Source organism: Alosa pseudoharengus, unplaced genomic scaffold, assembly GCF_046254945.1.
Source record: "Alosa pseudoharengus isolate Yale_2024_CS ecotype anadromous, Long Island Sound unplaced genomic scaffold, YU_APseudo_1.1 YU_APseudo_1.1_scf_2, whole genome shotgun sequence".
NCBI lineage: Eukaryota > Metazoa > Chordata > Actinopteri > Clupeiformes > Clupeidae > Alosa > Alosa pseudoharengus.
This window is the reverse complement of record NW_027468663.1, coordinates 33903171-33969109: the sequence shown is the minus strand read 5'-3', so window position 1 is coordinate 33969109 and position 65939 is coordinate 33903171. Positions and strand designations below refer to the sequence as shown.

The following is a 65939-nucleotide window of genomic DNA, read 5'->3' as shown; positions in this document are numbered from 1 at the left end:
TCATCAACAGTCATTTATCTGATCCACATTTCTACAGGCTTCTGTCAGTCTTAAATATGGCAGTAAATCTTGCTCATAACTTTGTTAATGTAAATCACAGTAATTCAACAGGTCATGCTTTTGTGAGCCACTTCAAATACATTTGTTCCGGTACACTCCACCTGAATAGCCACTGCTGATGGCTCGGAACACTGAGTTCTGTACTAACACGCTGGCATCATCCTCTCAGGAGGGGGTTCCACAAGGCCCGCCACGTATCACTGTGGTTTACATCATCTTAGAGCATCACTAATGAATAATAAATCACTGGGGATTGTGACAGGGCCAGATCTTATGCCATCCTATTTGGCCCTCTGGGCTCTGGGCCCGTCTAATTCTTCACACATTGACACTTTATTGCTCAATCCTGCTGCTCCACTTCCTCGTGTCTTTGTCAATAATACTCAATGTTCTGTACATCCACAGAGGTCTCGCTGAGATGACGTCCCCTCGAAAGCATAGCAAGCATACACAAGCATACATACATACACAGCCTCTCATGCTGAGAGCACTGCACTGAAGACTCTCATTAGCTGCATTGCTCCAAAAGTCTCACCCACAGGAATTCCTGCCTCCGTGCAACATTCCCAGATCTTATGTAAGAGGGAGGGGCCGAGATGGGAGGACAGCCCACCAAACACACTCCACTTTAAATGGGGTTATGTACACACAAGCACAGACGGAACTGGTCTGGGGACTGTAATGGTGACGAGAGAGGCTAGCGGAGCAGAAGAGAAGAAGGGCACAACACCAGGCGTAAGCTGCCTCTTCCCAGGATAGTTAGGGAAAGTTAGGCTTTTTTTTCGCCAATCTGCAAAAAAAATTCTTACCAATAGCTTTTTTTACTATGTTGTTTTTTTTTACTATGTTCCTATAGGTGTCTAGTAACACCTCCCAATTTATCCACGGCCAAATCCTCGTGGAAACACCTGGAGAGCCCATCAAGTTTGGGGTGCCCAGAGGAACTGGGCGAAAATAATGAAAACATTTTGTTGACCAATATTAGCTTTTGAGATGTCTAACTAGGGTTTTTTAGGGGTGCTGAATCTATTCCAGCCATTAGTTTTGAGTAAAAATGACTCCAAGTCCACAAAATATCCATAACAAGTGGTTTTATTGAACAATTACAAAACAAAACTTTCTTAATCAGTTTAAAATTTAACAAACCTCATCCCTCAATTCTCCTCACTCCTGTTATCTTCTGGCTGGTTGATGTTCTGGCAAAAGTTAAGCAGAAATACACTTGACTCCTTGCTTTTTATAGCAGCACCTGAGAGTGTCACAGACGCCTTCACAGTTGCAGCTGACAAACTTCAGAAGGTAGTCTGGTGCAATGGGATCGGGTGTGACTGGTGCATAATCATGTTCTCCTTCTTTCTATCCACACTCAAGGACATCTAGTGATGGATTTTGTAGCAGTAGCCAATCTCTGGTCTGGAGATATGCCCGCATAGAGTGCTATGCTGCACCTCCTGTAATCGGAGGTAGTTTCTAAGGCTTGACACTAGTTATGTTGTCCTCATGAGTTTTACATGTTGCTCGCTGTCTACCTTCAACATTGGACACTCTTTTCTCTCTCTATCTATCTCTCTATCTCACACACACACATTTATGCACATTGACTCTCTTACAAACACATTCACAACCACACACACACACACACACATCTATGCACATTGACCTTCTTACAAACACATTCACAACCACCCACCCACCCACACCCACACAAACACATATGCACACACTTACAAATAAAGTTCACACCATGTCCTTTCTCACACACACCATGTTGAGACAAAACTATCTGTTATTATAGTACCAGTGTGTTACACGCAAAGTGTGTGTGTGTGTGTGAGAGAGAGAGAGAGAGTCTAATGCGGAGAGTGGACGGTGATCAACAAAATGTAAAACTCATGAGGATTAATATTTTTGTAAATATGTTATTATATCTTTTCATGGGACAGCACTGAAGAGATGACACTTTGCTAGAATGTAAAGTAGTCAGTGTACAGCTTGTATAACAGTGTAAATTTACCGTCCCCTCAAAATAACACAACAAGCAGCCATTAATGTCTAAACCGCTTGTGAGTACGGTGACCATAATTTGTTCAAGTAAGAGTTGTTCCTGGACCAACATTCTAAAGACGGTCCTGGACCAACAACTCTTTAACCAATCACAGCCTTGTGATGTCATCAATGTGAGTCTTCTGCTTCTCCCATTGCCATTTTGAAATTTCCCTCCAGAAACAACCAGTGGATCACCAACTTATATCTCAATAAAGGTAGGTCCTTGCATATTTGTGTGTAAAATAGTTGTAAAATAAAGTAATTCCGAGTGGAATCTGAATATATGCACCTTAGATTTTTTTTATTTTCGTTTTAGTTGACTTGGTTCCATGTTTGTCTAATGTTAGCTGCCAGGCTAGGGACATTTACTGTAATACATTAGCTTCCTAATAGGTAATTCAGTGGCTATGCATCTTTTAAATAACTTATTTCGAAGGGATACAGTAGTTGAAGTAGCTTTGAAGCTCATTAAGCAATCTTGGTGCCGCTGTTATTATGTTAGAGGCTAGGCTAGGGAACATAAATTTATGCTACAAAATTAGCTTGCTAATAGGTAGGTGCAGCATGCAACTATGTGAAGTGCCAAGCCGGTGTTATGTTAGTTCACTTGCTAAGGAGCACACTTTTGGACTACTAATGTAGCTTGGTAATAGGCTAAAGCAGTAGCTTTTGTTTGTACATGGTCCTGGAGCGACGTTGCCATGTTGGTCTTGGACCGTCTTTACAATGTTGGTCCAGGACCCACATTGTCATGTTTGTCCAGGACCGTTATTACAATGTTGGTCCAGGACCCACATTGTCATGTTTGTCCAGGACCGTCTTTACAATGTTGGTCCAGGACCCACATTGTCGTGTTTGTCCAGGACTGTCATTACAATGTTGGTCCAGGACCATCTTTACAATATTGGTCCAGAACCCACATTGTCATGTTTGTCCAGGACCGTCATTACAATGTTGGTCCAGGACCGACTTTACAATGTTGTCTTTACAATGTTGGTCCAGGACCGTCTTTACAATGTTGGTCAGGGACCGTCTTTAGAATTTTGGTCCAGCACCGTTTTTACAATGTTAATCCTGGACCAACATCGCCATGTTGATCCTGGACCAACATTGTAAAGACGGTCCTAGACCAAAATGGTGGTCACTCCTGGAAGATGTACAACAAACAAAAGTGACTGCTTTAGCCTATTACCAAGAAGAGACCCAATAGTTGATATAGCTTTGAAGCTCATTTAGCAATATTGTTGCCATGGTAATTAGTGCTAATGTTAGCTGCTGCTCTTCCTACATTTCTGAGAAACTTGCCATGTTTAAACCTTTATACAATAAGCTGCAAAATATTTTTTCTGCTTTGTTTATTCCAGGTCCATCATAGGGAAGTTTGTCCGGGTCCATCACAGTGAAGCTGGTTCAGGTCCATCATAAGGAAGCTGGTCCAGGCCCATCACAGTGAAGCTGGTCCAGGTCAATCACAGGGAAGTTGGTCCAGGTCCATCATAAGGAAGTTGACCCAGGTCCATCACAGTGAAGCTGGTCCAGGTCAATCGCAGGGATGTTGGTCCAGGCTCATCATATGAAAGCTGGCCCTGGTCCATCATAAGAAATAGCACTCTGCAGTCTGCACGCTCTGGTCTGGACCCAAATGAATGGTCAATAGCCTTGTGCAATGGCAGCAACGTCTGCTACACAAGCGATACATCACTGTTTCAATTTAATCTGTTTATATTATAATTTAAGGGGGTGGGACACGGAACAGCAGTTTAAGAAAGATAAGATTAGTAGGGGATTGACTTTTGCCATGTTAAGCTATGGAGACTGATGGAGTGTGGGTCGGTAAGAGTACTTATTTGGAAAAATATATTGAATTATATTTTAAGTGTCAAAAATATATATTTTTGTCATATTTGTCAATATATATCTTGTCAATATATATTTTTTGTATATATTATATTTTATATTATATTTTTAATTTTCTACAAGAGGCCAGACAACATCAGAGACTATGAAAACAGACTACCCACCTGCACCAACACCGCAATATTTCCAGATGGAAATTATCCATGTGGGCACTGAGCACAGGACAATTTCACACACAAATGTCACTCCTTTAATCACCCTATAACAGGAAAAGAACTATGGGTTAAAGGAAAAATCACATGCAGCACTACTAATTAGGTATATTTGATCAAATGTCCCTGTGGGAAAGCATATGTAGGAAAAACACGCAGGGCTCTGATGACAAGAATGTGAACACAGAAGCAACATCAGAAACAATCATGATAAGAGTCCCCTGGCGGTTCATTTAAACAAATTTGGAGGTTCATAGGGATAGAACAAGTCAAAAACCACCGAAGAGGAGGGGACATAGACAGTCAGCTTTTAAAAAGAGAGGCTTTTTAGATCTACCACCAGGGAACTTTAGCCCCAAGAGGGCTTAATGAAGATTTTGTAATCAGACCTTTTCTGTAATATGAACTTGTAATATGGACTGTGAACAGAAAGTCTAATGAATGATTGAACTGTATATTTTTTCAAATCTGCATTTGTATACACTAGAGATCTGTTTTGGTCTTATATAAAGTTCTACTAATGTTTCTTATAATGTTCTTATGCATTTGTTTGGCATTAGTCACGCCACAAGGTTGCCTGCCATACCTGTAAGGGTTAATGAGTCACTGAGCTGGCTCCCCCCTATACTGTAGGTCAGGTGATTTAGACCATGTGCAATACCTGTGTTTGCAGTGAATCTGAGGAAGAACAATCAAGGTCATAACGTCTTGCCAAACTATGAGAAAATAAAATCAAAAAAAGAAAATACCAAGGAGTGTGTGGACTTTTTCCTAAACACTTTTGCTTGTTTTTGTCCTGTATCTGGGATTGTGCACAAAGTCCCTTTACAAGTTGTTAGAGAATGGAGCCATACACTTTTCTAAGAATCTCTGAATTTACCTGTATAGGTGTCACCAAGCCATATATAATTATTTTACAATCTCAGAGAATCATGTTTATTGGTTGCAAAAGAGTTTGGGGTAGATTGTGGAATGACAGTGGCAACATACTGTAGAATAGCATTCACAATTTATTGTAACATTGTAACATACTGTAATGTGTCACAAAAGAACAGTTAACATCGCTATAGAGTCAGGGACATCAGTATAACTTTACCCAATATAGCCTTTAACTCTTTTTGGGTAATCTTTGAACTATTGTACAGTTGAGTCACATTTCCTATTTGGAAACAGTGTCTGATCTTGCATACATTATTTGGGGACTTGCTGACTGCAAATTTAGAAACCGATATACTGTGGTTTGTTTATGACGCACTTTGAAGCTTGCCTAGCAATGTCCATCAATAGGGGGAAGTGAATGGACAGTGTGAGCTACATGGCAGTCCCATGGTTGAGGTGGGCTACACGCTTCACAATGACAGCAAAGAGTTGTTATCAGACATTCACTAAGACTTATTACCCAGCACCAATCTATCTAATAAAAACTTTTGGAAGTGCCATTAATGATATGTTATAAAATATTATAAAATATACCCGACCGAGGACCGAATATTTTAAAATTAAATAAAGGAAAACCGAATATTGATCCTTCATTTAAATTTCCAGTATTATCGTTATGTGGTATATAGTGGAACCAAGTCAAGCAGCATGCGTGTCTTGCCGTAGAAAGCTGCGTTGTCTGATGGACAAAGCACATAACGATGACTACTCTTTGCTGTCATTGTGAAGCGTGTAGCCCACCTCACAATGATTCTGCCATTTTTATAGCTGTAACAGTAAGTGTTCACATTAATATAATGTTTCCCATACACAAAAAATATTTGACAAATATTTTCACAATATATTTTGAAATATATGTACATATTCAAAATTGACAGAAAAAAACACAATTTTGACACTTAAAATATATTTCAATATATTTTTCCAAATAAGTGCCCTTAACGACCCACACTCAGTCAGTCTCCATAGCTTAAAATGGTAAACTGCTGTCCCACCCCCTTTAATTATAGTATAAACAGATTCATGAGGAGAAAATTAAATTGAAACAGTGATGTATCGCTTGACCATCCATTTGGGTCCAGACCAAAGCAGAGTGTGTGCAGACTGGTATTTCTTATGATGGACCTGGGCCAGCTTCCCTGTGATGGACCTGGACCAAATTTTTTATGATGAGCCTGGACCAACATCCCTGCGATGGACCTGGACCAACTTCCCTGTGATGGACCTGGGTCAACTTTCTTATGATGGACCTGGACCAACTTCCCTGTGATGGACAGGGACAAACTTCCCTATAATGGGCCTGGAATAAACAAAGCAGACAAAAATATTTTGTAGCTTATTGTATAAAGGTTTAAACATGGCAAGTTTCTCAGAAATGTAGCAAAAAAGAAAAACAGTCTAACGACAACTGACATTGCAAAGACGGTCCTGGACAAACATGACAATGTGGGTCCTGGACCAACATTGTAATGACGGTCCTGGACAAACATGACAATGTGGGTCCTGGACCAACATTGTAAAGACGGTCCTGGACCAACATTGTAATGACAGTCCTGGACAAACACGACAATGTGGGTCCTGGACCACATTGTAAAGACTGTCCTGGACCAACATAGTAAAGCCGGTCCTGGACAAACATGACAATGTGGGTCCTGGACCAACATTGTAAAGACGGTCCAAGACCAACATGGCAACGTCACTCCAGGACCATGTACACACAAAAGCTACTGCTTTAGCTTATTACCAAGCTACATTAGTAGTCCAAAAGTGTGCTCCTTAGCAAGTGAACTAACATAACACCGGCTTGGTACTTCACATAGTTGCATGCTGCACCTACCTATTAGCAAGCTAATTTTGTAGCATAAATTTATGTTCCCTAGCCTAGCCTCTAACATAATAACAGCGGCACCAAGATTGCTTAATGAGCTTCAAAGCTACTATAACTACTGTATCCCTTTCGAAATAAGTTATTTAAAAGATGCATAGCCACTGAATTACCTATTAGGAAGCTAATGTATTACAGTAAATGTATGGTCCCTAGCCTGGCAGCTAACATTAGACAAACATGGAACCAAGTCAACTAAAACAAAAATAAAAAAAATCTAAGGTGCATATATTCAGGTTCCACTCGGAATTACTTTATTTTACAACTATTTTACACACAAGAGATAGATACAAGAGATACAAGTTGGTGATCCACTGATTGTTTCTGGAGGGAAATTTCAAAATGGCAATGGGAGAAGCAGAAGACTCACATTGATGACATCACAAGGCTGTGATTGGTTAAAGAGTTGTTGATCCAGGACCGTCTTTAGAATGTTGGTCCAGGAGTACACGTCTGAAGTGAAAGTGAAAATGTCCAAATTGGGCCCAATTAGCCATTCTCCCTCCCCGGTGTCATGTGACTCGTTAGTGTTACAAGTTCTCAGGTGTGAATGGGGAGCAGATGTGTTAAATGTGGTGTTATCGCTCTCACACTCTCATACTGGTCACTGGAAATTCAACATGGCACCTTATGGCAAAGAACTCTCTGAGGTTCTGAAAAAAATAATTGTTGCTCTACATAAAGATGGCTAGGATATAAGAAGATTGCCAACACCCTGAAACTGAGCTGCAGCACGGTGGCCAAGACCATACAGCGGTTTAACAGGACAGGTTCCACTCAGAACAGGCCTCGCCATGGCCGACCAAAGAAGTTGAGTGCACATACTCAGCGTCATATCCAGATGTTGTCTTTGGAAAATAGACGTATGAGTGATGCCAGCATTGCTGCAGAGGTTGAAGGGGTGGGGGTCAGCCTGTCAGTGCTCAGATCATACACTGCACACTGCATCAAATTGGTCTGCATGGCTGTCGTCCCAGAAGGAAGCCTCTTCTAAAGATGATGCACAACAAAGCCCGCAAATAGTTTGCTGAAGACAAGGAGACTAAGGACATGGATAACTGTAACCATGTCCTGTGGTCTGATGAGACCAAGATAAACTTATTTGATACAGATGGTGTCAAGTGTGTGTGGCGGGAACCAGGTGAGGAGGACAAAGACAAGTGTGTCTTGCCTACAGTCAAGAATGGTGGTGGGAGTGTCATGGTCTGGGGCTGCATTAGTGCTGCACTGGGGAGCTACAGTTCATTGAGGGAACCATGAATGCCAACATGTACTGTGACATACTGAAGCAGAACATGATCCCCTCCCTCGGAAACTGGGCCGTAGGGCAGTATTCCAGAATGATAACGACCCCAAACACACCTCCAAGACGACCACTGCCTCGCTAAAGAAGCTGAGGGTAAAGGTGATGGACTGGCCAAGCATTATTCCAGACCTAAAACCTATTGAGCATCTGTGGGGCATCCTCAAATGGAAGATGGAGGAGTGCAAGGTCTCTAACCAGCTCCATGATGTCGCCATGGAGTGGAAGAGGATTCCAGTGTCAACCTGTGAAGCTCTGGTGAATTCCATGGCCAAGAGGGTTAAGGCACTGCTGGAAAATAATGGTGGCCACACAAAATATTAACACTTTAGGCACAATTTGGACATTTTCACTTAGAGGTGTACTCACTTTTGGTGCCAGCGGTTTAGACATTAATGGCTGTGTGTTGAGTTATTTTGAGGGGACAGCACATGTACACTGTTATACAAGCTGTACACTCACTACTTTACATTGTAGCAAAGTGTTATTTCTTCAGTGTTGTCCCATGAAAAGATATAATAAAATATTTACAAAAATATTAACTCAGTTAATCCTCATGAGTTTTACATTTTGTTGATCACCATCCACTCTCCGCATTGGACTCTCTCTCTCTCTCTCTCTCTCTCTCTCTCTCTCTCTCTCTCTCTCACACACACACACACACACACACTTGACACACTGACACACTTGACACACACACTTGTGTAACACACTGGTATTATAATCACAGATAGTTTTGTCTCAACATGGTGTGTGTGAGAAAGGACATTTTGCATGTGTGTGTATTTGTGCGTGTGTGTGTGAGAGAGACAGAGACAGAGAGAGACAGTATCAGTGAAGGTGTGAATTTTATTTGTAAGTGTGTGCATATGTGTTTGTGTGGATGTGGATGGTTGTGAATGTGTTTGTGAGAGAGTCAATGTGCATAGATGTGTGTGTGAGTGGTTGTGAATGTGTTTGTGAGAGAGTCAATGTGCATAAATGTGTGTGTGTGTGTGTGTGAGAGAGAGATAGATAGATAGAGAAAAGAGTGTCCAACATTGAGGGTGGACAGCGAGCAACATGTAAAACTCATGAGTACAACATAACTAGTGTCAAGCCTTAGAAACTACCTCCGACTACAGGAGGTGCAGCATAGCACTCTATGCGGGCATATCTCCAGACCAGAGATTGGCTACTGCTATAAAATCCATCACTAGATGTCTTTGAGTGTGGATAGAAACAAGGAGAACATGATTATGCACCAGTCACACCAGATCCCATTGCACCAGACTACCTTCTGAAGTTTGTCAGCTGCAACTGTGCAGGCGTCTGTGACACTCTCAGGTGCTGCTTTAAAAAGCAAGGAGTCAAGTGTATTTCTGCTTGTTGGAACTGTCATGGTAACTCTTGCCAGAATATCAACCAGCCAGAAGATAACAGGAGTGAGGAGAGTTGAAGGATGAGGTTTGTTAAATTTTAAACTGATTAAGAAAGTTTTGTTTTGTAATTGTTCAATTAAACCACTTGTTATGGATTTTTTATGGACTTCATTTTTACTCAAAACTAATGGCTGGGATAGATTCAGCACCCCTAAAACCCCCTAGTTAGACATCTCAAAAGCTAATATTGGTCAACAAAATGTTCTCATTATTTTTGCCCAGTCCCTCTGGGCACCCCAAACTTGATGGGCTCTCCAGGTGTTTCCCCGAGGATTTGGCCGTGGATAAATTGGGAGGTGTTACTAGACACCTATAGGAACACATAGTAAAAAAAGCTATTGGTACGATTTTGTTTTGCAGATTGGCGAAAAAAAAAGCCTAACTTTCCCTAACTAGGAGGAGATCATGCTGTTTCTCAAGAACCCTATTAAGTGTCTTCCTGTATGAGAGCTCCATAAAATTCCAGAGAACGTGGGAGCAGAATGCCTTTGAGACTTCTTCCAAACAGCAGAGCAGAGACGTAGAGAGAGATATCTATCAATCTATGAGGAGAAATGCTGAACTCTTAGATGACTGAGGACTGATTCTGTCTTACAACCCCAAAACAGAAAAAGTTGGGACGTTGTGTAAAATGTGAATAAAAACAGAATGTAATAATCTGCAAATTTCTTAAACTCATATTTGGTTGCCAAAAGGATACAGACAACATATCAAATAAATACCAGCAACATGTTTCAAAAAAAGTTGGGACGGGGTAACAAAATGCTGGAAAAGTTGTGTAATGATAAAGAAAACAAAAGGAAGAATGTTTCACAACTAATTAGGGTAACTGGCAACACGATTGGGTATTTTAAAAAAGCGCATCCCAGAGAGGCAGGGTCTCTTAGAAGTAAAGATGTAGGGGTATTCATCCCTCTGTGTAAACCTGTGTGCACAAATGATGAAACAATGTCATCTTCATGCTTCTTCACATGAAATTGTGACATATTTAGGGAGTTCATCATCTACAGGACATAATATTATTAAAACATTCAGAGAATCCAGAGAAATCTTTGCAAACAAGGGAAAGAGCTGAAAAACAAATTGGATGGCTGTGGTCTTTTGGACCTCAGATGGCACTGCATCAACACCAGACCTGTTTCCAGACCTGTCATTGTATGGGCTCAGGAAAACCTCTGATAACCATTGTCTATGTGCCCAGTTTGATACTCAATTCAAAAACTGCAGCCAAAATTGTAACAGCTAAAATTGTATTGAGACATGATACAGACAATGCCACCCTCTTATTTGGGCCTGAGCTTGTTTAGAATGGACTGAGGTAACATGGAAAAAGGTCCTGTGGTTAGACCAATCAAAGTTTTCCATTCTTTTTGGAAATCATTGACTCATCTGGGCTAAAGAGAGGGCCTATCCAAGTATTCAACCTATCCAACTTGTTTTAGCGCTCAGTTCGAAACCCAACCTCTATGACGGTGTGGAGGAGCATTAGTGCCTACAGCATGAGCATCTTGCACATTTGGCAGAGCACAATCAATTCTGAATAATGTATACAGGTTTTGAGCAACATATACTGCCATCCACATATTTAAATAGTATTTCTCCATAGAGGAAGAGTCCAGGTGCTAAGATGGCCTGTCTGCAGTCCAGATTTCTCAAATTATGTGCATAATGGAATGAAAAGCATGACCCCATACTGTTGAGCAACTGAAATCCTATCGGGGAGTAATGGGACAACATTTCATTCTCAAAACTGTAGCAAATGGTCTCCTCAGTTCCTAAACATTTACAGAATTGTGTTAAATGAAGAAGTGAAGCAGTACAGTGGTAAACATGCTCGTGTCCCAACTTTTTTTGAAACATGTTGCTGGCATCAAATTCAAAATTAACGTATACATTCCATGAAATAGTCCAAAGTTTCATTTTTAATATTTGATATGTTGTCTTTGTCCTTTTTGCTGCTAAATATGGGTTTATGAGACTTGTATATTGTGGCATTCTGTTTTTATTTGCATTTTACACAACGTCCCAACTTTTTCTGTTTTGTTTTAGATAGATAGATAGATACTTTATTGATCCCCAAGGGGGAATTCAAGGTGTGTGTGTGTGTGTGTGTGGTGGGAGCGGCGAAATTCAAGTCTTTGTTGGCGTTGGTGCTTCTGCTGACCTGCTCGATAGACAGTAAGCATGGACGGAGAGGGGGTCCTGCAGATGCTCTGCCAATATATGTTCTGCTCCCATTGTAGGGTGGTACTCAAACTATCACAGGATCTGTGACATGGCTTTGGCTAGAAAGGCAGGTCAGCCAAGTCCCAGTGGGTCAGAGGCGGGGCCTTATTTTGGCTAGTGACCACATCTCTCCACCTCCCTGTTGAGAATGTCCTATACTGGAACCAAGGTGACACTGCACAGCATGTCCCTGACAGCTACTGTGGTGTCGTTACACAGAACAGAACATGCATTATGTAACATACACACACACACACACACACTCAGCCCATGGCAAGTATCAGACTGGCAGTGTACCAACATTGTGCGACCTTTCACTAATCGTATTAAAAGGGGCGCAGTGCTGCACCCTGCTATATGAGCCACTACGAGCCACTACGAGGGCCGCTCTGATCCCCTGAGAGTTCCACACCATTTCCTCTGGCACAGCCACGGGATCAAGAGAAAGAAACACAAAGGCACCATTATTTCCAAAAAAAAAATTGGTAATTTTATTTACAGTTCAAGTCAACCACATGCAACATTTTTTCAAATGAAAAGAACATGAAATTAGCAAAAAAGTAATGCATCTCATTTTTAATTTCCCTCCAAAATAGCAATTAAATATACAAAAATAGAGCTTACAAATACTGTACAGCAAATGTCTCCAAAATATTCTGCTGCAGAATTCTTAGTTTTACAAACATGTCTGTGAGGATCACAAACATAATCAGTGTTAACACAAGCAGGAAGTGTCGGGTGGGACACGGACTAAGGACGGCGGGGGATGGGGGGTCATGGGCAGGCTTGGTGGTGGGGGGGGGGGGGATTAGGGTAGGGGGGCGGGACTAGTTAAAAGTAGGGGTGAAGCTTGACACTGAATAAATATACAACACACTATGTAAACAGGAGCAGTACAGAGATAGAATTTGTGTGTGTGTGTGTGTGTGTGTGTGTGTGTGTGTGTGTGTGTGGTAGGAGCGGTGAATGGGGGAGGGCTGGCAGGGTGAAAAAATATTTAAGGCCCAAAACTGAGCAGTTGTTCACTTCTAACATTTCCAACTCTTTTCTCCGACTGAGTTCGGAGCCAGATTGCTGAGATCTCCGCCAGCGTGGAGCAGTGGTCTGGAACCTCAGTGTTGTGCAAGCCGCACCTCATTACATCACAGCCCCTCCACCTGAGTGCAAACGCTCTGTTATTCTTTCCTGTGTGGAACTGGGCAGATGTGACGGACATGACACTGTCACAGCTACCAGAGGGAGCCACAGGGGCCGTTCAGTGAGCTGTGGGGGCTCTTCTGCACTACTGATAGATAGCCAACTCAAGCATTTCATCCTGCCCATGAAGTCATTTGGCAATTAGTACATTACAGCTGTCATTCATGCACCAATACACTGGGGCAACTGCACCAGTTGTGTTAAGATGAGGGTGATATGGAGCAAGACAGTTAAGAACTAACTAAGGCAGTCACAACTATCAGTCTGAGATTTTAGCTGGATTAGATGACATAGGCCAGATGTGAGTGGCATTATCCATGAAGCATTAAAGTCATTAACCTTCAAACTTTCAAATTGCTAGCAAACCTAGTTTGGCCTTTATAAAGCTATGAAGAATCACTTTCTTGTATGAATGTGGTAGGCAATTCCAATATGCTCAACATGGGTATATATATTTTATGGACAGACAACATGAATTCAAAGACTTTCCATCATATCTACACTAGTACACAACCAAGGATTGGCAAGCAGCCTCACTTACAAAAACACTTATGAGGTAATCACATGTAGTTATCTTGGTACACATTGATATCTAGGGAGCTGCTATATCTATTTAAAGGTAATCAAATGGGCTTTGTGGAACGATCATCAATTGATCCATTTAAGGACTGCCATTGGAAATGGACATAATTGTACCAATTCAAAATGTCTATCTGCCTATCATCAGTTTCAGAATAGTTTTGATCAAATTTTGCTGGCAAATGCAGTGTGTGTTTTGCTATGGCTGGACCAACCGGATACACTCCTACTCAACTCCTGCTTTCACTCCTCTATGCAGTTTACAGTCAGACCAGTGGCACAGTCACATGCCATTCACATTATCCTCTCCTCATTATACTCTGTTGTACCTTACTCAACATACAATCAGTGACAAACCGACACTTTCAAAAGAAATAAGACTTTCAATTTAAATCACATGACTCACTTGGGATTTCAGTTGTGCTGGGTTTCTCAAAATAAAATCCCTGAAGCCTGGTTTTGCTTCAAGGGGACTTCGGGGAGACACATGTGTTGTGTTATAGCAAAAGTGAAACTGGAAGTGAAGTGAAAATGTACCAAACAATCCCATCATGTGTCTTCTTTAGGTTTACAATTTTCCCAGTCCACAATCCACCACAGTAGTGTACGTTGCTTCACAAACATGGACAAAACACATGACACAATCACATACATCAGTAACGCACAAAGCTCCAATTCACAACCTGCACCCAGAAACATAAAAGACATTATTTTGTAGTCACATACAAATCATGTCAATGAGTACAATGGAGCTTGTATGGATACAGTTTGGCTTTCCTAGGGGTATTCTGCTATTTCTCAACCTTATGTGGTATATAAGGACTCACTGTAGAGATCTTTCTTTAAGCTCAGGCTATCTAAGGAGAAGGTCCATCTCACCTAAATGCAATGTTTGGCAGTGAGAATGCCTGCCTAGAGGAAGGCATCTACATCAGAGAAGACACAAAAAAACATACCCACCTATTAAGACAGATTACACTTTCGAACCAGTCAACTAGTGAAGTGTAACATAGTGTCACTAAAAGGAGAAGCTTATGATCTTATCATAATCTCATGCTTGTTCATTCAGAGGCAAATGACAGGCCATTATGCACAAAGGTGATTACAATCTAGTCTACTCTCCCCTCTGACTCTCTGATGACAAAAAAGAGCACCTGAAACACTTCGTACCAAAAACGTGCGCTTTCGTCCACACCAGCTCTGTGCTGGCAGGGAATGAGGCCGCTGTAACGAGAGGCCAACACAAAGGACCCTGTTGGTAGAGGGGTGGGCGTGGAGGTACACAAAAGCAGTAGCAGAGAGGGGAATGAGCCAGAATAAGGGCTCAGAAAGGCAGCTATTCTCTGGGGAGAATTAAAACGCTGCCTCACCTGCTGACCGTAGCCTCCACAGGCTCGGCACCGAGCCACACAGAGGGGCCGACGTCACGGACGTGCGGGCTGAGCCAGGGCCCATTGAGAACTGGGCCAGTGGCCCTTTGTACCGGGGCCCACACAAAGAGCCCCAGGAGGGCCGCACAAGCCCGCTGATATGCTGAGCTCGGCTGGAATGTCACAGGGCCTGACACCTACAATCAGTCTTCTGTCTAAAAGAAGTCCTCCTAGGGACTCACACAGCTTTAAACAGACCACAGCCCCATATAGGGCTCTGTCCACAGGGATCACCAAAAAGCCCAAATTCAGGAGTAAGTGTGATATTAAATAGAGATGTAGTAAATAACCAGATCACATTGGTCGAGACAGAAAGGGCAACAGTGCTCCAGGATGATCCTGATGCTGTGAGACAAGAGGCTGATATTTGAGTATTTGAGTGACATGTCCATAGCACCAGCAGTTTTCCCCATTTCTCCTGAAATCAAAAGCCAGATGAGGCAACTTTTGTTGTTTTGACATGATCTTTCTGTCAAACAATTTGACTAACCCTGTCGCTGTTGGGGAGGTTGGTGACCTGCTGCTGTTCGCACCACAGACATTAGGGTCCTGCTCTTCCTGTTTGGCCTCTTATAGGAAGTGATTAGAGATGCTTTGTACCGAAACTAACCATACTCATAGCCACCAGCACCCATGAGTGCTGCTGCACTTCTCTGATGTGTTCGGAGGAGAGGGAGTTTCCACAGAGGGCCGAGCAGCCTAAAGGCAGCTTGGGTCAGTTTGTGCTCAATGTTAGCACGTAGCACATCCTTCACATGAGACACACGTACACTCACACATAAACACACACCAAGCTGCAGATGTCAGCACAGGCATGCTAGTGTAACGTTACATCTGGGGTCAGTCAGTGACATGCTGACCAGCTGTCTCTCCTAAATACTTCACATTCACATTTAGATGGTCTGCCTCAGGGTCAGCCTGGCCTAAAACTTTGCATACTCAAACACAAACACACACATCAACTGTTCCACAGTTTCCTTCTGCATTCTGCATATATTCTGTGTGTGTGTATTTGTGCATGAGACCACCAATAAGTGTTCTGAATCCTACTTCCTGCTCTTTCCATCGGGAGGTTAGTATCCCTTTGAGATTATCAATAATATGTTTATATAAATGTATCTTTGCTTCATTGCTTCTTTAAATCAATGTCCCAACTAACCAAAACCAAACTGATGTGGCTCTGTACACAATAACTAAAGAAAAATAAAAGAAAAAAGTAATACAATTAATCAACTGTAATAAAATATAAAATATGACCTTGCTACTACCTTCACAAGCAATTAAGGTTGAGTTCTCATAAAGTGCTTGTTAAAAAAACGTTCATTAAAAATGCAGCCGTTTTTCCATTTTTAATATGTAGTTTTGTAGTCTGCGGTTTTGTTCTTTTGTTGTTTTAGTTCTCTTGTTTTCTAGTCTTCTTGTGCTGGTGTCCCCAGAAAAGTGCTTTGGTTGTGAAAACAGTCAGATTGACCACCACTTGGCCGCAGAGAAAAAAAAGGGAAGAAAAATGAAACTGAACGCAGGTGGAGAAGAGTCATGAATATTCATAAATAGTGAATTCCTCTTTTGTTTCTTCTTTGTCTTTTGTCGTTAGTGTGTTTGTATTTGTGTTTGTGTGTGTGTGTGTGTGTGTGTGCGTGTGTGTGTGTGTGTGTGTGTGTGTGTGTGTGTGAACCCACATGGGCAGAGCAACGCGTCAGGTGGTGGGATTTCAGCAGCTCGGATGACGCTGCATAGAAACAGGAGTTCTCCTTCGTCTGTCCCGGGCTGTGTGCACGTGTACCTGTACAGGTGAGTGGGCGAGTGAGTGTGGCAGGGTCAGGTCTCGTGGGAGCAGGGGGAGGGAGGCGGAGCACGTGGCAGCGGGGAGGGGTGGTGGTGGTGGTGGTGGCGGCAGCAGCGGCGCTACACCAGGTTCTCCACCCCCGGTAGAGGCTGCTGCATGGGGCCCTGCGGCTCAGGGCTGCCCTGCTGCTGTGCCAGCTGTAAGACGGGCATGTTGCACAGCGGGCACACCTTCCTCACCTCCAGCCACTTAATGAGGCACCTGAGAGAGAGGGGGAGAGAGAGAGAGAGAGAGAGGAAGAGAGAGAGGAAGAGAGAGAGATGAGCTAGAGCTTCTTCCTGCCATTGATTTCACAGAATAAGCAGATATAAGTAAATGAAGCCTTGTGCATTTCTGTTGTTCTCCATCAACAGTGGCAGTGGGCATAGTGGGCTCTTTCACTGGCTCTCTCCTGGAGCAGAGTGAACAAAGGTCCCTCACACAGCTCAGGGTCAGGGTCAGTGTGGGGGACAGTGTGCATGTGGACAGGCTGCCACTCACTAACAATGGCGCTGAGGGAAGAATCTGTGTGGGAGAGTGGAGACACTGAACACAAAGGTTCTCATACTTGTAGAGATGCAGATTTACTCCAACCCACCGCCCGTAAGCAGAGGGTGAGACACAGACAGAGAGAGAGAGATAGAGAGGGGGAGAGAAAGAGAGAGAGAAAGATAGAGAGGGGGAGAGAAAGAGAGAAAGAGAGAAAGAAATGCGCTTCTATCATAATGCACGTGAGTCAGGGAGCGCTGCGCGCTCACAGCTGGTGAATAATTTACTGTGGGTCTGCAGCTATTTTGGGCCCCCATCTCCCACAGGGCAGCACTGCACAGCAGCACTGAGAGGGAAGAGCTGAGCTGGCCAGAGCAGAGAGGAGGACCGTGTGGAGGACACCCACGGAAGGGGTCAAGGGGACATTACCCAATGGGGAGATGGTGGACAAAAAGAACTTGTGTACAAAATGTGTGTGTGTGTATGTATGTATGTATGTGTGTGTGTGTGTGTGTGTGTGTGTGTGTGTGTGTGTGTGTGTGTGTGTGTGTGTGTGTGTGTGTGTGTGTGCGTGTGTGTGTATGTGTGTGTGTGTGTGATTGTCCATCAGTCTGTCTAGAGTAGATAAGCATGTCTACAGCAGACTCACTGAGTGTGTTTTCATCTTCCTCTGTATATGTTGAGTTCACGTGAGCGTGTGCCGTGTAAGTTGTGTGTATGGGTCGAGTGAGTGACTGCTGTCTGAGTTGTATGTGTTTGGTCAGTCGGTCAGTGTGGTCTGCCCCTGTGACCTGCAATGATGCTTCTCAGAAGAATGTGAGTCTGTTTTCTTGTGAGCAAGTGTGTTCAAGTGTGCGAGGAAGGCTACGTCAGCTCTGTTTATATGGACAGCGAGTGGACCCTCCCCACTCATGTGACATGTGGGGCTGTTGTAAAGTGGGCCATGGCAGGGGCCTCTCTCTCGCTGATAAACAGGCCAAGACTAATGGCCAGTCGGGAGAGGCACAGGGCCCCCCGCCACTACACTCACCATACATCAAGAGCCGCTCTGTGTTCAACGCAAGCATGGAGACAGGCACACACACCTACACACCATCCGTACCACATATAAACACTGACCTCCATTCACTACTACTAATACACACACAGAATAATATGCACACACTCACACATGAAGAGTACGGCATAAATAAAGGTGTACGTACACACTCCTACCCATACATACTGACACTCATTTATTAATGTACACAGACACACAATCCCACCATCCCACACATGCACTTAGTCATTCTTCCACACTCTTATGTGTGTGTGTGTGTGTGTGTGTGTGTGTGTGTGTGTGTGTGTGTGTGTGTGTGTGTGTGTGTGTGTGTGTGCGCGTAAACTGATGGGTGGGATGTACTGGGCTGACAAAGGCCAGACCAGGAAACCAGGTCATCTGGGCAACACACTATTTCAGTGTGTGTGTGTGTGTGTGTGTTTGTGTGTGTGTGTGAGAGAGATAGAGAGAGAGAGCGAGCGAGAGAGAGAGAAGAGAGAAAGAATACACTTACTTCCTATGAAAGGCATGTTTACAAGGGCAGATCCCCAGTTCATCTTTCTGTTTGAATTCCTCCAAGCACACCGCACAGATCTGCAGGGAACAAAAAGATATGAGAACATACTTAGCCGGGAGAGTCATACTGAGTCTGTGTCAGTCAGTCATCAACATCAACATCATCAACATTTATTATTTAACCTTACAGCAAGGCCAGGCTAAAGGGCAGACTCTGCCTACAGCTGAGTGTTTCTCTACTCGGCTTCGTGCTTTGCCGCAGACGGTGGGAGAGGGTTTCCCCCTGAAAGCATCAAACATGGAGGAGCACCAAAAGAGCACCAGATCTTCTCTGTCACATGAAAGGCACGAAGCGCGCACTGATGTGAATGGAGCTTGGCTGTGAGGAGGAGATCTCAAAGAGCGCCAGGCTGTGATTCTACGAGGGTGCCTCTCCTCTTTGATCTGTGAGGACTTGTCTCCCAGAGCCACCCTCCCCCTCAGAAGCGATCACTTAAGTTAACAGACTTGAATGGCAAAATGCAAATAAGCTGAGGCTGCCTGTGGGAAGTACCTTGCGATTAAAGCCAGAACATGGCCTAACGTAAAGGACATCGGTTTCGTTATAGATGCGAGTGCAGAGCAGAACATGCCTGAGCATGCAGCAGGATGATAGTCTATTACACCTTAATCCACACTGTCCCACCACAGCACTGAGTGACCACCACCAGATAGGCAGAATAACCACATGGGGTTTCAGTTCAACAGTGATGTAACACCGAGAGTGGCCAGGGGACGCAATACTTTCTTCCTTTACTCCTCTTTGGAGAGGCATTGGAAAGAGAATTACATAACACACTGTGAACTCATGTCCTGGCTGGATCTGCCTCGTATCCGACACACCCTACTGGAAACCCTGGACAAGCATCCAAATCAGAGGCACGCCACACGCACACACGCACACACGCAAACACACACACACACACACACACACACATACAAACATGCACACACACACAGAGCCGTGGAGGCTGAGGGCTTGGTGAATAATAGTGCCAAGTTCGCTCATGGCATAAACAAGCCGTCAAGGAAAACAAACAGTATGAAGCAAGGCCTCTGAGCCAGCGTACTCATCATGGGAACTGCCTCGCCTCCAAACTCACCCTCTCAACTGCTACTCGCTCTCAAATGTTCAAACGCTAATAACGAAAATGTCAACATTGATAATCAAATAAGTAAGCGTTGTTTTTATTCCATTATTGATGATAACTCCTGGATTAAATCAATCTTGTGACCTTATGTAAAGCATGACCAAAGAGATTAACAATAATATATTAAGTGCTGTATAGTACTGATACAGTCTAAAAGTAGTCTAAAAGGAGTAAGATATCACTAAGGAGAGTTAATGAGAGTAGGTTATTTCCTTCATTTCTGACAGTTGTTTCCAAACTGCACCATGTAACAACATTGCCCAGTTCAGTATCTGACTGTTATTCTACACAGCTATTCTAGATCCCTGTCCTTCGGGGACCCATGCAGAACACGTAGATTTACTACACCGCACTGCAACTACGTTACCATAAGTTAGTCAAGGTAAATACGGTGAGTGCTATTATACTACAAGGGCCTTAAGGCCAACGCCCACTGGCGGCGGCGGACGCACATCAAGTAATGCCAAAGTTTAGAATTCCATTACTTGGAAAGGAGCAAAGCCCACTGGCGGTGTCTGCTGCGCGTTGACACCATAGTTTAGAAAATTGTTGAGAGTCAAATCCATAGACGCGAAATTGTTCTATCTCTTCAGAGTCAAATCCATACAGTAGGCGCGAATGTCATCGCCAGTGGGAGTTATGGTCAGGCACTGTGTGAATGTAGATGTCTCTATCTGTTTCTCGCTGTGTGTGTGTGTGTGTGAGTGTGTGTGCTGGCCAGGCTGTGGCTGTACAGTAAGTGTATGTGTCTGCTGGAGACACGGAGGAGCAGCAGCTGGAGAGTGAGAGTCAGTGTGTGTGTGACAGAGATGGAGAGGTAAATCACTGAGCCACAATACACCTCTTTGTGGAGAGTCTGTGTGTGTGTGTGTGTGTGTGTGTGTGTGTGTGGGGGGGGGGGGGTCACTGAAAGACCACCCAGTTACTCTGTAGAAGGTGTGAGTAGACAGTAGCAAAGACACAGTATCGTAACACCCCCAATTATCACCACTTTTGTTCGGAAATTGTAAAACAACAATGTTTTTTAACACTTCAAAATAACATTTGCTAAATGAACCTTAAATTTTTCAGTAGCCATAGGTGTGTAGATTTGAACAAAATCTGGTTTGGTTCTTAACGGTAGCATTTACTGCCTAAAATATCCGATTTTGTTTACCACGCTGGGAGTTAAAGTAATGGCCTGATGGGTCGCCTATTTACACCGTTTCAATGGCACATGAACGGTTAGATCGAGAATTCTCGTCATGAAATTAAAATTCCACTGGAGCTCTAAGCGGATGTGTACACGCAGCCTTACAACACTGTTTACAGCTCTTCGAGTCACGGTAAAATGTAATTTTTGGTACATAGCTAATTTAGATACACCTATGGTGTGGGTCCTTGCGTTTCTTTAGGAATCCGCCGTCTTGGTTTGTATAGAAATGGATATTAAGTGACACATACACGCAAGATGGCGGACATACGGGACCGACGGTAATAGGGGGAGTTCCGATAATGATATCTGGAGCAGGGATAGTGCAAAAGTTCATTGTTCTTCTGTCTGTGTTTTTGTGTGTGTGTGTGTGTGTGTGTGTGTGTGTGTCTGTATAACTAAATGTGTGCTGTGTGAGAGAGACCAGCGATGTACACTTGCATCTTTAGCTGTCAACAAAACCAGTAAAAAAGGGGGTCAGTGTATTGAGTGAATTGTTACTGAGGCTCCAGACGATCTGGAAAGGCAGTCACTGACCTGGTTTAGACACCACTGAGCCCCCATCTCTATTCATCTGCACATTCACACTCCCAATTGTGCTGGTCCAATAGCTGTTCACTGAACTGTCAAAGTGATGGGTGCACTCACAGGGCCAACATCACTCTCGCAGACAAAAACAGGGCCTTCTGCTTGCAGAAGCCACACACACACACACAAACACACATCTACACACCCGCCCACCCACACACAAACACACATCTACAGTTACACCTACACACACGCACACACACACACACACACATGTACACTTACACCTACACACACACACACACACACATACATACACACACACACACCTACACCTACACACGCACGCACACACACACACGCGGCAGTTCAATGGATGCTTGTTCCACATTTCACCTCCTTTTCCCCATTCAACCCATCTGTCCCTTCCTCCCTCTACCCTTCCTCCCGCTCTCTGCTGTGGGTATCTACTGGGGAAAGACTCAGGCCACAGAGGGTCACACACCAGGCAGGGCTCCATAGGCAGGAGCATCAGCAGCTGAATAATGCACACCCTTTGACATTGGCCTCAAACACACTAAGTTGCTTTTAAGGGAACCACTGGATGTGTGTGTGTGTGAGTGTGTGTGTGTGTGTGAGTGTGAGTGTGAGTGTATATATGTGTGTGTATGTGTGTGTGTGTGTGTGTGTGTGTGTGTGTGTGTGTGTGTGTGTGTGTGTGTGGTGTAGTGTGGTTAAAAGGGTCTGCCTGCCTTATCCTGGCGGCAGCGGCAGCAGTGGCATTTTGATAGCGCGTGAGTGAGAACGTAATGCCCATCTGCCTGACACATCAAGGTGCTGCAGACATGCTGTCCTGATCTATGCAGCTGAGGAGGGGTGTAACCGGACCTCTCCGTTACATAAGCTCAGGGGCACAAGGGACTGACCAAAAGGGGGATTGGCTCACAGCACTGCCATCCTCTGCAAAAACACTTTATGTCTACATCTCTACATTTCTCCAACTCTCTCTCTCTCTCTGTGGTGTGTGTGTGTGTGTGTGTGTGTGTGTGTGTGTGTGTGTGTGTGTGTGTGTGTGAGTGTGTGTGTGTATGGGGTAAGTGGCTGGCCATTCTCCCAGCAAGACCATAAAGTTCTTCCGCTCTGCAAGCATAAAATGACATGGCCACTAGTAACACAGCCTGGAATAGATTTCTCAATGTTTACCTCCAGAAGTTAATACAAAGAGCCTGTATCGTAGAATTCAACATTTTGGATAAGGTTATATTTAAACTCCAAAATGACGTGCCTTCTGCTAAATCACCGACTATATCTTGGACATGATTGAGGGACAATGATCCACTTAGTTAAACCTTTTGTTTTGTTTTCTTTGGACACCTGCCCGACCCTAAGCACCAAGAGACTCGTTGCTCATGTTGTTTCCCTCCCATAATTATATAAAACACACACTACAACATTTTACCAGACCCAAACTGGTCTAAACTGGATGTAGTTTACTAAGAAGATCCTGGGAAGGAATCTGCATTTCTAAATCCTTAGACCTTCTACAATAACTGCAGTAAAAAAAACTGAGATATAACGTAAACTCTACAAACCTCTTGTAAACTCCTGCAAAGTTTGTGTCCCTGTGTTTGCCTGCTGGCTGGAAAATGTGTCCCCTACTGAGTCTTAACTCTACTCTAAGTATATATACTTTTTTGATCCCGTGAGGGAAATTTGGTCACTGCATTTATCCCGATCCGTGAATTAGTGAAACACACACTAATCCCGATGCAGTGAGCTGCCTGCTACAGCGGCGCTCGGGGAGCAGTGAGGGGTTAGGTGCCTTGTTCAAGGGCACTTCAGCCGTTCCTACTGGTCGGGGTTTGAACCGGCAACCCTCCGGTTACAAGTCCAAAGCGCTAACCAGTAGGCCACAGCTGCCCACTTAGAGGATGTCCCATACAGCACTATTCTCTTCAGGCTTCCGGCAGCCCACACTGCCATCATACCAGCACTTAAATCACAGCCCAATGCGTCACTCTTACTAGTGTGACTCACAGGGGCATGGCTGGAGCACTGCTGTGACAAGGTGATCAAACTGCAGGTTAGGCCTCATTCAAGGCACTCGGCAGCACAGCGCATAGTTATTTTGAGTCCCAATTTAAGAGCCTTTGCGTCATACCAGACGCACATGCACCCACTAAGCAAGTAGGGAATAGGGTGAGGACTAGCAGGAAGCCATTACACTTTGCTAATGCAATTCAGTTCCCAATTCAGGGAATGCAGAGATTACAATAGAGAACCAAATGTTCAGTCTGATGAAACAAAGCACTCATAGCCTCATCAGGAATGAGTAATGGACAGATGCACAAACACACACAATGGGCAATTTCAGGTGTTGCTGTCCACTGCTCTACCTGTCTTTGTGGATGTAGGGCTTAGAGGGCTGGCTCTCACTGCTTTAGCATCACTGTGGCAGGAGTTCTCTGCTAAGGTGACCAGGACTCAGTGACATCACAGTCACCCCCTCTTTGGAGGTCATTGGAGAGCTCTGCTTCATATCACTCTGTGTTCTGAATGCACATGATAAGTTGAGTTATCGTGACATATTTATACCAAAACATCACACAGCAACTGTCCAGATAACTGCTTGCGTGGTAGAGGGGTATCCAGTCTTTAGCAGTGTGGATATCACATCTCTACTAGCATTTAAGTTTTGAAACTTCAAAACAACACTTGGCAACATTGTTTTTGCTCCCTGACAAGACACATAAGCGTATGATATGTATGTACTGTATGTCCCTATGTCTGGATGTTTTGTTTTGTTTTGTTACACTGGGTATCATTGCTGCGGTGTCCCTGTTGTGTTCCTGTTAAGCCACACGGTATTCCTGTGGTTTCCAACGGCCTGGTGGGTGTTATTGTTTTTCTGTGCCTGGCCACATCCCCATGCCACATACCGGAGCGCTCGCAGCGCTGTAATAACACAGAGGCGGGGGCTGCTGGCTGCCGATGCCATGCTACCGACAACTCAGCCACCACACAAGCGCTGCACTATGGGAAATTCCAGCTGGTCTCCGCTAACACACTTGGTACTTTTCATTAGTGCCCATGTGCTATGGCTAACAAACCATGGGGGGTGTGTGTGAGAGAGATAGAGAGAGAGAGAGAGAGAGAGAGAGAGAGAGAGAAAGAGAGAGAGAGAGAGAGAGCTAACAGAAAGAAAACATGAGGGAAGAGATGAGAGAGAGACAGTGTGTGAGGAGGACAGATGCTCCAAAGAGATACAAACGTATGGGCTGATATCTATGCTAATGTGTGTGTGGGTCCAGGGCATCTCTGTTGGTAGGCTTCAGCTGAGATGGGGCCATGGGGGCAGCTGGAATGACATTGGCTACAGAATAACTGTTAATCTGACCCCACAAAAATACACTGTAACTGAAACGACAAATGGCTAAATAAATTCCTTACTCATTTCCCTGCACGGTCAATCCAAGTCAAGCCTAATGTTCACACACTAAGTTTAGCTGCATGTGATTCCAGAAGGCCCCTGTACTTAACTGCACCCAGACCTACTCTTATCCACTCCCTATCCCCAGAGCCAGCCCCGTAGGAGGGTCTGTTAGCAGGCCTCCCCCTCCTCCCTCCTGTCCAGAAGGAGATTCGCTGTGCATGACATGGATACTTTAATCATGAGATCAGAGAGGAGTGGGTTTCACACTGCGGGAGTGAACACACAAACACACACACACACTCACACTCACACATACACTCACACATACACGCACGCACACACACACACTCACACTCACACATACACTCACACACACTCACACACACACATACATGCACGCACGCACACACGCACGCACACACACACACACACACACACACACACTCACAAACACACACACACACACAAACACACACACAGAAAAACAAGCTGCAGCAGAGCACAGTCTGATCAACCAGCCCAGTTGCTCAATCTCACATGGGGAACCCTCTGCTGTTGCAACCCTGTGGCCTAGGTGTGTGTTCAGTGTATCAAATAGGTCTGGAGAGGATTGCATTGCCTAGGTTATGGATGTTTACTGAAAAATGTGGCAACAAAACAAAGGTGTGACCCCCTTAGTGCTCCACTAAGTTTCGACCTCAAACACGAGGTGTTTTTACCAGATGTAAAGAACAGCTATTGTCTTAAGCTGATGATACACAAGGCAACTTTTTGAGAAGCGTTTCAGGCCAATGTTCTTAAGTATTGTGGTTCTGGCATGTTCCCATTGATATTGGGTAACCTTTTCTTTCTGGAGAACTTTTATCAGTAGGCAAATTTAGAAATTAGAGGTTGGCTCGTCAACATCACACTTACCTCATGCAAATTTAGTTCTTTGACCTTTTCCTTCTGTATAACCTGTAAGAAAATAAAGGAAATCAAAATTACAACCCAATACACTACCAAACTACAAAAACTTCCTACATAAACCATGCTTGATAACATATATATTCACATATTTATGCAAACAACAACATAACCATTGTTCAGTGAAAGGTGTGCAGTAATCAGTTGCCCAGTAGGCCTCCAAGATCGGGTTTGGAGGATTATGGACGCAACGCACATATTTTCACACCCACAACCTCACACACACACAGCTCGCTTTGGGGCTGGGCTTTCACACAATATCTGTACATGAGCTCGTCTTATGTAACCTCCTTGAGGATCCTGCTCTTTTTAATTAGCAGTTAGGGAGGTGTGTGTGTGCTGGCGTGTATGTGCGTATGTGGGTGTGTGTGTGTGTGTGTGTGTGTGTGTGTGTGTGTATGCTCGTATGCGTGACTGAGCTCGGCCACTCATTTCATGTGCACCAACTCCTGCAGGAGGTGCTTTGTTAGAGATCCGAAGTGGACATGAGCTGGGCACATTACATAAGCACAACAGGGTTAACAGGGCCAGGAGTATCACAATACACAAGAGACGGCCAACCCCAGGACCTCAACACACACAGCACTACAGTATGCAGGCCAGCAGGACACAGGACTGCGCCACGCAGTGAGGGAGAGAGAGGTCAGCCAAGCAGAGGAACAGAATCGCTTACCTGTTTGTATGCATAGAGCTCCTTGTGTGCCTGATGCCGTAACCTAGAGGAAAATGAAAAAAGAGGGACATCTCTCTTATTAACAAACGCGCTTCAAAACTAGTTTACACAGTACAGTTCATCATTTCTCTAGCTATCACACTAAAACTGCTGGTGCAGGGACAAGAGCCAGCTACATGTCAGACTGAGAGGACATTCTCTTCAGAGGGAAAATATATCACCATGGTGCCATTGGCAGTCTCAGCTATCCATTCACCAGGGGAGAGCTGAGGTGGATTTAGAGGACACAGAAACCCTAATACCAAATCCTACAAGGGGCTATAGGTACAAAGTGGTAGTATGAGAAACTACCATCCAAAGCTAGCTGGTTAACATGTGAATAGTGAAGTGAATATCTGGGAAAATATCTGAGATCTATCTATCTATCTATCTATCTATCTATCTATCTATCTATCTATCTATCTATCTATCTAAGTAATAATCTCAAATCTATGAAATTTCAAACAATTTATCCTCTACTTGCCAATAAAGATCAATATTGTTTAAAGGAAAAGTTGCTTGTACACAAATAAACAGCAGATTTAGGGCAAAATTGACAGCCCTATCTGGTAGATCTTGGTCAAGGCCACAGTGTTGTTTGTGGACACAATGGAACCAAAGGAGCCTTTCCAAATGGATGTGTTCCATGTAAACATGTCATCTCACTGACATGACCTTATTTGGATCTGGTGTGTTAGAATCCTGTAGTACGAATGAGGCAATTTCATACCCACATCTGCCCAGGCCAGGACAAGTGACCTTAAACTCAGTGGCTTCGGCTGCCTGTAAATCATAGGTCCAGTTAGCATGTAGCGGTTAGCCCTGTAACTCCTCAGCTGACAAATGAAGGTTCTACCCTTCGCTCTGATGAGGTCAACTCGACTGACACAGCGTCATCTGGAATAGCAATTACCAAGTCCAATGGGCATTCAACACCTAAAACCTAACTCTTGTCTCCTGTCTCCTGATAGAAGCCATCTGAGGGTAACTCATCCCTGTCTCCTGATAGAAGCCATCTGAGGGTAACTCATCCCTGCCAGCTCTACTGGACACAGACTGGATAGAGCCGGACTGAGTGGACTCCTGACACTAGACTTCCTTTCTTAGGTTACAACACGCTCAGGTTAAACTGAAGCTGTGTGGCTATGTACAAGCATGCAAAACTGCCATTCAAACACAATTTAGATTACCAGGCAACAAACATTAGTGCTCTGCCCAGCACAGCCACGCAGACTGACCTGTCAGCAGGCTTGATGGACATTACTACACGAATCAAGGACACCTGGGTGGTGGCTGTTCTTTGCCCATTCTTCATCTCACAGCTACAGAGTGCAGGTGATCCTCTAGTATGTACGCACTATGCAGTCTAGATCATACATCATGCCCTTGATGTCCTCGGTGTCCTGGTCCTAACATACAAGGGGGTGTTTCGCTGCCTCAGCAGTGGGGCGGTAAAGCAGCGGGGCGTCCCTCACACGAGCACTCAGCTCTGTTACGGCTGCCGCTGTTGACGCTGCATGGGGAGCCTGCGTCCTGATACCTCGTTAGATTTCATCCCTGTGGGGGCACATGCTGATCTGGTTTGTGTATCTACCGGTGGGGCAGAACTGAAACATAGGGAGAGCCCCGTACTGGGATCTCATAACAGAGATATCTTAGCCAATCAGAGACTGAGTTACATAGGGAGAGCCCCGTACTGAGATCTCATAACAGAGATATCTTAGCCAGTCAGAGACTGAGTTACAGGCAGCCAAGCACTGGGGGCAACTAAGAGTCTCCACAGTCTTTAGGATAAACACGGGTACGTGATGTTAAAAATGCAAGTGTGTGTGTGTGTGTGTGTGTGTGTGATTGAGAAAAGGTAGGGGAAAGAATCTGTGAATGAAAAACAACACTGAGCAGAACCTGAAGTCTTGCAGGTACCAGTGAGCTGACATCAGCACAAATAAATCTAAATAAATTACACGTGCAATCATCTGCAGAGGATGGACAATTAGTAACTTCAATTAGTATGTTAATCTTTGCCTGGCCAGTTTTTATGTTAGCAGTGCAAATTCAGTATCAGACATGTTTTCACAAATGATATTTAGACTTCTAGAAAACACTAGACTATGCAATATTTATCCTCAAAGGTTCCCATATTAACACACACAAAGAATGCATTTTTGTAAAGCCGGCACAGGAGAAACAACATAAGAAACACCATTCAAGTACAATTTAACACTGGTTTGGCCTTGAAAAGACTTGAGAAAATAAACAAATAGGAGAGAACATTTGAAAGAAGAGCAAGACACTAAGGAAATAGACAGAGAGACCGGGGAAGAGAGGAACAAAGAGGAGAAAAGAGGACAAGTTTTGTGTAAGATTTACCTCCATTACAAGTAACCTTAACCTCTCGGAGCAGAGTGAGAGGGATCTGTAAAACAAGCAGCACAGTCTAGGAGAAAGACATTTCTGAAAGACACCAGCAGGTAAAGGTGCAGTGGCTCCCATGGAATAATAGGGTGGGGGTTTGGGGTGGGATTCGGGTGAGGATTGACTGGGGTGACTAGAGTTGACTAAGTGGGATGGCGTTTAAAGAGTGGTGAGTCTGATACTTTAATCATGAGCAGGATACCAACAAACCCTTCCTACCCCTCCCTTGAATTTCCCCTGGGGATCAATAAAGTATCTATCTATCTATCTATCTATCTATCTATATATCTATAGAACAGTGTTACGTTGCATATTCATGATGGTTCATATTGAGCTTTTAGCATTAGAGGACCGTTCTCCCTGACAGACGAGACCCTGAGTGACCAACCTGCCCTCTCTGAAACATGCCTGGCCTGTGCCGTAAACAGTGCCCAGTATGTAAACTGTGTCGTGTGAGACACTTGAACCTGGGAGTATTTCACGAGTGTGTGTGGCAGCTGGTGTGTGGCTGCTATGTTCAGCCTCGTGTGGAATCTGTGTGTTTACTCAGATCTGGGATGTCGTTCACAGGTGGACACGAGCGCACTCCAGCCTCCCGCCGCACGTCCTACATGCGTATGTGTGCCCAGCGATGTGAATACCGTAAAACTTCAAATAATAGCCGAGTCCCTAAGAGACGCCTGTCTCTTTTAAACGCCTGGCGTGGCTACAGGTTTGGGTTAAAGGCCGGTGTCCAGTAGAGGCCTGGTCTGTTTTTTAGTTTCGGGTTGTATTTAATCTTCTAAAACCCGTCAGATCGTCTGTTTAAAGCCCAATTCACACCTAAGATTCGCAATGACACGAAACCGTTACAGAAAGGAGGTTACAGCGGTGTGAATTAGATGTTGCACGTCGTTGCAAGCCGTCGCAAAGCATTCACCATGTCTTGTCACAGTTGCAAGGTTTTAGAATGTTGCATCAAGTTGCTGGTTAATAGAATGTTGCAGCTCATCTCGTCGCGAATCTTGGGTGTGATTTGGGCTTAAGTATGATGCAGACTGCACGTTATGATTAGATGGCATTAAAAGACTGCGGTGGGGAAAAGCTAGAGTTCCAAATTGTATAACTTTTTTTCAATATGAACTATGCCTATTTGTCCGACTTCGTCACCGTTCAATTCATCCCTTGTTTTTAAAATTTGCGGATAGGCCGATGGTAAGCTTGTTTTTATGCTGGCAACAAAACCAGAAGGGTTCGCGAACATTATTCTTTATTCTAAATGCCATGGCGATAAAGAAAGAAGTCAGAAAAGGAATTTACCTTAGACTAGGCTATATCAGAGCCCGTCTACGGACATTCTCTGGCTATATACTGAAATAGGTTAATGATGTAAAGTCAAGTGCGCTTCTATGGGACTGGTGTGCGTACGCAGTTTTATTGATGAGTCGGAGAGGCAAGTGCTGCGCATAGTTGCAGTGGAATGTGGCTGCCCAGGCCATTATAAAACTTCTCACTCTTAGACCTACTCATACACGGCGCTGAAATGGCGTATTTAGCTGTCTAAATTCGAATCATATGCTGGGGGAGAAATCGTCGGACATCCATGATTATTTTGTTATTCAGCACCCCTGGTCAAAAATATGTTCCCGCGCGCCTAGAAGTAGGCTATGATTTGAAATGTAGACTCTTGTCAAATTTGGCAAATACAAAACGGGAGAAACGATATGGTTCATGCTCTCTCATGCTGTTTCATTCGTGCAGAAAAGGAGGGAGAATGAAACATTACGCACGTTCCACTTTTGCATAAATAATTCCTGAATGGTTTTGGTCAGGGCTAATAATGCAACTGTAACTGCAACTGTTGACAAAGGACCGATATAGGCTATTTGCTAGTGACAAAATATGAGCTTTCAGTGTGATACGATCTCTTTGTAAATTATGTTTAATTAAAACGTGTTTCATCTGTTCTGGCTATCCCCGCTATTTGGATCTTACTGTATCTTACTCAATGAACAACATTTCAACACTAAATGAATGATGATCCGTAATAGTCATCAGATAGCCTAGTCATAGGTAGACATTTAGTGTGTTTGAAATAATTAATTTGAAAATATTTTCCATCTTTGCAGAGGAAAAGTTTTGTTTAAAGGGAATTAAAGGCCTGTCTCATATAGACGCCTGTCTCTAATATTAGCCGGTGCAGTTTGGCGATTTGGGAAAATAAAAGCCCGGGCTAGTATTGACCCTGACTGTGTGTGAGATGACCTAAACTGACCCTCTCACTGTACAGAAGCAGGGAGAATGATCAACAGACCTAGAATGGGTAGTCGCATGGCTTTTGTGTAATTGTTTTAGCTTTAGCATGGTTAAAATGGCATAAATCATTGCATGTTCATAGAACAGCCCAGCTTGCACTGGATATGGTTTTCTTTTAAGTGTAACACTGGCATGAAGAGAGATAAACTATTGTGCACTTCTGACACAGAAACAATGAGACACAGTTAATAGTCTGCCGGGACAAAAGCCTGGGAGAGATTGTGCTTACTGCATTATTTCTGTGTGCTGAGAACAGCTATCTAAATGGGGACGGCGGCAAAATGAAAAATGGTTTGGTGTTAGTGGTGAGGGAGGGGGGGGGGGGGGAGTTCTCTATTTTGGTCCTGATGCTAAATTTGCTATCATCGTCATATTCCTCCTTCTGCTACTGGTATGAATATTTCAGCGGTGATTTCTGTGATGGCTGGGCAGTTCTATGGGGTTTAGTGAGGTGATGGGGGTGTCAGGTCTCTCACAAGCCACTTTAGTGCCTCAGAGGTCTGTGAAAGGGAGACTGCAGTGCACCTTTTAGAAGTCTTTCAGAGCCACAGTATCTTTACACTTAAATTGACTTGGTAATCTGATCATGTGAAAAAAATCTAGATACCACCCCGCCTCCAATTTTTTTTGTGTGGAGAAACTGTAGATATCACGTAACAGTTCTGTCTTCTGGTGCCTCTGAGTGAGATCAGATATCACGTAACAGTTCTGTCTTCTGGTATGCCTCTGAGTGAGATCAGGGGAATAGAGCTAGTGAATGAAGCATAAAGAAACTTACCATCTCCCCCGCTGTGTTGGGTGTGAATTTGGATGAGAGTCGCAGGTTCTCTCTGTCTCAGGTGAAAAAAAAAACGCTACACAAACGGCAAGTTATGTTTCTGCACTGGGCTGCTGCAGGAGGTAACCCCATGGCAACAGTGGCCAGAAGTGTTGTGATTGGCCGAGTAGCCCTGAAAGGCTGATAGGGGAGGCGGGGCTATTCTCCTCCTCTGGAAATGGAGCACTACGTCTAAAGCAGGGATTCAACAGTACACAGAGGTTTTACAGAGATAAAAGGTATAACTACCAAGCACGATCTAGCAATGTCCACTGGCATTTAAAAAGAACCTTGAGGCAAGTGGCAAAATGCTAGTGTGTCTCTCATGAATAAAGATGTTCACGACACACCTCTCAAGGATGCCACTTCTGAGATCGTGACTGCATGACAAGCAGCTTTTGATTACAGTGAGCAGGCTTGTGTATGTTTTAGATATAAAATGTAGCAAGAATTTCAGCAGGGGAGAGACTTTTTGTTGGTGGGTATAACTTAATTTATTGTATGGTATAATTTCTCAGATTATCAAGTCTTTCTGCTTCTCCAAACTGTGCTGTTTTGACCTTTTCACTCTCAACAACAAAACCTTCCTACAAGCACACCATACCCCAAACTCAATATCAGAACCAAGCACACCATAACCCAAACTCAATGTCAGAACCAAGCTGCCTTACAGTTGAATTGGAACCATGAACCCAACCTCTCAATTTTAATAGCGAATTGGATTTGGATATAATTTAAGGAGGTTTGTTTACCTTTCTGTAAGCACATGTGCGGGAAATAAACCCTTGCTTCAGCATTTCATGGCGTTTCATAACAGTCCAGGTGGCACAACAAAGAACAACAAAAAAGTGTTTTTTTCCCCCGTCTTTTTATGCAGCGGATTTGTATGGATCCTCAGGATGTTGGATCAGTGGCTTATTCTATAGCTAAGGGGCATAAGTGGGTTGTACCATGCAATAGCATGTAATCCCTGCACAGGGGACAACAGAGACTCTTTGCCGGTGCTACAATAACATAAAGAATGTTTGTCAGCAAAGTCGGCAGCTCTCCTGAAAATCTAAAGGATGCTTGGGGCAAGGGTCTCACGAACCACAGTCGCCTCCACGTCTGTTAGTACTCCCCACATATTACCTTTTCCATTTGTATTTTTAGCCACTTTAGGTTAATTCAGTGCAAGGAACTCTTGGTGCACGACTCTGCTACTTAGAGAACCTGCCGACTTCAAAGTTAAAGTGATGAAGGCCGCCGCCCCATCTCCCCCGCCTTGCCGGCTCTCTCGCCTGGTGAGAAGATAAAAGAGAATCTCCTCTAAGCAGCACCATCTGTCAGCCTTTCCTCGCCTTTCTTCCGCAAGGCTTTTTAACATGCGGGCTCCAACGTCCTGCTGCATGAGAGGAGTACAGCCTCAACTCTGCCAACTCTGTAAGTGAGGGTTCGGCGTGTGAGTGTGTGTATCTGTGCGTTTGTGTGTTCACATAAAGCGTTCTGAAGCATGGTTTCTTCACAACAGCACACACAGTCCTTCATTAAAGTTAATGGTAGAGGGTGGGCACTGGTGACTGGCCAAACGAGCCCTGGCAGTTTTAGGAATCTCTGCCCAGGCCAATGTAGATAGATAGATAGATAGATAGATAGATAGATAGATAGATAGATAGATACTTTATTGATCCCCAGGGGGAAATTCAAGTGTGAGGATGTTGTTGTGCGTGTGTTGTTCCTGGTAGCCACACACCCTTACTGGCTCCTTAGATCAGCAGCACTGTAAACAGTCAGTCAGGTGACCATGTGGGGTGGGAGGTGGCCTGGGATGAGCTGCCCCTCCCCGCAGGAGGACACAGAGGAGAAGAGAGGAGAGGAGAGGAGAGGAGAGGAGAAGAGAGGAGAGAGGAGAGGAGAGGAGAAGAGAGGAGAGGAGAGGAGAGGAGAGGAGAGGAGAGGAGAGGAGGGGAGAGGAGAGGAGAGGAGAAGAGAGGAGAGAGGAGAGGAGAGGAGAAGAGAGGAGAGGAGAAGAAAAAGCGTTCTGTGCCGGACGCTGTGCTTGGAGCGCGCAGGCTACTGCATGGTCCATGCAAACAAAGCGTCCGGGCTGCCCTCCTGCTTTGTGAGGGTCACGGCCCAGCCTCCCGGGCGACAGGGACAAGATGTGCCTCGGCCACGTGCGAACGAAAACTCATTTCCTTAATGCGCTGCACGCAAATTAATCAGCCTCTGCCCAGCAGTGTTCCACTTATGTTTTCCATTAACGTTCAACACTGCACATGTATGCATGAGAAATGTGAAGCAAGGAGTTTGTTTCCCATTACATTGCTAGTACTGCATGTGAAATGGTTTTACAAATCATGCCATTTCACTGTTTCCAGCATATTGGTTTTTACAAGGGTCAGGCAACTGTAAGGCAAAGGCAGCATCATCAAACATGTGTGGAGAGGACAGAGAAGGGAAGAGAAAAGATGCAAAGGTCTTACCGAATCAGGTAGCAGCAGAAGAGGAGACTGAGGATGAAGACAAATATGGCTGTGCCAAAGACCACAATGTAGATGTTGAGGGGAAGGTTTTGGAACCCTATATTCGGCATTCTGAAACTGTAGTGCTGATAATCGGAGCTCATGGATATCCTAGGGGAGGAATATAAAAGGACAGGAAGAGAAAAGAAAGGGAGAGAAAGAGAGAGAAAGTCAGACATCAGACACTGATTGGTTTAGTAGGTGTCTTTGATGCAGACATCAATTAGGCTCACCACCAGCTAGTCTCTCAAATAGGTATATGTCTGGATACCACACGCAAAAGAGTTGCAGCTTTTCATAACATGTCCCTTAATTGGTGTGTGGTCAGCCTGTCTTACATATACTCTTGCTTCATGTCTGGCACTTGTGTCTGGTCCACTCTCTGCCTCTTCACTGTGATTGATTGCTTTATCATTATGGACCCAGACAAATTAGAATAGAAACGACAGCGCTTGCTTAATCGCTTTTATTAATGAAGAAGTGCTTGGGAAATACAGCAGCCGCATGCCCCTGCGGAAACTAAATGACTTCATTTCTGCTCTTCGCTCGGAGAGGCCATGGGAACATTGGTCCAGCAGGACACATTAACCAGCTGGCTTAGGCTCTGAGCCCCAGTGAAATTAAAGCTAACAGGCTATCTGAGGTGCCATGCGGCTTCTTCCATCTGCACAACTTCACAACAGCACGAGCCCCACCCAGCTCATTGTAGAAGACAAACCCTGGATACATAGGCCAGCATTCAGCTGAAGCACACAGGCTCCAACACACACCCCTCAGAAGAGAGGGCATGTCTGGACATGCCCCTGGATACCCTGCTGGGGAGGATAGGCAGTGAATGAGAGGAGAAGAGAACAGACAGCAGCTTTCAGCTCATTCAGAAAAACCTCAGGCACTGCGTTAAAGCCACACTTCCGTCCACTGATTCATTGACAGACCACTCACTCACACACTCACAAATATTCCACACACACACTTGTTGCAATATAAACTCACACACCCACATCATTATAGCACAACTCAAGCAAACCCCATGCAGTCAGGAGTCCAATCTCATCCATAAATCAATAACTTACTTGGAGAAAGATCAACACTCAGAGAACGGCGTGGGAGTCTTTCCTCCTCTCCCTACACAAACAAAGCACACCCATCTGCTTTACTATTGTAGCAATACCTTGCCCTGAATCCCCTTCTTGGCCAAGTGTGTGATCATAAACATGAGCTGGGCACTATCTGGCAGGGCTGATGCTCTGCCCTGTGTTGGCCCATGTTGCCAGTTTATACTGGCACCGCGCCCACTCTCCATCTCTGTCTCCCTTTCCCTCCAAAACACAAAGTCCAGACGCCGGCCTTTATCAACACTGTATCCCAGCCTACAAACACTCTGAGATCATGTGGCCCACAGACATTCCTGTCCTCCTTCACTGTTAGAGAGAACAACATATGGTGCAGCCTGACATAACATTAAGGTGGAACGTCCATCCTTGCAGGGTAACCGAGTTCATGTTGGAAGATGGTGTGTGTGTGTGTGTGTGTGTGTGTGTGATCATCACATAGTTAAAAGGCTGGGTTGTCCTCCCAGAGGAGTGCTGAGAGCTGCTGCCAGCCATTGGCTCAGGGAGCACAGAAAGCTATGGTGGTGGTGGTGGTGGAGCTGGAGTTGGTGGAGGTGCATCTGCCTTGACTCTCCTGGCTGCGCTCCTCCCCCACTCCTGCTGCAGGGGAGGAGGGGGGCAAGTCCCTTCAGACCGCCATTTCCACCCTCCGCATTCCTCTCCACTGTCACATTCCTGCTGCTTAGCTCAAACAAGACTGTGATGTGTTTCAGAGAAACAAGCTATAGAGCAAGTCTACTGGATGTCTGATTTGAAATGGTCCAAAATCTACCTGGCAGAAAGCAGAAAGCACGACAGGCTGGGCAGCAGAAGAATCCCAGACGAGTGGTGGGGACAGCAACTTCATACTGAAGTGCTTATTTACACTCCCCTTTAAAACAGCCTCAGCCAGGGTTCATATGAGTCAAACTGACTGCCTGACATCCATTATGCATGTGGGGGATGGGAGGACTTTCTGTCATACTGTGTGTGTGTGTGTGTGTGTGTGTGTGTGTGTGTGTGTGTGTGTGTGCATGATTTAGCACAGTGATGTACCAGACCCCATTAACAACACTCTTAGTTAAATAAATCACCACTGGCGTCACAAAGGAAAAGGCTCTAATGCCACACCCACCCTCCTCACTATGTGATGAGCTAATCGTGCAGTCCTGCAGCTGTGCAGGAAAGCGCTACGCTACCTCAGACAGACCGCAGGCTCACAGGCAACTGGTGACCTGCCCCATAACCCCCCCCCCCCCAACACACACACACACACACACACATACACACACACACCACCCACCTCCGATCATACGGGCCTCTGCCCCGCGTTTCCGGCTCCAGATCCGGCAGTGGAGTGCCCGTGGGCATCCTGTCCGAGCTCGCCTGTGTGCTCCCACATAAAGAGCGGCTCTGTCTTAAGCCGGCTGCGCTGAGTTACGCAACTCTATTCCTCCTGGGGAAAGCTAACTGGGCACGGCCCACAGCAGTGGCAGTGGCAGACATTCACGCGCAGGCTGTTAGCGCTGGATGTTAGGAAGCCACTGTTTGATTTATCAGGCGAGGATGACCTCCTTCCCTAGAATGCATTATCCCACACAGACAGGTGCAAATAACTACCTGTCTTTTTTTATGGCGTGACAATTAGATTGTGCTCAGATTTTTATGTGTTTATGACCAATACATGAAGATAGGGGTACTACTTAAGCTACTGAGCAACAAGACAGAAGAGTCGGAGTAGGACACTATTGACTCCTTGGCTACCAAGGCCACTCAGTCGCAAGCTAGGCTGCCTAGTGTCCTCAGTTCCTGTATCCTCGTGGCTGTCTGTCATAATTATCTCAAAATGCTGCCAGCCAATGAGCCAAAACAGGATGCGTCTCATCATCATCCATGTCTCAGACTGGAATACTGATCTTGGGCAACAACATCAAGCTTTGATAAAGGCTTAGATACCACAATAAGACCTTCTTTCATCCATATTCACTTACAGTATTTGCTTATAAATACTGTTTGCCTGGGCTCCACAAAAGGGCAAATCATACATGCCTGGCTGAGGTCGAAGGCAGTAAAAGTAGGAACTGTAAATGTCAACACAGTAAAGTGTCCATTAAGGGAAGGTGCTGCGAAGGAGAGGACCAGAGAGGTCTGCACGAGGACACACAACCAATGAGATCAGCACCCATCTGATCTTAGTCACAGGCACCCCCATCAAACATATGTGTGCCCACACACATGCAATCCTTTAACCTGCCTGAGACCTGCTGACCCAGAGAGCTGTAGACCGCAATGTTTCTCACTGACGTGAGCCCACCTGTCCCGTCCTGTCTTGGGAAAAACCTTCAACACAAAAAAAGGTGCTTTTGAGATGTCAGTCAAACGCACAGCTTCCGCTCCCCCATCACAGGGAAGCAGCTCTCCAGAAAAAGGACTTCCTCTTTCTTCTTTTGATCTTTTCATATCTCTTTTTCTGTTGGCCTTGCTATTTTTTTTTAGAATGTCAGTCCCTCTCTTCCTGATGTCACCGGGACAAAGACAAAAGAACTGGCAGCACCAACCTCTCTCTCTCTCTCCCTCCCTCTCTCTCTCTCTTCTCTCCCTCTCTCTCAGGACACTGACAGTGAAGGTCGTCCTGGGAGGCGGCCATTGAGAGTGGGGCCATTAATTTGCACCCAGCATGTTTCCACCCTGAGGAGTGATGGCTCCCGCGTGGTGGGGCTTGCTCTATTCTCTCCGCACCCTCCCAGAGCTTGGCCTGCCTGTTACTGGAAAAAGAGGGCTGATTCCCACACATTAGTTATGAAACCAGACCCACACAACACAATTGTGCCTAGGTAACCAAAGTATGTGTGTGTCAGAACTGAAATGGCTGACATTAGGATAGTTTTAAAGAAAGCTCTTCATCCATGAGTTCTTCATTCCGGAGCAAAAATAATTCATTCTGCAGCTAATGGCACTATAAACAGAACTGACAAAAGTTTGTACTCACTGACATCTCTCTACTCCCCCTGCGCCCTGTGATGCTGCTCTGACGTAGTTGTCACCATAGCAATGCACGAGAAAAGCCTCACACATCAGCTCTGTTTCTTTTCAACACTCTCCATACGACTGCCATTAAGATGGCTAAAAATACAGCCCGCACACTTGACAGAGCGCAGGGCCTGAGAGGGATGGGTGGATGGAGGGAGAGAGACTGCCGTGCGCGGAGGACAAGGAACAAGAGGTGTGGGATCGTAGATCCTGCCTGACCTGCCCTCTGCACACAATGGGCTGAAAGCATGCCTGATAGCAGGGGAGTTGGCTGAGAGGAAAGACCTGGCCAAACCCTACGGCTCCTGTTTGTGCCAGGTGGACTCCTCACTGGGCCTCTTCCAGTGTGTCAATTCAACTGCCATCTGCTTGTGTTCTGTGTCCACAGGAGAGATGTTGGTACGGACTCTGACTTGCTATTTGGCTGAGATGTAGTCACTGACTAACTCCTCTATAACACTTCCCTTCTTTCTCCTTCCCACTCTATCCCTCTTTCCCTACCTCCCACACGTACCCTCAGCTGGATTACATAACACACTGCAGGCTTGGAGTAACACACAGTGGTCTCTCTCACTCTCATTTGTGCGTGCCTATGTGTGTGTCAGTGTACAGTCTCAGTGTACGTGTGTGTGTGTGTGTGAGAGTGCCTGTATGTGTGCATTAGTGTGTGTGTGTGTGTCTGTGTGTGCGTGTGTGTGTGTCAATGTGCGTGTGTGTATGTGAGTGCCTGTCTGTCTGTAGGTGTGCATGTGTGTGTGTGTGTGTGTACGCACGACATGTGTATGACTGTGTGGTACAGTATGTGCATGTTTGCCTCCTGACTGTGGTGTAGCTCACACATTTAGTCTGTGCGCCTTTGTGTTTGGGTTGTGCCTGACAATAAGACTAAGCCCTGAGCTAAACTCCCACAATGCTGCTAAAGGAAGACATCTGTGAACCCTTCATCCTTCCATTCAGCCAGACGAACAAGAGAGCAGGAGAGCGCCAATAAGGAGCGTCAGATCCTCCAGAGAGGTGTGACTGTACAGGCGCTGTTTACACAGCACAATCCTCCATGGCAGACGCTTCAGCCATGGCTTCATCCAGACTACAAGACCTACAGGCTACGAGAGGGCATAAACTCTGGCCATGTCAACACACTCTGCCCGTGTCGACCCCCACAGTTTCTCTGATGTAACTGATCTTCTCCTGGTGCTAGGCTGTGTTTCGTTCGCCGAGGTCCACGGCACGTCCTGCCTCTCTCTGTGGCACGCGCTCCAGTACTCATGGAGGGCTTACGTAAAGCTCACACGGGCCGATAAAGCTACTAAAATAGCCCATGGAGCCGCCATGTGAGAGCAGAGCAGACCCCTCAGCAGACTAGGGGAAACTCACTGAGTCGACAGCACCCAGAGGGGTCTTCTTCCAAGCAGGGGTCACTGAGGTGAAGGGTAAACAAGGCAACCCTGCTATAAGGGGAGGCTACATGGTATTAAATGAAAACATGGATAAAACCAGGACTTAACTGATTAAAGATGTTCAAGGTTTAGTGCTATAGTTGATGTCCTGGTGTTCATTTTCTAGTGACCTCTTTCACTAGTGTTTTCTTTGTGCTAGATCATTTCAATTCTGCTGGGAAGTGTACTTCTATCAAAGGGCACAAGCCTAGACATATGACCTTATCAGTGGGCGTTAAGAGCGAGATAAGTCAGGATCTAGCTGTGACAAAGATCATCTAATCACTTTTCTTGTAATCACCACTTATTCTTGTAAAGGGTTGAACACACAGGAAAGAGAAAGAAAGACTGAGAGAGAGAGAGAGAGAGAGAGAGAGAGAGAGGTAGATTTCTCAGTGGTGTTAAATGAAGTGAAGCAGAATCAGTGCACACTGAAAGGCAGACACATGAGGGCCTCTTGACCTATACCTGGCAGCAACCGCTAGTATGTCTCTGACTCCACAGAGTACCTTGCCCAAAGAGAAAACAGATGTCCCCAAGTACCTGGCTTTGATTTGATGGCCGAGGTTAGCGATCGTACCTAAAACATAACGCCATGCTCAATTGGGTTCTCTTCCTCTTTAGTCACTTCAGTCAAGGCTCATGGGCCCACTTACCAAAACAAGCACTAGCACAGACACTGGGTGAAGTCCAACATGTGTTCAACTTCAACAACAGGCACACATATGAAGCAGTCGAAAAAACATACAAGACAGACAAGATCCCATCACTGTCCATGTTTGTAGGGTAAACTACAAAAACTGGCATGTTCTATGGGTGATGTGGACTTGGAAACATGGTGGTTATTCTCTTCTAGGAATGAAGAAGCAAGTAAAAGAGAAGTAGAATACCCTTCACACACTCACACACACACACACACACACACACACACACACCTTTCTTCTTAGCAGTGAGGCAGTAAGAAATGTCAGAGGGCAGTTCCTTAGTAGTCACTGGCAGTGAAGAGTGGGATGGGATTACACCTTGGCACTGCTTGTACAAGGATACAAGGATACAAGGAAGTTTATTGTCACATGCATATAGTTACTGGAAGTAAGAAATGCAGTGAAATTATGTCTGGTGTCAGCTTGTGTGCTTAACGCCGTATGGGGGCGTGATTGTTCAGGAGTCACAGCATTGATACTATGCGCAGCATGCCTCTAACACTTAGAGTGTCCAGTGGTACCCTGTTTGCTTACATGCTGACAGTCTATTGCAACACACCGCTGGCCAGTGCCACATGCAAATCTAGCCTGTAGCAGCAGAACTAGGGCTGCCTGCCTCCAGCTCTCTAAACAAGAACATTACATGGAGAGAGAGAGAAATTCCCATCAGAGCCGTCTGGACTCCGTCACCTAGCCTGTAAGCTCATCCGCATAGCTATCCCAGCAGACAGAGCCAAACTGAAAGGGGAGCTCTCTGCGGATCATTCCGGTAAACTTCCACCCAGTAGGCATGCGGGCCTCCCCTGCCAGAACAACCAAAAGAGTAACGTTAAGGGTGCCCGTCTCATCGCAAACAAACCACAGATCAATGACTGCCTGTTGTGTCAGCCTGAGTTTGCCACACACTTGCCCACATAGGCATGATAAGGAGTGACTTGAAGGCCAGACCATACATAATGTGCTGTAACCCTCGTGGGCATCCCTCCTTCAGGGGAATTGCACCACCGATAGCCTTCTGACCTGATCAATCAGCCACAGAGAGCATCCTGTTTCCTTGCGGTATAGGCGGCACCATGAAATCAATAAGATGGAGTCACTTGAAACTAAAGAACTACTTTTTCAAGGGAGTGCATATCTCCATTGCAAGAGGATTGGCTTCTAAGCACAGATTTCATGGGAGATGTTGAGCAATTTCCTGATGGTTATGAGTCATCTACCATTACTTTGATGGAAGACTTTGTGTAAACATACTGTGCTATTACAGGAAACAAGTCCAATTGTGCCATCGCACAATGTCAGTTTCTGTTGCCTGTCCAAGGGTGAAAAGTGTGTGTCAAGACTTGCTCCCACATTTCCATACAACAACTCAAACCCACCCACACATGTGCACACACTGACTTTTTAGGGACTGTTTAGGATCTTATCCCACTCTCTTTCTGTCTTTTATTTTGTCTAAAAAAGCTGGCTGGCTGCAATCTTTTGCAACAGCAGCTGAAGCTCAAGCCCATTTCCAGACACTTGTGGCAAGCCCCTGTGCTCCAGAACAAAAGCTGCTGTTGGGAGTCTGGAGTGGAAAGTTCCACTGGCAGCCACAGGCAGCCATGCGCTTTGCACATATTTGAAACTTAATATGCCAGAGCAAAACACCATCACAGAGGCCTCCAGCCCATGAGCTCCGTACAGGAGATGTGAAATATGGACACTGCACATTCAGTAAAACACACACACACACACACACACACATACACCTTTCTTCTTAGCATCTTCTTGACAGCAATAGTGGAACATATCTGGGCCATGTGTAGCCAAAATCAACACGAGGTAACAAAAAGTGAAGGGGAGAAATGCATGTCAGCATTCAAAGGTTCTTTAACATGCAGCTAAGGAGTTTGAGAGAACACAACAAAGACTGGTTTTTGTCCCCTGCAGGCACTGGGCATGTGTGTTTAAACAGAGGGATCCGACATTTAGCACAATCCGCCAAGCATCACTTAGAGAAAAACGAAATCCCTAGAAGTCCTGAGATATCTATCTCTCACTTCTTCACGAATGAAAAAGAAGGGGCTGTTTTTTTTCGCATGCCTGTGCCAAGTTTTACAATAAGTAGGTCAAACTCAAATTCATACCAAGTTGTTTGGACATGAAGGGCAAACTGGTGTGGGAAGTCAACTTCTACATCAATCTACACAACTCAGTGGCACTTAAGAGTGCCTACCTGGCAAACACCCTGCTACATCGCCCATTTTCTGGACGGCTGCCCAGAGCTCCTTGTCTGTGGTACTCTCTATTAAAACATCAATCATGACAATCCCCTTTGACATCCACGCTGTGTTGAGTGTCGCGCCTGCAAAAATAAAGCTAACTCAAATGACACTCGAACAACACTCCGACTGTTACTGGAGGTGATGACGCTCATACGGCTTACAGATGCAACTTCTCTTACATAATAACACAGGCCATTTATTCAGCAAACAATTGGGTGAACAATGGCATAGCCTTATAACGCTGGTGGTCTGGTCAGTGATAGTGGTGATACGTGTGCTATGTGCCGGTTGTGCCCAGGCCGCTAAACCTCCCCTATAAAAGGTTCCATGAAGAATACAGTGACCACAGTCACAAGAAAGAGTCCTGCCAGGGGCACACACATAGATTCCTTGGCACTGTGTGAGGGCATCAGAATTAATCTAGGATTAATCCAACTTCTAATCCAGGGCAATAGTGTTGCTGTAGCAGCTAATTAATCCACTTTACTCCAGGGCTGATCTTGCGCCAAAGGAGCATGGCTGAGGGTGTGTGTGTGCATGTGTGTGTGGTTGTGTGTATGTGAGTAGTGGGTGGCTGTATGTGAGTGCTAGAAATGGCGACTGTTTCTACATGCCGAGCATTTGTAAAGAACAATTGCAGGCATGGACATCTTCAGAGTTGCAACAGGGATAGCCGGAAATATGGACACTGCACATTCAGAAAAACACACACACACACACACACACACCTTTCTTCTTAGCATCTTCTTGACAGCAATAATGGAACATATCTGGGCCATGTGTAGCCAAAATCAACACGAGGTAACAACAAGTGAAGGGGAGAAATGCATGTCAGCATTCAAAGGTTCTTTAACATGCAGCTAAGAACTTTGAGAGAACACAAGAAAGACTGTTTTTTGTCCCCTGCAGGCACTGGGCATGTGTGTTTAAACAGAGGGATCCGACATTTAGCACAATCCGCCAAGCATCTATTAGAGAAAAACAAAATCCCTAGAAGTCCTGAGATATCTATCTCTCACTTCTTCACGAATGAAAAAAAAAATGGGCTGTTTTTTTCGCATGCCTGTGCCAAGTTTTACAATAAGTAGGTCAAACTCAAACCAAGTTGTTTGGACATGAAGGGCAAACTGGTGTGGGAAGTCAACTTCTACATCAATCTACACAACTCAGTGGCACTTAAGCGTGCCTACCTGGCAAACACCCTGCTACATCGCCCATTTTCTGGACGGCTGCCCAGAGCTCCTTGTCTGTGGTACTCTCTATTAAAACATCAATCATGACAATCCCCTTTGACATCCACGCTGTGTTGAGTGTCGCGCCTGCAAAAATAAAGCTAACTCAAATGACACTCGAACAACACTCCGACTGTTACTGGAGGTGATGACGCTCATACGGCTTACAGATGCAACTTCTCTTACATAATAACACAGGCCATTTATTCAGCAAACAATTGGGTGAACAATGGCATAGCCTTATAACGCTGGTGGTCTGGTCAGTGATAGTGGTGATACGTGTGCTATGTGCCGGTTGTGCCCAGGCCGCTAAACCTCCCCTATAAAAGGTTCCATGAAGAATACAGTGACCACAGTCACAAGAAAGAGTCCTGCCAGGGGCACACACATAGATTCCTTGGCACTGTGTGAGGGCATCAGAATTAATCTAGGATTAATCCAACTCCTAATCCAGGGCAATAGTGTTGCTGTAGCAGCTAATTAATCCACTTTACTCCAGGGCTGATCTTGCGCCAAAGGAGCATGGCTGAGGGTGTGTGTGTGCATGTGTGTGTGGTTGTGTGTATGTGAGTAGTGGGTGGCTGTATGTGAGTGCTAGAAATGGTGACTGTTTCTACATGCCGAGCATTTGTAAAGAACAATTGCAGGCATGGACATCTTCAGAGTTGCAACAGGGATAGCCGGACACATTTTATGGCCTGACCTTTCACCGCTTCTGTGTCACAACTTACTCCATTTCTTCTCATCCCGCCTCTGTCCTCCTCTCCCCCACCTCGTCCACGGTGGGCTCAGACAGTAACACAAGCTGGCGCAAACAAGCACTGGACTGACACACACAGCTGTCTCCCCCAGCCCTCTCTCTCCCTCATCCACCCCCCCCCCTCCTTCCCACTAAGGGCCATATCATCCACAGGGCTCTTAACCCTTTCCATGCTTCACACACTCATAAACAAGCCAGGGCCCACTGCTATTTTTAATACAGCCCTACTTATCATGGCCTTGTTTCACACTTTAACCCATTCACACACTCTTGCTCTCTCTCTCTCTTTCTCTCACACACACACAGAGAGAGAGAGAGAGACAGAGAGACACAGAGAGAGAGAGACAGAGACAGGGCGTGTAGTATGGACCTGCTGTGGAATTGGTGTGGGTTGCTAATATGTAATTATCTTTCCAAATGTTGCTTTTGGTGTGCATGTGATGTGGGTTTGGCTGTGGGTTTGAGCTCACTCACATTGGCTTAGTTGTGTGTTTACGGAGCTTCCTCTCTGTGGCGAACCTATTTACAGTACTTACTTCATTTGATAGCTTAGCATTGATAGCGTTGATTCATGGTCACACCTCTTATGTTTCAATGGGCTGTCAAACTCATTACAACAGAGTATGATACAGCCACATATGTCAAAACCATCCATCTTCTTCAATACTTCAATACCAACATTTCCCTGCATTGCACTGCCACTCAACTTCACAACTGCCTGAAAATTACAGATAGACCCAAAATTAAGAGTTATAATACAGCCAAGTGTCAATGCCTAGACCTAGAGCATAGCCTAACTGACAAATAAAAAATGAGTTTTGCATCACAGTTTCAGACACTGTCACCTGATCCTGACAGTCTTTGTTCAATAAACTATCTTATATCTACTGATAACAGATGGATAAATAAATAAGCATCATATGAAGTATAATCTACACCAGGGGTCTCCCACCTTTTTTCCTCCGAGAGCTTTGACTTTTTCCTCCGAGTACTTTGACAAAGTGAACATGGCCGAGAGCCACCACTGTTTTATAGGCTATTCGAAGTATATGTATTCACATAGCTGACCTCCACCCAAAACAGTAGAATAAACTAGCCTATGTGTTTCAAGGCCCCCTTTCCACACCTTTAACGTCTCTGTTTTTAGGCTGTGAATTTAATTTGATAGGAAGTTTAACAGGTTTACCAAGTGACAGTGTTATCAGATTTGTTAACATTTTCCTTGCATATTTGGAAGAGCTATTCAGAACACAGGTGGGGAGTTACTGGTAGCTCACAAGCTACCTGTTGGAGACCCCTGATCTCAACTTAAACCAGCCTGAGAGAGGGTTAAAAAATCAAATCAGATTTTCAAAACAAAGGGACATCTAACCAGATTTTGGGAAAAAAGGAAATGACTGACTTGGGTCATTTATTTTCCATTAGCACTGAACATGTGCAGGATTTAGATTTTAACTGGAGAAAAAGACACCTCACAGAGACCTGCCTACATATGGGGCCAGTAGAAGGGCTTCAGTACAGTCCTTTCAGCCTACCTACATCCCCCATTGGCCGTTTTTATTAGTTATTCAGTGTCTTCAAGCTACAACACTGTAACTAAACCTTGCTATTCTGTCAAAAAGTGTTATTTTTCCTGCATATGGACAAACCAAATATGTTTTCTGACAGTAATTTAGCAATGATGCTGTGTCAGCATCTGGTCAAACAGAAACTAAATCAACCCCTTTCAGAGAGCTTCTGCCATTGGGAAAGCATATGAAATCCTGCTCAACGCTTCTTGTGCGGTAATGGTTTGGTAGTTTGGTAGTAGTTGGTAGTGACAAGCACACACTCCAATTTTTACATCAGGTTGGCCTATGCATCAACAAGTAGCCCTAGACCTTCCTGAACTGAATATTTGATTATTCAAAATGAAAATGCCTTTTTAACTCAATTAAATCTATCTTTTTTTCTTTTTTACCAAAGCACACATGCAGAAACTAATAACAGGTTAAGGTAATAACTCGGAGAGAGTTAATTTCCTTATAACGATTTCAAAGTGCACACACCATGTCTTATCCAATATTCCAATGTATAATAGTGACAATGGTAGACGATTCTTAAATTCTTTTCAGAAACATGTAGGCCTACCTCATCAACAACTACCTCAAGTCCAAACATTGTCCTGTTTCTCCGGGCATCCGGGCAATATTTTGGCACTAGAGAATGAGAGGCCTACTAGGCCTGGGGTCAACTTCCCATGGCTAAATTCCTTTTGCCAGAGAACTTTAATTTTCATAATTTGAGACTGTGCCTCAGGAAATGCAGTTGACCCCTTCTCTACAGGGGGTTGTTTTTTTTCACTGTCTGTTCCTATGCAGCCAAAAGGTACAAAGGAAACTGACATCTCTGAACATTGTGCACAATAACAAGTCCCTGATTACTTCTTAATAGACATCCCAAAGGGAGAGAAACTACACCTACTGTACTATGCGTTTGACTGCTGCTCTGGCCTTAGGTGTGTGGGTTTGTGCCTTAGCACTAGATGTTCCGCATACACTAAAATTACTAACAAAAACAAGAAGGCTAAAAACAAGCTCATGCCCACATACATAAGTGTATACAGTACATGGACACAGACACACACACACACACACACACACACAATTAACTGTGTGCACACAGCAATATTGACCATAACTTTGAGGATGCATGTGGAGATGTTAACATTTCATGATGTCGATAAAAGGAATCCGTTGGGCCTAACGTTAAGCTACAAATTGGGTCAGCTTCTTTTATAGACTTCACCCAGTCACATCCATGGACATTGATATATATATATATATATATATATATATATATACATATATTTCGCATACCCACTGCGACAAAAGTACAGTGAAATCACATGTGCAACTCTGTTATGTTGTTTATTTTATGTAACCACACGTGGTCACTCGCAACGCCCGGATTGCACGAGGATTTGACAGCTAACATGACTGCATCTCGAACATTCAGTCGCAAGCACAACCACAGGCAGGACCTCCTAACGTTAACGTTACATGTTCACTTCACTCAGCAAAATAATGTTAATTTGTAACAACTTACCATCGTCTGACAAACACTGCTTACGATGAGGACATAAGCAACATTCGTAGATAACAAGAAAACGAAAGTATGACTTTCAGTGGCATATGGGCACAAAGCGGGTTGCCAGTAGGCTAACGACAGCCAAATTACAGTATCAACACAGCTAAGCTACGAAGTTAAAGGGTAACATATAACGTCCACTTAGTCAATATACTGGAAATTGTAGGAACACTTATCTTGTTTACACGGCGCATACGTTACTATCTCGTTATAAGGCAATACATTTTACACCCCCAAGGTAATGATACAAAAAAACAAACGTAAAAGCATTTTTGGTTCGGTAATAGTTTTTAGAAGGATAGTAACCAGTATGTTGCCACATCTCCAGAGAAAAATAAGCAATCGGGCCTATGAAAACAAGACCAACAGAAGTGACTTAATCGGTTCTAAAAAAAAACATGCGTTAACAGGCCAGGTGCTACCCTCAGTTCACTTCTAGAACTACGTCTTTGTCTTTGAGACCATGAATCAAATGTCCGTAGGCTAACCTATTTGATGAGAACGGTGCTGTGTTTATCTTTTAACGAAATCTGAATGAATGATATGCACGGATTTCACACACCCAGAACACTGCAATGGAGGTTGAATCGTAATCCATTTTCTTTCTCCTACTCTTCAAATTTCCTCTATTTCGACCACATAGTCCCTTATATTGAACTACCTAAAGCAACTTCGTGATTAATGAATTGAATCAATTCGTGCAGTCTTGATTTGTTTCCCACAGGAAAAGGAAGGTGAGGAGAGTTCTGGATCCTGCAACAAGGCAAACTATGCCATTTTGGTGGTTTATTACACAGGCATAGTTGACAGAGACTGAAGAAGGGGAGCAAGCTCAAGTAAGCAACTAACGTTACATTTTAGAAACAAGCCCCCAAAAAACGCAACCCGAAACTTACAATTTTTGTAAACGACTTTGCAGAAACGACAAGTCCGAAATCGCTTATAATAAACGGACATAGCAACTCTGCTAACATAAGCTAAGCATTACTGTATCGTTAGCTAACGTTACTATCGTTAACGTTAGCGTTTGAGGGCGTGGGTTAACGTTAAATGCCTCAAAATATGATTCTCTCAGGCTCTGTAATTGTTTTACTTGCATTAAGTTAAAGTATTTGGAAAATATGCAGATGGCTGCAACACTTCAAAATAAACAACATGATAGAATTGTGTGTGGTCTTACAACCCTGTTGCCTTTGTACTAAAGACACTCAAACGTAAAGTGAAGACCCTTACCAGTCTATCTCTTGGCTCCCGTTTTCTTCCCGATAACCACGAGAATCGATTCTGGTCAGCTCTGTGCCAGTGGATGAAGAGTCAAGGCTTGCGATCTAACCAGATCAAAATACACGGGGTTCTAAACGAGACCCGTTTGTAGTAAAAGCCTTACCGTTACCTGTTATGAAAAACAATCTCGCCGCACAATCATTGATCGGTAATGTTAACTTCACCAACCAAAATAAATACAGAGGATCTTGCATTTAATAATGTTTTGGCCACTACAATTAAGCTTGACACGAAAATCTCCTTAGATCTTATTTGGCAGGTCTCTGAACTGGCTGGTCGATTCCTTTCTATACGATTTTGGCGAACAAATCTGCACGTAGCACACGACACGGTCCCTCCTCCTTGCCGGCTCAACACAGACAGAGGCTAGAACAGTGTGTAGCCTACACGGGGATGTAAACGGGCGGTGACGAGAGGGAAGGGAGGGAGATGCATAGTCGTGGTAAGCCCGCCTGGCTCATGTGTGTAATGATGCAGCTGAACCATAATGATTGAAATCCCAATGATAGAGAGGTTTAATTAGCACCTTATAGTTGTATACCGCATGAATGTCACACCTTAAATAACGCCAGAAACAGCATGGCAAACTACATGCACGACTGAATGTGAGGCAGTTTTAGGCGATTTGGTATTATTAGCCTATTGTAGGCATCTCCAACTGTCTCTAGCCTACTGTGAGGAGCAGACACCCTCAGCAGAGATTTGTAATAATGTGCTACTGCATGCCAATAAGATGTCCATGACAGGGTTGTATTGTGAGAAAGCCAAGTGGGCGTATCATGTGGCCCTCAGTGAATGGGCAGCCGGGGGTCGAGCGGGAGACCAGGATGGTAGTGCCCACAAAGGCTTTATTGACTATGGCACACTAGGCAGTATAGATTGGCACTGACTACTCTGACATGCTGGGCATAAAAGAGGGTGTGGGTGAGTAGGAAGCCTGGGATAAACAGAATGCCAATTCAGATATCCAACATCTCTCAACTTTATTTGGATTATTTAGTTTTTCTGAATTAGGTTTTTAAGCACTAGTCACAGCATGTGATCATGGCCGTAACATTTGAAATGCTTTAGAAGTGTCCATCAAAAGCCCATTTCGAATAATAGGCTACACCCATTCTGTGCAAAAGGCTGATGGTGTTAGCATGAGCACAGGGACATAAAGAGTGTACAGATCTGTATTTCCACCCCTATAACCATGGCAGCCGCCATAATCAGAATACTTTGTGGAGGACATGCCTGAATGCATTAGCCTAGGCTACATGATCACATTTACCATGGTAATATCACACAAAGGAATACCCAGAAAGCACATGCAGATGTTGCACAACCAAGTTTTTGAATATTTGCAACTTTAACCACTATGGACTTATCTTATATGATTGGGCCTAGTTATGGTTGTAATTTGTTCAGCTCTCAATGGTTGACTCCATGGATACAGCCTTGATGGCAGCTAAATATACTACTGAACAATGCTGAGTCTTGATTTTACATGGAACAGTTCAATCAGTCCATGAGTTCCCCAGCCCAGCCTATGAACAAATGCACTTGACACTTAAGCGTCAGTGTGCAAGCATCTTCAGTTCAATCACTGACCTTTAGAATATATATTGCAGTCCTGAACGTGTTAATGTTCATGTGTCATACTAGGAATATGATTTCATGTAAAATAGATCTTATTTGTCTTGCATAACATGGTAGTTGGCAGACCCCCAGTGTGGACTGCAGACAAATCTATTTATGGCACACACTATGCCTGCAAACTCCCTGAACCTTCCATCAGCCTTGTCATATTTATACCCTAGATAACATGTCCTTTCAGAATTGATCGAGGGAAGAAACATTGTCTGCACAACAAATATCAGAAGCGTGTTGATTTTGAAGTGAGAAATGCCCGACAGACTAGACAAAGACGTCCATCAAGACCTATATCACGAGAACTGTAGATATAGCAAGTAACATATGAGCTATACAGTATCTACCAATAAGGCGTTTAAACTGCAGTAAGCTCATGATACATGACATTCACTTAATTTGAAGTCAAGTCAGATTAAAACTACTAGTGGTTGACTAAAGTAAAATCAAACATGGATGTGGAAGTTAAGAATAAAATGAAATAGAATAAAGCGAATATTAAATAAAGTAAAGTGTAGATAGGAAGTGAAAAGTCCAGAGAAGTAACACAGAAAACAACAAAACCCCTAGCTTTAAGCACATAGTGTAAAGAAAGGTGAGATGCAAACAAGTAGGTTTTTAGCCTTAATTTAATGGAGGGGGCAATCACACATGGAGGGAAGTGTCCTCATATTTCAGTTTCAGTTTCGTTTTGTGAACGAAATAGTGCTTTCCCAGTAGATTTCCCTAATTCCCCATGCTGTGGGTGTTTGGCTGGCTTTTCTGCAATACAAATTTCAGTACTTTAGTTGTTCTGCCCTGTGGGAAACAAGACAGTGGCCGCTCAGGTGTTTTTGAGCGTCTGAAATGTGGGCACTGGTCGATTGCACACTTGTCAAGTGATACACACGTTCATTGGCCAGCCTCTACCTGAAAGTTAAACTTGTAGATTTGTATATGAAGAGTTTGGTTCCAAAATGCTATATCCTCCATTTTAATGAATTTTCATAAATCACTTTTTTCTATTTTGTGAATTTGTCGATTTCAGTGCAAATGTAGCTATTGTTATTCGATTTATCATTACTCAATCAAAACAACACAACTGCAATGTTATTGATATTACCTGAAATACACAATTATAAATAATATGACTTAATAATGTTTTTTTTTTTTTTTTTTAAATGGAGATATAGTGTTTTGGAACCACTCTTCATATGCTTTCTTAACATATATTTATATAGCACTGCTTCCCTCTAGTGGTTTAATAGGTCACTACAGCACAGGTCACTGGGTGTGGAGCTTTGTCTTTAAACAATGGTAAAACCATCAGTAAATAAAACCATGATCCAATATAACTTTGTGCTAGCATTGTGCTAGTTAGTTATCTGCAGCCATCCATTGGTTCTAGACATGCATAGTTTTAAGCATGTCCTAGGAAATATTACATCACACAGTTGTTGTGCACCACGTAGGTGGTTATCATGGTGTTTTTTTTTTTTTTTTTTTTTAAATTGTGGGGGGGGGGGGCTTAGAGAAGGGATGGCTTGTTTATGAATGGAGTTGGCTTTGGGGCATGTTTGGGATGTCTAAAGTCCTATAATCCCAGACTGAACTGCACACTGTTATATAACATTATGTAAAAGCCCACCACCCAGCCGGCATGTGCATACTGTACTCTTGGAGGCAGCAGTGGTCATGTTATACCCAAAGACCCATGGAGATTTGGCTGCAGGATATCCTTTAGCCGTAGGTGCAGCCTCAATATAGACAAAGTGCCGTAAAATAAAACACTTCAAATGTCTATTTTGGACAAGTAAATAACCCAAACTCACAATATTGACCAGTGTATTAAAATTCTCTCCACAGAAAATGAAATACACTTATACATTTCTGTCCATCCCCTACTCCATCAACTCCTTATGTGTATGTGAATGAATGTTCTTTTGTGTGTGTGTGTGTGTGTGTGTGTGTGTGTGTATGTGTGTGTGTGTGTGTGTGTGAGTGAGTGAGAGGGTGATGGTAAGGACTTTGTCCTTGTCAGAAATGTGTCTGTATATGTGAGTGCATGAGTGTGTGTGTGCGTGCGTGTGTGTGTGTGAGTGAGAGGGTGATGGTAAGGACTTTGTCCTTGTCAGAAATGTGTATGTATATGTGAGTGCATGAGTGTGTGTGTGTGCGTGTGCATACTGTACTCTTGGAGGCAGTGGTCATGTTATACCCAAAGACCCATGGAGATTTGGCAGCAGGATATCCTTTAGCCGTAGGTGCAGCCTCAATATAGACAAAGTGCCGTAAAAAATAAAACACTTCAAATGTCTATTTTGGACAAGTAAATAACCCAAACTCACAATATTGACCAGTGTATTAAAATTCTCTCCACAGAAAATGAATTACACTTATACATTTCTGTCCATCCCCTAATCAACTCCTTATGTGTATGTGTATGTGAATGAATGTATGTGTGTGTGTGTGTCAAAGTCAAAGTCAAAGTCTGCTTTATTATCAATTTCTTCACATGTCAAGACATACAAAGAGATCGAAATTACGTTTCCCATTATCCCAAGGTGGAGACAAGACATATTTTACCAATTAAGTCCACAGACAAACATAACATTCAAGTAAACAATATAAAAAGTAAATAAGAAGGCACATACAATGAAGAAATAAGAGCAGCAAAATTTGGGTTGAAATTGTGCAATTGTGCATACAGTAGACAGTCAATATAATAGTGCAAAATTCGGCCCTACATAATCCATCTGTTAATGCAGGCATTCAACAATTTGTTATTAAAGCTAGGTTGCAAGCACTCCCCACTCAGTATAACCTCTCCCTGTGGTATCACAACGTCATGAACCATTTTGCCTTTTACACAATGACAGCACAATAGAATCAACCGTGCACATAATGAACGGTTGCCCAGCATTTAAAGCACTCTACATAGCCCGACACAATCGCATTGTCGACATTACAGCCAACGAACTACGCAGAGTATATGGACAAAGTGTAATACACACAAACAAAGAGATACAATTGAACTGGTTCACACACTTGAATGACAACTCTCTAGAAAGTGTTCTTAGAGACTCTCCAAATACTCCTGACATTGTTGTTGTTGATGATCTTTTAAAAACTATTGTGATTCTGGAAGTGGGTTGTTGCTTTGTACCTGTGTTTCTCAGAAAAAATGTTAAAATACTAGCCATTAACTCATGCTCTTTCAGTAGACAGTCAATATAATAGTGCAAAATTCAGGCCAATAAATGGCTGAGGTAGTTCTGTTTGACCTAAGTATGCAAGTGGCATAGTGGTGCAAGTTATGTAAGAGCAGCAGAAGTGTGTTCAGAAGTGTTTTCAGGACAACAGGACAACAACAACAAGTTGCAAAGTGTGCAAGTGTACAAGTGGAGTAGTACAAGTGGAGTAGTGCAAGTGGAGTAGTGCAAGGCAGCCATTGTGGGTCCAAAGTCCAGGATGTTATGTAGCTGAGGGTGGAGGGGGGAGAGAGTTCAGCATCCTAACAGCCTGGTGTATGAAGCTGTTGGTGAGTCTGGTGGTGCAGGAGTGCAGGCTTCTGTACCTCTTCCCAGAGGGCAGTAGATCAAACAAATTGTGAGCAGGGTGACTTGCATCACTCACAATTGTGGTCGCCTTGTGGGTGAGGTGGGTGGTGTAAATGTCCTTCAGGGAGGGGAGTGAAGCACCAATAATCCTTCCAGCTGTGTTCACTATGTGCTGCAGGGCTTTCCTGTTGTATTCAGTGCAGCTTCCGCCCCACACAGCGATACAGCTGGAGAGGATGCTCTCAATGGTGCCTCGGTAGAATGTGGTCATGATGGCTGGTGGAGCACTTGCTCGCCTGAGTTTCCGCAGGAAGTAGAGGCGACGCTGAGCTTTCTTCGCCAGTGATGCAGTGTTGGTGGTCCAGGAGAGGTCTTCACTGATGTGCACCCCCAGGAATTTGGTGCTGCTCACTCTCTCCACCACAGCACCGTCGATGGTCAGTGGCAGGTGTTGGGTGTGACCTCTCCGGAAGTCAACAACAATCTCCTTGGTCTTGCTGACGTTCAGCAGGAGGTTGTTGTCCCTGCACCACGTGGTCAGAAGGTCGACCTCCAACCTGTATTGAGTCTCGTCGCCCTTGGTGATGAGACCCACCAGAGTTGTGTCGTCAGCAAATTTCACTATGTGGTTGTTGCTGTAGGTTGCAGTGCAGTCATGCGTCAGCAGGGTGAAGAGCAGCGGACTGAGCACGAGCCTTGGGGGGCCCCCGTGCTCAGTGTGATGCTGCTTGAGATATTGTTGCCAACACGTACTACTTGAGGCCTCTGACAGAGGAAGTCCAGTAGCCAGTTGCAGAGGTAGGTACTGAGTCCCAGTTTGTCAAGTTTGCAGATGAGTTGTTGTGGTATTATGGTGTTGAATGCAGAACTGAAGTCTATAAACAGCAATCTCACATATGAGTCTCTTTTTTCCAGGTGGGTGAGGGCTGGGTGGAGGGCAGAGCAGATTGCATCCTCTGTGGACCGTTTGGCTCGATATGCAAACTGGAAGGGGTCCAGGGTGGGGGGGAGAATGTGTGTGTGCAGTGTTTCCCACATAATTGAATTCTATTTGTGGTGGTAAGTTTGCAGATTTAACTTCAATGTTAACAGTTTTTAACAAATTAGCGCAGCGTGGTTATGTTAACAGATTTAAGCACAATTACCACCGGTACGCTCAGGCCAAACCAAACTTTTCTCATCTGTTGTTCCTCGCTGGTGGAACACACTGCCAGTTCCTACAAGGGCAGGGACATCCTTCTCCATTTTCAAAAAACTCCTGAAGACCCAGCTCTTTAGAGAACATCTCCTCTCATAGCACCACTCACAACAAGTCTTGCTGATTCTAGCACTCACCAGCCGTCTTGAACTGAGACGTAACAGCACTCACCGATGCACTTATTCTTACTGTACTCTACTGTTTCTAAACTGTTCTTTAAATTGTCCTAAAATTGTTGAGAATCGCTTTAAAACTTAAAATTGTTACCATGTTGTAAGTCGCTTTGGCTAAAAATGCGTCAGCCAAATGTAATGTAATGTAATGTAAATATGTGAGTGCATGAGTGTGTGTGCGCGTGTGTGTGTGTGTGTGTGTATGTGTGTGTGAGTGAGTGAGTGAGAGGGTGATGGTAAGGACTTTGTCCTTGTCAGACATGTGTATGTATATGTGAGTGCATGAGTGTGTGTGTGCGTGTGTGTGTGAACCTGGCGTAGGTTCACTTTACCTGCGCCTCCAAGGTAAACTTGCATGCCTACAGTGCTTGGACCGGACAGTTTCACATTCGGCCCTACATAATCCATCTGTTAATGCAGGCATTCAACAATTTGTTATTAAAGCTAGGTTGCAAGCACTCCCCACTCAGTATAACCTCTCCCTGTGGTATCACAACGTCATGAACCATTTTGCCTTTTACACAATGACAGCACAATAGAATCAACCGTGCACATAATGAACGGTTGCCCAGCATTTAAAGCACTCTACATAGCCCGACACGATCGCATTGTCGACATTACAGCCAACGAACTACGCAGAGTATATGGACAAAGTGTAATACACACAAACAAAAAGATACAATTGAACTGGTTCACACACTTGAATGACAACTCTCTAGAAAAAGTTCTTAGAGACTCTCCAAATACTCCTGACATTGTTGTTGTTGTTGATCTTTTAAAAACTATTGTGATTCTGGAAGTGGGTTGTTGCTTTGGACCTGTGTTTCTCAGAATTTTTTTAAAAATACTAGCCATTAACTCATGCTCTTTCAGTAGGTGGTTATAGCACAAAACTGGTTGTACTTATTTATGGTAGCCTTGGACATGTTCATAGACTCATAGAGGATTGCAAATTGCTGGACTTAACAAGAAGAAATCTAAGCAAATATCCAAATACTGCTCTGTGTCAGCTATCATAGGCAGTCTGCATGTATGGAGAAGGCGATGCCATCTCTACCCCTGATAATATGTATTTATCTACTGATTTACCTGTAAAGCTGTAATTACTTGCACAGTGTGTTGCTGTGTGAGACACAAATGGGCTCTTTCTTAATGTAACCCTCTTTTGCCTCAGAGGGGTGTTATTAAACTTTGGAGCAGGTTTGAGTATGAATGGATCCACAATTTCACAAATGAGTTTTCATTGTTATTAATATTGCGGGATAGGCCATTTTGTCTTCGCGGAGGTCTGCGCTCTCAAGTGGCCTTCTAGTTAGCATATTAAAATGAGTGTGATTGAGGGAGGAGAGAGGGTGGAGTGTAATGCTCGTGCATGTACGCTTAATTTCACGTTAATTGGGATGTACAAAGAAAGGCTACGTGGAATGTATAAGTATAGTAAAAGTATATACTTTTTTTATCCCGTGAGGGAAATTTGGTCTCTGCATTTAACCCAATCGGTGAATTAGTGAAACACAAACAGCACACAGTGAACACACAGTGAGGTGAAGCACACACTAATCCCGGCGCAGTGAGCTGCCTGCTACAACGGCAGCGCTCGGGGAGCAGTGAGGGGTTAGGTGCCTTGCTCAAGGGCACTTCAGCCGGGTGGCCCACTGGTCGGGGCTCGAACCGGCAACCCTCCGGTACAAGTCCAGAGTGCTAACCAGTGGGCCACAGCTGCCCATGTTGAATGCTGCGTACGCACAGTTTCATACATCAGGATTTTTTTGTGCGTACGCTACTTTTCAGGTTTGCACGTACGCAATGTTTTAGTATGAAATCCACGCAAGTCTGTACATGAGGCCCCTGGTCACCAGTGGCGCTATCCGGGTGGCGGTGCTCCCTCGACGGCTACTCAGTGGAACCACAGGCGTGCCTGGAATCCTGTGGCGCTAACTGAGCAGCAGTTAAACTAAAGAAATCTCAGCGAGACTTTTCTTTTTACACTAACGTTAACGTTATGTTTACCTCAGAGCAACTGACTGCTAGCCTAACGTCAAAGAGTATAGAAGTTACTTCTATACTCTTTGCTAACGTCACTCTTAGCTAGAAACTAGCAGCAATATGCTAGGTTAATCTCCCCAAACTGAGGGGCTGAAAATTAATAACGTTAACGTCGTAACTAAAAGGTAGACACCTGTGCCGGCATATACCCCACTCGCTTCTTGAGACGGGGTTAACTACCTACTTTCACTGTAACTTACTCTTTTTGGTAGTTACTTATATCTTCGGAACCCAAGCTTCTTGTGTCTCGTCGCTTCTCACTCTCTCCCTCCCCTTCTTCTGTGTGCGTGTGTGTTCCACCCCTCTCCCCCCACCAGATCCCACTGAGCAATCTGATAGGCGGAGAGTGGTAGCTGACAGTTAACTGGTCCTATGACATTCCTTGTCTCTGTTATCAAGCTAGGTTTTCCCAGGTTCGCAGGTTAGACAATAATGCCTAGTGTAATGCCACTATACAATGGGTGTGTTCGAAACGGGTCAAGTTGCTGCCTTTTAAGATATCTAACTGGGGAGCAAGGCAGCAAGTGCGGTTCGAAACCGAAAAAACAAATTCTGCTGCCTTTTAAGATATCTTAGAATTCCCAAATAACGGTCATTTTTGGAGGCAGCATCGATGCACACTTCATGCTCCCTCCTACCCATAATCCCTTGCGGCAAGGTCTGAAACAGCTGTGAAAGGTAAACAAACATGGCGGATGACATCGGTAATGGCTGCTGAATCTGTTTAAAATGTCATTTGTGTGACCTTATTTTGCTTAGATTTGTAGATTAGAGATGAGAAATAAACAATTTACTATCTGATTATGCCATTGTTGTAACCATTAATAGCGTCTGGTCTGATATATCTGCCGGCCGTAAAACTAATTTATACCGTTAGCCTACTAGCTTACTGAAGCTAATTTAGTTTAACGTCAGGCCTTTGCTAAATTCATACCGTAGTGTTAACCAAAGATTCTAGAGTGCTACGCTCATTTTTAAAAGATGCATTTAATCCAAAGTCATGTCTAGTGAGACAGCTCTCTATCAGTGTTGCGCGGGTTTGGTCACAAGCGGCCCGCGGTCGCCCGATATTTTAATCAACCCTACAGCAACTCGGACCGCGAATATTAATTAGGACAAAATTATACCCGACCCGCGATCCGACCCGCTTATTTACAAAATGTGTGCTTTTGGTTATAGCCTGCATGCAGTGTTACAGTAGGCCATTTCTGTAAAACAAACGAATTTATTTGCGAAACTTTATGCAGTAGAACTACACGCGGTAGGCATGCAGGACATAATGTTTGCGCAGGAGAGAGAATGAGAATAAGAGCGCAAGCACGCACGCAACCACCAAGGATTAGAACAGGATAAGATTTGAAGGCCATGGACATACATCTTTCTTTCGAAAACAGAAATGGTGAGGCAAGGTAGGCAAGATACATTGCTGGTCAAAACGTTAGCGTAAGAACTGGTTTATAATGCTGAATGAAGCACAAAGCTTACGTCCACTGTTTAAAGTCACAAACACAACGAACTAAGGTAACTTTTATGCATGCGCGAACCTATACATACCGGTAGATATGGCTGTGTAGTCTGTGCCATAACATTTATTCCTGCAGGCTGCCCGTTTTGGCTGTCATACTTTTAAATGGCTTCACAAGAAGTAGGCCTAGACCATAACTTGTACTACTGTCATCTTCTTTAACAACTTTTCCCAATATTTCCCATAGCCTATATCGCTTTTCCTGAAGGGGTGTCTTTATTATTTTAACTCGCGTCTTGCTTGTTGCTACTGTTGACTTTACTGTATTGATCCTTTACTGTATTGATGCTAGCCTTCTCATGATATTTTAAGTAGGCTTATTTGTAGAAAATATATATTAAATTGATTTTAACTGACCCGCCCGCAAATGACCCGAATATCATTAAAATATTTTGTTTATGACTCATAACCGCGGGTGACCGCGGTCATCCGCGGGCGACCGCTTAATTTCGGGCAGACCGCGCAACACTGCTCTCTATGTAGGGAGGGAGGCAGTAGGCAGCTGTCTCCCGTTTCGAACACACCCAATGCCTTTTGTGGAAAATCAGTTAGCTAGCAGCTAGAGGGTTGTGAATTAACCCTGGGCTACATTCATATTTGGAGAGCTGTGTTGTTGTAATCAGTATTGGTCATTCCAAATAAATGAATTAAATGTATGTGTGTGTGTATGTATGTATGTATGTGTGTGTGTGTGTGTGTGTGTGTGTGTGTGTGTTAGAGAGAGAGAGAGCCCTTGTGTATTTTCTTTCCATCTGTCAGCCAGTAGATGGGGATGTCGAGCCATGGTGGTTCTTGACAATTAAGTCAAAAGACATAAAGCAATTCATAAATTGCAGTGCCCCCCATCCTGTGCCTGGTTAGCACGCAGACTTTCTCAATTGTGAGAGTGGGTCTGGAAAAGGTTAATTGACTTACGACTTCCAGCAGGGGCGTAACAATCAGTGAAATTAAACTTAAATAACATATTACAGCACTTTTCACGACACTCAAAGTGAAGGGGGAAATCTCACTAACCACCACCAATGTGTAGCACCCAAGGACGGGTGCATTAAACTCTTACCAAATCATTTCAGAATAGCAATCTCGTAAATGAAGGTTTTAAATGCAGTTGTTTAGTCAATTCCGAAGAAATACACGTCCATGCTGTATTAGCGATTGCATGCCCGTGTTTTAGGGACATTGGAAATGGGTTTAAATGGAATCTTGGCCAGACGGACCTGCAGAGCAAATCCCAAATTTGCCAAAAGGTTCGTATGGGTATTCCCAGGCTACCCCATCAACAGACTTTTGCAAAACTTTGTGTGCATCCTGCGGTAGTCATGGTATACGTATACATATATATACTCTTTTGATCCCGTGAGGGAAATTGGTCTCTGCATTTATCCCAATCCGTGAATTAGTGAAACACACACAGCACACAGTGTACACACAGTGAGGTGAAGAACACACTAATCCCAGCGCAGTGAGCTGCCTGCATCAACAGCGGCGCTCCGGGAGCAGTGAGGGGTTAGGTGCCTTGCTCAAGGGCACTTCAGCCGTGCCTACTGGTCGGGGTTCGAACCGGCAATCTTCCGGTTACAGGTCTGAAGTGCTAACCAGTAGGCCACAGCTGCCCCAAACATGGTGACCCTACATGTTTGTGCAGTTCAGAATGTCTCTTCAAGATATTAACGACTGAAGTTTTTGACATTTTTGGTGGTGCTAAAGCACAAATGAGTGGGTTGATGCGGCTCCTTGAAACCATCATATCACAAACAGTTTGTCATCTAGGATGTGACGGTTCCCGAGTTATTCTGGGAAAACTGATTTCAGCCTACCTGGCTTTCGGAGGACTTGGCACAGAAAGGGGGGAGTGGCCCCAGGGGGCCAATGCTTCTTTTCCTTATCAGCAAAGTGGGGATACCAAGTAAAAATGTAAATCAGGTTTCTAGGCCAAGTATACTTGTATTGTGTATACAAGGAATTTGGTCTCTGCATGTATCCCATCCATGAATTAGTGAACACACAGAGCACACAGCGAAGTGAAGCACACATTAACCCAGAGCAGTGAGCTGCCACGCTACAGCGGTTAGGTGCCTTGCTCAAGGGCACATTCCTAGGCCAGGTAGGGCCAGGTCAGGACACAGGCCAGGTAGGGGATCGAACTGGCAACCCTTCGTTTCCAAGCCCAAAGCCCTAACCAGTAGGCCACGACTGCCCCAAGTTCTATGTGTTCTGGTGTTCCAGGAAAAAAAACAGCTGAAAAATAAGCAGCGCTGCAGTGCTCATAATGCTCAAGCTTTTACAGTAAATTCTGCAGGTGATTCATCAGTGGATGAGAGTGTATCATGGATCTGGGCTGGCCTCTAGGGGGCAGCCAACTTACACTGAAGCCCGAGTGTTGTGACCTGTGCTCCACATCAGTGTGTCCTCACCGGCCTCTGCATCTACCATGTGGTTGTGCTGGTTATGGCTCAGCTCATTCTCTCTGCATGGCCTTTTGTGGTGCGTGATTGTCCAGGAGTATTCCCCCTGGAGAGTTACATAAACCTTTATGTGAAGTTGCCATGGTTTTCACCCGTGGACTGGCTGGCTGTTTCCGTCACATGGACTCACACGAGCCACCGGTGGCAGCAGATGCTATCTGCATGTGTTTTTGTGAATTTTGTGTAACCGCTCTCTTTCTGTCACCATCTCTCTCGTATTTCTCATACACACATACTCTCTTGCATAGACACAAACACTACCGGGTTCAAGTGTTTCCGTTCTGTCTCACATGAGACAGAGAAGGATGCTCTCACACACAGCTCAGTGTCTCATTACTCTCTGCGTGTCTATGCGACATTCCCACATGTGCAGCGCAACTTTGACTGATTTCTTAGTCTTCAGTGAATTTAACTTCATAATTTCTCGTGTAATTATTTTTGTAACTCCCATTCTCTGCACAATGTCCAGCTCAGTTAATGTGGGTGTTGAACATGGACTACCTTCTCTGTGTTAATGTGGGTCTTGAACATGGACTACCTTCTCTGTTTTCTGTACTGTAGGAATAATTATTGTGTAACATGATGACGGTACTATCTCTTACCCAGGATCAGAATGGGGAAATGGTAGGCAATGGATGTTACTGCTATTAGGCTCATACCACCATTGGATACTTATTGAATGGAGGAGCCCATTTTTGCCTGGAAAGACATTTTTCAATGCTTTTATAATGCCCCACAGAAACAGTTATTTTACCATTAGTATTTTTTGAGTGTTTTTTTATCCTCACATGTGTTGCATATAACAAAATCTTAAAAGCAATAGCAAAATGAATAGCAAAAAGTGTTTTCCCTATTCTATAACAAGGCCGTAGTCATGATGTCAACATCGGGGGGACCAAATCTGTGGTGGGGTCTGAGGGACCCCCAAACAGAATTTCAATAAATTTCCTACCATGCAAAAATATTATTAAAAATCACAAACAAGTCGTTAGTTAGGCCAGTCAATTAGGGTATTCCAAACTTTTGACGGACATAGGCATGGGCTGGATGGATTATGAAACCCTGGGCACAGATGCCCGCCCCCCCTTCAGATAGAGGGGTCCTGAGGCATTCTCCCACGGAAGATTTTTTTATTTTTAAAAAAATGACCCACCAGATGACTTCTGGTGAGTTTTGTGAAAAGAGAATGGTGGAGAAGAAGCAACTTCACACAGAGGCTTGGGCTTCAGGGCCCCCTGAGCTCTTGGGCCCAGTAAGCCTATTCAGTAATCCATCCCTGGACCCGTGACTCCATTTGTGTTCAAAATGTATACTTTAAAATAAATTAAAAACTAGAGTATCTTATGATAACCTCTATATTACACAGAATGTGGTTCTTTGACTTATTACTTACACCTGAAGATTAAACTAAGGCTTAGACTCATAGGTTTGGCCTAATAAGATTTTGTCTGTTTAGATTTTATTATGCTGGCGGCTAATCACACAATTTTAACAGTTTGAAAGGGACAGGATTCAGAAATAGGCTACTAAGACAGGCCCCTCTTCTGTCTGACTCACTTCATGTTACCCCTGTATGCATTATAGACTGGCTTCTGACAGAAATGACGTTTTGTGCCAACATGTAGAAACACTAGGCCTACTACAGCCTTTAATTGGTGAATGGAGGTGCAAATTCCTTTCTTTGGTTATTGTCCGCGATTCACATTAACTGTAGGCTATCATCACATTGTAAAAGTTTTTTCCAACTTGTGTGCTGTCGCCACATTATCACGTTTTGCCTGCATGGATGCGCGATTGAGTGCGCATCTAAATAATATGCAAGATGCAACAATCATTTCTAAGAGGCCTATAAACGGTAATTTCTGGCATTACTACTAGCATATGAATGCATTATTTATGTTGAAAGACGTGAAAGAAATGACACAGGCTTGCACAAATTCATCATTTAAAATAAAACGTTTCACTTTCGCTATCATAGGCTACAATATGGAAAATGTTCCCTTTCAGTCTGATCGGCTCCAAAAATGCATGGGATTTCCTTAGCCTGTGCTACACCTTTCCAATAAGTTTTGTGAAAATTGTACCGGTAGCTTTTGCGATATTGTTGACAGCCCTACCTCACCGCAGTAGGGTGCAGTAAATGGAAGCTTTTGATAGCGCACGCCACTAACGAAAAACGGAAAATCACCAGGACAAACCACTCAGGGATGTAGGGTACTCTGGAACCATAGGTCACTAATTTGTGCGTTAGTTACGTTTGATTACATTTCTGATGCGTGTTGGTTTCCTGTAGGCCTAGTATAGCGCTTTATTCTTTCTTTCTTTTTCTATGTACATATATTGGGGGGGACATTTTGGTCATATTTGAATATTGGGGGGGACACGTCCCCCTCAATGTCTATGGTGACTACGGCCCTGTTCTATAATATGTTCTATCAATGTATATGCAAAGTGCAATCCTTCATTGGAAATAGAGTAATAATAAAACTCTAGGCAAGGCTGATGTTTTTTGTTAAAACTCTTCATGTTTTAGTCTGTCTTATGTCTCTTTGTCCCTTCTCTTCCTATCTCTCTCTCTCTCTCTCTCTCACACACACACACACACTATCTCTCTTTCTCTCTCTCTCTCTCACACACACACACACACACACTCTCTTTCTCTCTCTCTCACACACACACACACTATCTCTCTCTCTCTCACACACACACACACACAAACACTATCTCTCTTTCTCACTTTCTCTCTTTCTCACACACACTATCTCTGTGCTTAAAGAGGAGAGGGCCTATCCAAGTATCCAACTTGTTTTAGTGCTCAGTTCGAAATCCAAGATCTATGGCGGTGTGGAGGTGCATTAATGCCTACAGCATGGGCATCTTGCACATCTGAATCTGTATTTTTGTAGTTAAAAATACTGGCAAATATTTTTGGTAAAACCAGTAGCCTACTTTTGGTGATGTGATGACATTCTAAAAGTGCAAAACAATGAATGTAGCCTCTGACTGGTGCTGAATTTTCGTTCGTAATTTACCCACACTTGTTGTGATTATAATATTGAAGTTCAGGAAGATGATGCAGTGCAAAATGAGTAACTTGTAGGTTGCTCACACACATGCAATATACACACCCTCTCATACCAACCTCAAGTTTGAGAACTTTAATGATCAGTTTCTTGAGAACTTTAATGATCAGTTTCTTGAGAACTTTAATCTTCCAATCAGAAAACATGGAACAGGTTATGTGTGTTTGTCTCCACTTTGTAACGCTTGACAAGTTCAACTGTGCTTCAGGGGGGTTTACCTAACACACATGCATAGGCCTACTGCACAGCTATGTACCAGCTACCTACTATTT

The 65939-nt window shown here is 44.2% G+C and overlaps 1 protein-coding gene across 2 annotated transcripts; it reads right to left on the bottom strand.

The window, feature by feature from the left end:
• Positions 1-12446: 12446 nt before the first annotated feature.
• On the bottom strand, positions 12447-50349 carry rnf24 (ring finger protein 24). Of its 2 annotated transcripts, none has more exons than XM_076294727.1 (6): positions 49956-50349; positions 35038-35187; positions 27007-27049; positions 26283-26324; positions 19023-19102; positions 12447-17202 (listed from the first exon to the last, which is right to left on the bottom strand). In XM_076294727.1, exons 2-6 carry the CDS (start codon positions 35178-35180, stop codon positions 17061-17063), a joined length of 450 nt encoding a protein of 149 aa, XP_076150842.1. In that variant the 5' UTR covers positions 35181-35187; positions 49956-50349; the 3' UTR covers positions 12447-17060. The 2 variants fall into 2 exon arrangements, with proteins under 2 accessions (XP_076150842.1, XP_076150841.1); XM_076294726.1 differs by lacking the exon at positions 49956-50349 and adding an exon at positions 37471-38328.
• Positions 50350-65939: the final 15590 nt, after the last annotated feature.

Excerpts from the sequence above, each read along its gene's own strand:
- rnf24 (XM_076294726.1), bottom strand. The coding sequence starts at position 37,538 with ATGCCCACGGGCACTCCACTGCCGGATCTGGAGCCGGAAACGCGGGGC. Across the intron at positions 26,325-27,006 it reads AGCTCTATGCATACAAACAG|GTTATACAGAAGGAAAAGGT; the intron begins GTAAGCGATTCT and ends ATTTTCTTACAG. Across the intron at positions 17,203-19,022 it reads AAACATGCCTTTCATAGGAA|GTGCCTCATTAAGTGGCTGG; the intron begins GTAAGTGTATTC and ends CCTCTCTCTCAG.